Source organism: Oncorhynchus kisutch, linkage group LG18 (genome assembly GCF_002021735.2).
Source record: "Oncorhynchus kisutch isolate 150728-3 linkage group LG18, Okis_V2, whole genome shotgun sequence".
NCBI classification, from domain to species: domain Eukaryota; kingdom Metazoa; phylum Chordata; class Actinopteri; order Salmoniformes; family Salmonidae; genus Oncorhynchus; species Oncorhynchus kisutch.
The window spans coordinates 76,850,016-76,922,104 of record NC_034191.2 but is presented as its reverse complement, the minus strand read 5'-3'; the positions used below and the strand labels follow the sequence as shown (position 1 = coordinate 76,922,104).

At 45.3% G+C, this 72,089-nt stretch overlaps 2 protein-coding genes across 5 annotated transcripts; one reads left to right on the top strand and one right to left on the bottom strand.

Annotated features, from left to right (window-relative positions):
* The first annotated feature begins 17,166 nt into the window (after positions 1-17,166).
* LOC109909612 (uncharacterized) lies at positions 17,167-28,408 on the top strand. 3 transcript variants are annotated; one of them, XM_020508632.2, is made up of 18 exons: positions 17,167-17,247; positions 17,336-17,395; positions 19,663-19,796; positions 19,916-20,051; positions 20,171-20,258; positions 20,334-20,405; positions 20,571-20,705; positions 22,135-22,201; positions 22,307-22,385; positions 22,556-22,661; positions 22,761-22,953; positions 23,231-23,264; positions 23,343-23,434; positions 26,337-26,361; positions 26,476-26,583; positions 27,310-27,438; positions 27,593-27,716; positions 27,989-28,408. In XM_020508632.2, the coding sequence occupies exons 3-18, from the start codon at positions 19,685-19,687 to the stop codon at positions 28,160-28,162; spliced, it is 1,674 nt and encodes a 557-aa protein (XP_020364221.2). In that variant the 5' UTR covers positions 17,167-17,247; positions 17,336-17,395; positions 19,663-19,684; the 3' UTR covers positions 28,163-28,408. The 3 variants fall into 3 exon arrangements, with proteins under 3 accessions (XP_020364221.2, XP_031651100.1, XP_031651101.1); XM_031795240.1 differs by having other exon boundaries at positions 19,660-19,796; XM_031795241.1 differs by lacking the exons at positions 17,167-17,247; positions 17,336-17,395 and having other exon boundaries at positions 19,371-19,796.
* Positions 28,409-32,948: 4,540 nt separating this feature from the next.
* LOC109909769 (glucose-fructose oxidoreductase domain-containing protein 1-like) lies at positions 32,949-71,604 on the bottom strand. Of its 2 annotated transcripts, none has more exons than XM_020508786.2 (2): positions 71,550-71,604; positions 32,949-38,915 (listed from the first exon to the last, which is right to left on the bottom strand). In XM_020508786.2, the coding sequence occupies exon 2, from the start codon at positions 38,857-38,859 to the stop codon at positions 37,993-37,995; it is 867 nt and encodes a 288-aa protein (XP_020364375.1). In that variant the 5' UTR covers positions 38,860-38,915; positions 71,550-71,604; the 3' UTR covers positions 32,949-37,992. The 2 variants fall into 2 exon arrangements, with proteins under 2 accessions (XP_020364375.1, XP_020364374.1); XM_020508785.2 differs by lacking the exon at positions 71,550-71,604 and adding an exon at positions 64,499-65,302.
* Between the last annotated feature and the right edge of the window lie 485 nt (positions 71,605-72,089).

The window sequence follows — 72,089 nt, the reverse complement described above, 5'->3', positions numbered from 1 at the left end:
AAACCCCTACACAGTAGGATGAGATGAGGACCAGGCCTGGCGCAGAAGGCTTGGTGTTGGCGACCTGGCAGGGTACAGTCGTGTGCGGGGGCTCCTGGTTCGGATGTTCTCTGGTTACAAGGAGGAGGGGGTCTGCTGAGTCTAACTAGACACGGTTAGTCCATCTCACCCCAGTGATGACACCAGAGTGCTTGCTTTACGTTATGTGGACAAGATGGCTACTGGAGAGCAAGAATTATATGACAAGCTTTGGGGGGGGGGGAGGAAATACACCATTGTGTGATAAGATCAAAGTTTTGTGCTGGTAGCCATTCGATAGCGTCAGAAGGCTCTATTACAAACAGATGAGTGGCCAACGCCTTCAGTGTGTACAGTCTAGAATGTTTACACCTTGTTGTGTGTACTGACTGTCTTTCTTTAACAAATCTTCCACAGACTCCAACGCAGGGTTTTATACTGACAACGGGTAATGTATTACAAATTTATGTCCTGATGTTGGTCATTCTTGCAGACTAAAACAAAACAAAAAAGCACATTTGAAAAACCACATTCAAATGAATGCTGGAATCTTGATCAAGAAAGGAGCGTGAATTTAAATTGAAGGATCAACTCTACTTCTACAGAAGCTAGTTCCTTCTCCTGTAATCTCCACTGACTCCTTCTTTCCTTCCTGGGGCCTGCAGGCGGACACTGACGGAGACAAACGTCCCATTTAATGATCTGTTCGGAGCCAGCCCTGCAGTAGCAGCATGATACTCCCGTCTCCATGGCAAAACGACACAAATAAACCCTGCTCATCGCCTGCCTCCACAGTAACAGGACATCCTTCCACAGGAGGTCCTTCCCTAACTCACCTGCTTCTCATTTCTCATGAAGTACTGTGTGTTGACCTTGCTGTCCGTTTTAACCAGAGCCTTGCATATGAGGAGTGATGGGCCTTCACATAGAGTAACTGAGTCCTAACATACCTGACAGTTGGTATCAAAAGGGGATGAATCCAAAGTATGAACACATAAAAATGCTACAGGTGGCCTGTATCCTCTCTCCTCGACAAGCTGCACTGAGTGTAATGGCCTGTATCCTCCTCCTCTCTCCTCGACAAGCTGCACTGAGTGTAATGGCCTGTATCCTCCTCCTCTCCAAGCTGCACTGAGTGTAATGGCCTGTATCCTCCTCCTCTCTCCTCAACAAGCTGCACTGAGTGTAATGGCCTGTATCCTCCTCCTCCTCTCTCCTCAACAAGCTGCACTGAGTGTAATGGCCTGTATCCTCCTCCTCTCCAAGCTGCACTGAGTGTAATGGCCTGTATCCTCCTCCAATCCAAGGTGCACTGAGTGTAATGGCCTGTATCCTCCTCCTCTCTCCTCAACAAGCTGCACGGAGTGTAATGGCCCGTATCCTCCTCCTCTCTCCTCAACAAGCTGCACTGAGTGTAATGGCCTGTATCTTCCTCCTCAACAAGCTGCACTGAGTGTAATGGCCTGTATCCTCCTCTCTCCTCAACAAGCTGCACTGAGTGTAATGGCCTGTATCCTCCTCCTCTCCTCAACAAGCTGCACTGAGTGTAATGGCCTGTATCCTCCTCCTCTCTCCTCGACAAGCTGCACTGAGTGTAATGGCCCGTATCCTCCTCCTCTCCTCAACAAGCTGCACTGAGTGTAATGGCCTGTATCCTCCTCCTCTCCTCAACAAGCTGCACTGAGTGTAATGGCCTGTATCCTCCTCCTCTCTCCTCAACAAGCTGCACTGAGTGTAATGGCCTGTATCCTCCTCCTCTCTCCTCGACAAGCTGCACTGAGTGTAATGGCCCGTATCCTCCTCCTCAACAAGCTGCACTGAGTGTAATGGCCTGTATCATCCTCCTCTCTCCTCGACAAGCTGCACTGAGTGTAACGGCCTAAAGGCGCACTTCTCAGCCCTGTGTCTGACAAATGTCCAATCGTGGCAGAATCTGTGCTATTAGCCATGTCTATGCTACTCTCTTGCAGGGCTTTGAGACAGATTATTTGCAGCCAAGAGAGACGAGTAAAATCCTCAGCTGTGAACATTCCAATCTGGGGTTGATTAGGTCTCCTGGCGCAGGACAAATTGAGACTGACACTGTCAGACTGTGTAAAACAAGCCCTCTCCCTTCCCCACGGACACCTTACCCACAACAATAGTTATAACCAAAGCTTCTGGTAAATATAAAGCAGATTGACTGCGGGAGGAAATGTTAGTATTTTTCCATTATGTTGCCCAGTGAGGCTCAACATCAAACCAAAAATGGCTCTGGTTGTAATTCAGTTGCAGCTTTTACAATGTTATATGAAGGAAATAAACATCTCACCTTCTGATCAAACGTGAACAATGGGTCCAGAGTACTGGGCCTTTTAAACAGACATCTTAGAGCGTGTCATGCCTAATAAAGGGTCTGTGGAGAATTATAAAATAGTCCGAAATTATATTTACCTCCACCTTACCGGTCACCCGAGGCCCACTGCAATTTGCATACTACCCCAATAGGTCCACAGACGATGCAATCGCCATCACACTGCCCTATCCCATCTGGACAAGAGGAATACCTATGTAAGAATGCTGTCCATTTGACTACAGTTCAGAATTCAACACCATAGTACCCTCCAAGCTCATCATTAAGCTGGAGGCCCTGGGTCTCAACCTCGCCCTGTGCAACTAGGTCCTGGACTTTCTGACGGGCCGCCCCCAGGTGGTGAAGTTAGGAAACAACACCTCCACTTCGCTTATCCTCAACACTGGGGCCCCACAAGGGTGTGTTCTCAGCCCCCTCCTGTACTCCCTGTTCACCCACGACTGCATGGCCAGGCACGCCTCCAACTCAATCATCAAGTTTGCAGACAACACAACAGTAGTAGGCTTGATCTCCAACAACGAGATGGCCTACATGGAGGAGGTGAGGGCACTCGGAGTGTGGTGTGAGGGAAAACAACCTCTTCCTCAACGTCAAAAAAACAAAAGAGATGATCGTGGACTTCAGGAAACAGCAGAGGGAACACCCCACTATCCACATCGACAGGGCACCAGTGGAGAAGGTGTAAAGTTTCAAGTTCCTTGGTGTACACATCACGGACAAACTGAAATGGTCCACCCACACAGACAGCGTGGTGAAGAAGGCGCAGCAGCGCCTCTTCAACCTCAGGAGGATGAAGAAATTTGTCTTGTCACTCAAATTTCTCAGATGCATAATCGAGAGCATCCTGTCGTGCTGTATCAACGCCTGGTATGGCAACTGCTCCGCCCACAACCATAGGGCTCCCCAGAGGGTGGTGAGGTCTGCCTAACGCATCGCCAGGGGCAAACTACCTGCCCTCCAGGACACCTACACCACCCGATGTCACAGGAAGGCCAAAAAGATCTTCAAGGACAACAACAACCCGAGCTACTGCCTGTTCACCCTGCTATCATCCAGAAGGCGAGGTCAGTACAGGTGCATCAACACAGGGACCGAGAGAGAAAAACAGCTTCTAATCTGAAGGCCATCAGACTGTTAAAAAGCCATCACTAACACAGAGAGCTGCGGTTTACATACAGACTTGAAATCATTGGCGACTTTAATAAATGGATCACTAGTAACTTTAATAATGATGTTTCTGTATCTTGCACTACTCATCCCAGATGTATATACTGTATTTTACCATCTATTGCATCTCGTCTATGCCGGTCGATCATGGCCCATCCATTTACTTATATGTACATACTCTTATTCCATCCCTTAGATTTGTGTATATTAGGTTTTGTTGTGGAATTTTTAGATTACTTGTTAGATATTGCTGCACTGTCGGACCTAGAAGCACATGCATTTGCATTAATATCTGCTAACCATGTGTATGTGACCAATAACATTTGATTTAACATTCAGTGGTGGGATTGAGTGGGTGAGGGCCTACTGGGTGAGGGCCTACTGGGTGAGGGCCTACTGGGCGAGGGCCTACTGGGCGAGGGCCTACTGGGCGAGGGCCTACTGGGCGAGGGCCTACTGGGTGAGGGCCTACAAGAGTAAGTCTTATTTTACAGTTTTTCAAACCATACATTTTCAGTCCTTCCTCTTAACCACTAAGGTCGATGTCCGCGCCCCAAAATAAATGTAATTAGCATAAATCCTTCAGTTTAAACTAGATGTTTATTGCATTGGATGCGTATCAATCCGCCTATGACACAAATCTGCGGTAAAAGGTGACAGAGCTGCTGTAGAGTATGTCAGTGCTGTAGAGCAGCATGTCAGATCATGACATAATCTGACATGATCCCCCCCCCATTTTTTTTTTCTTCTCACAAAATCGTCTCAACGGTTTGGCCTAAACTACTATGACCCCTCTATGGAATCACCGTTTATTCTGTTTTGCTCCAAGACCCCCACGAGTGTCTTGGGACTTGTCTTAAGTTGGTACCAGCCAACCTGCCAACTTCTGTTTGTAGCGTCCCAACAGTTTGGGCTACACACTAATAAGCTGAGACAAGAACATGTCAATTGTTTTGCTCTAGGACCCCCACAGGCCTCACAGGACTTGTCTGAAGGTTCCCCTGTACCAGGTGAACTTATTTTATGGAAGTACTGCATATATATATATATATATACACATGTAAAGAAAAAACAATACAAATGTATCCTGGTCTTTCTTAAATATCTCAGATATGGGGTTGGGCGGGGAGACTGTCATTCAATGCGTTTGTATGTGCTAATAGCACTAAGGCCAAAAAATGTTTCATCAAATAAATATATATTTTTTTATTACTTCAAGGGGACTTAAAATTCAAAATCCAATTGCAAAATGGTCCTGGTATGGTCTTCTTAAAACAATTCCATATAGCTGAGTAGAACTCAGTAAAATCTTTGAAATCGTTGTGTTTGTGTTCACGATACAACGTTTGGTTATGGTCATTTCTGTTATTGCATTACATTTTCATTATTCTACCACTCTCATTGTCGGAGGGGACACATTGTTTGCAGAGCACACAACCTGCGCTACACTTGTGAGAAACAAGTGTTGGTTTGTTTGTTTAATTGACGAGTTTTGTCAACTTAGTCATTGTCTTTTGTTTGGAGCGTTCCTGTCAATGTTGAGTAAGGACGTGCACCTGATTACACTTAGAAGTAGGCCTATAGGCTACCTGGCCAATGTTGAGTAAGGACGTGCACCTGATTACACTTAGAAGTAGGCCTATAGGCTACCTGGCCAATGTTGAGTAAAGACGTGCACCTGATTATGCTTAGAAGTAGGCCTATAGGCTACCTGGCCAATGTTGAGTAAGGACGTGCACCTGATTATGCTTAGAAGTAGGCCTATAGGCTACCTGGCCAATGTTGAGGAAGGACGTGCACCTGATTACGCTTAGAAGTAGGCCTATAGGCTACCTGGCCAATGTTGAGTAAGGACGTGCACCTGATTACGCTTAGAAGTAGGCCTATAGGCTACCTGGCCAATGTTGAGTAAGGACGTGCACCTGATTATGCTTAGAAGTAGGCCTATAGACTACCTGGCCAATGTTGAGGAAGGACGTGCACCTGATTACGCTTAGAAGTAGGCCTATAGGCTACCTGGCCAATGTTGAGTAAGGACGTGCACCTGATTACGCTTAGAAGTAGGCCTATAGGCTACCTGGCCAATGTTGAGTAAGGACGTGCACCTGATTACGCTTAGAAGTAGGCCTATAGGCTACCTGGCCAATGTTGAGGAAGGACGTGCACCTGATTACGCTTAGAAGTAGGCCTATAGGCTACCTGGCCAATGTTGAGGAAGGACGTGCACCTGATTACGCTTAGAAGTAGGCCTATAGGCTACCTGGCCAATGTTGAGTAAGGACGTGCACCTGATTACGCTTAGAAGTAGGCCTATAGGCTACCTGGCCAATGTTGAGGAAGGACGTGCACCTGATTACGCTTAGAAGTAGGCCTATAGGCTACCTGGCCAATGTTGAGGAAGGACGTGCACCTGATTACGCTTAGAAGTAGGCCTATAGGCTACCTGGCCAATGTTGAGGAAGGACGTGCACCTGATTACGCTTAGAAGTAGGCCTATAGGCTACCTGGCCAATGTTGAGTAAGGACGTGCACCTGATTACGCTTAGAAGTAGGCCTATAGGCTACCTGGCCAATGTTGAGTAAGGACGTGCACCTGATTATGCTTAGAAGTAGGCCTATAGACTACCTGGCCAATGTTGAGGAAGGACGTGCACCTGATTACGCTTAGAAGTAGGCCTATAGGCTACCTGGCCAATGTTGAGTAAGGACGTGCACCTGATTACGCTTAGAAGTAGGCCTATAGGCTACCTGGCCAATGTTGAGTAAGGACGTGCACCTGATTACGCTTAGAAGTAGGCCTATAGGCTACCTGGCCAATGTTGAGGAAGGACGTGCACCTGATTACGCTTAGAAGTAGGCCTATAGGCTACCTGGCCAATGTTGAGGAAGGACGTGCACCTGATTACGCTTAGAAGTAGGCCTATAGGCTACCTGGCCAATGTTGAGTAAGGACGTGCACCTGATTACGCTTAGAAGTAGGCCTATAGGCTACCTGGCCAATGTTGAGGAAGGACGTGCACCTGATTACGCTTAGAAGTAGGCCTATAGGCTACCTGGCCAATGTTGAGTAAGGACGTGCACCTGATTACGCTTAGAAGTAGGCCTATAGGCTACCTGGCCAATGTTGAGGAAGGACGTGCACCTGATTACGCTTAGAAGTAGGCCTATAGGCTACCTGGCCAATGTTGAGGAAGGACGTGCACCTGATTACGCTTAGAAGTAGGCCTATAGGCTACCTGGCCAATGTTGAGGAAGGACGTGCACCTGATTACGCTTAGAAGTAGGCCTATAGGCTACCTGGCCAATGTTGAGGAAGGACGTGCACCTGATTACGCTTAGAAGTAGGCCTATAGGCTACCTGGCCAATGTTGAGTAAGGACGTGCACCTGATTACGCTTAGAAGTAGGCCTATAGGCTACCTGGCCAATGTTGAGTAAGGACGTGCACCTGATTATGCTTAGAAGTAGGCCTATTTATATGCAAATGAAGGCATATAAAATGTGCCCTTTTGGGGATCCGATAGTATTTTGGCTCTTAACACACCACCACTAATGAGCTTTGAAGTAATGTTTTCTTCACCTCAAACAGCAAGCAAACAGTCTGTTTTTTACATCCATTGACAATGACAATAGTTCCTCTTTTCAGCTCTCTCCCTTTCGATAACCACTCAGCGTGAAAGAGAAATGTCATGCTCTGATCCAGTGGAAACATCATAAAATAGGCCTACCTGATTACTTCTTATCAGTGATTGACTTGGACTGAAGTTCTGGTAGCCATTTTAGGTGCTGATACTGTTTATGTAGGTTCAGGAGCTCCACAACACTTGAGGTAATATCCCTAGAAGAGAAACAGCAGCTCAATCAGTAGAACATTTGAGTTGCCAGTAATCAGTTCTGGTGAGCTCCTGCCCAAGTCAAGCTCTACTTCTTATCCCTTGTGCAAATAGCCTACAGTTGTGTCTGTCCTGAACTCATTGGTGCGGGAAACTCGGCGGGACCAGAATATTTATAAGATGTTGCAAGTTTTCTAGAGTGAGCTTCAGGCTTGACCCAAGTTAACAGCAGGAGGAGAATGGCTGGGTCACTATGTTTTTCTTCTTCTGGTTATCTTGATCTCTGGCTCCCCCGAGTCATTTGTGTCTTATTTCCTCAAACAGTAAGCATAACGCGTCAGACATGCTTAATGCATATAGTTGATTTTATTAAAACACACAGGCTGTGTCTGTTTTGACCAATCGATTTGTGGAAAGAACAGACGACTTTCGGTCGAGTAATGTTTTTTTGTAAGGGACATCCCTAGTAAGATGTTGTGGTTTGTATGTGTGTGTTGTAATGTTTATAAATGGTCAAATCTAAAATCCTTTGAGTCCATTCCTGTGGAAACTGGACTCTTAACGTGATGAAACTTTGTTGCTCTTTGCTGAAAGAAGCAACGTGTTGGAGCAAATATGTCTTCAGTGGCCAAGGCAATGCCCCCTCCCCTCCCTGTAGCAACACACAGAAATAGAATGAATAGACCGGTCTTGGAACCTCTAACCCTGGCAATATGACTGGTAAACTCATGGGTACACTCACAATGGCTGCCTGGTATTGTGATGCAATCATTTCCATGGTAATGTAGAATGTTCATCCAAAGGAGTTAACTGATGTGGCTCATGGAATGTATTTGTTGTAATGTCAGTGGAGTGGAATCAACAAATCACAGCACATGGGTACACTTTCTGCTTTTACTTCCTGCAACAGCTGCCAGTCCATCCATTATGCCATAATTGACTTGAATGGGGACACCTGTTGTATTCATTCTATTTCCAATGAATGTATACAGCAGGTGCAGTCAGGAGAGGAGGAAAGGAGAAAATGTGCGTCTGATAAACAGTTATTACGGTGAACGCCGTCATTTGGCTGGCCAATTAGTCAACCTGAAATTCCACGCCTGTCACAGCAGCCCTAGGCGTTATATCAATCCCCATCAGGCTAAAGGACACTGGGAGGTTTCCACGGTGTGGGTTAGCATGCTTGTGTGTTTCTGAGGGGCCTCTCTCCCAGCTCAGGATTCTGTAGTCCCTGTGATCGGTCACTCTGGCCTAGATGACTGACTGCTCCTGGCATACAGACGTTGTAAAGATGCATGCTTGTGAGCCTGTGTTTGGGTGTTTTATATGTGTCTGGCTGAGGGAGCTTCAGTTGATTTTCCATAGCTAAGGTCAGCAGGAAGCCCCCATACAGGGGTTAACACCCGATAGGACTTGGAGCCAGTCCCTGCATAGCTCATCACTATCTCTAAACTCAACCTAGTGACCCTGGCGGCCCGAACGCTCTTGATCACATATCCCAATGTAAATCTCCCTCGGAACAAACAGCCTAAGCCAAAACACATGTAGCCCAGGACCAGATGAGTCTGAGGTTCTCATGTATAGCCTGTCTATAGACTGATCCAGTAGTCACGGGTTATCAGGACTCTCACCCCATTCATGCACATGAAAATAAAGGAGTGTGGATTTATATTTTCAAGGCTGACTAAAACATACATATTAAGATATCAATCAATAGAGTTGGTGGTTATGTATGTATGTGTGTGTGTGTGTGTGTGTGTGTGTGTGTGTGTGTGTGTGTGTGTGTGTGTGTGTGTGTGTGTGTGTGTGTGTGTGTGTATATATGTATATCAAATCAAATTTATTTATATAACCCTTCGTACATCAGCTGATATCTCAGTGCTGTACAGAAACCCAGCCTAAAACCCCCAACAGAAAGCAATGCAGGTGTAGAAGCACGGTGGCTAGGAAAAGCTCCCTAGAAAGGCCAAAACCTAGGAAGAAACCAGGCTATGTGGGGTGGCCAGTCCTCTTCTGGCTGTGCTGGGTGGAGAAAACAGAACATGGTCAAGATGTTCAAATGTTCATAAATGACCAGCATGGTCTATAATAAGGCAGAACAGTTGAAACTGGAGCAGCAGCACGGTCAGATGGACTGGGGACAGCAAGGAGTCATCATGTCAGGTAGTCCTGGGGCATGGTCCTAGGGCTCAGGTCCTCCGAGAGAGAGAAAGAAAGAGAGAATTAGAGAGAGCATATGTGGGGTGGCCAGTCCTCTTCTGGCTGTGCCGGGTGGAGATTTTAACAGAACATGGCCAAGATGTTCAAATGTTCATAAATGACCAGCATGGTTGAATAATAATAAGGCAGAACAGTTGATACTGGAGCAGCAGCACGGCCAGGTGGACTGGGGACAGCAAGGAGTCATCATGTCAGGTAGTCCTGGGGCATGGTCCTAGGGCTCAGGTCCTCCTCCGAGAGAGAGAGAATTAGAGAATTCACACAGGACACCGAATAGGACAGGAGAAGTACTCCAGATATAACAAACTGACCCTAGCCCCCCGATACAAACTACTGCAGCATAAATACTGGAGGTTGAGACAGGAGGGGTCAGGAGACACTGTGGCCCCATCCGAGGACACCCCCGGACAGCGCCAAACAGGAAGGATATAACCCCACCCACTTTGCCAAAGCACAGCCCCCACACCACAAGAGGGATATCTTCAACCACCAACTTACCATCCTGAGACAAGGCTGAGTATAGCCCACAAAGATCTCTGCCATGGCACAACCCAAGGGGGGGCACCAACCCAGACAGGATGACCACATCAGTGAATCAACCCACTCAGGTGACGCACCCCTTCCAGGGACTGCATGAGAGAGCCCCAGTAAGCCAGTGACCCAGCCCCTGTAATAGGGTTAGAGGCAGAGAATCCCAGTGGAAAGAGGGGAACCGGCCAGGCAGAGACAACAAGGGCGGTTCGTTGCTCCAGAGCCTTTCTGTTCACCTTCCTACTCCTGGGCCAGACTACACTCAATCATATGACCCATTGAGACCGAGTTTGCGTCTCTGACATGGGTAGGCAGACCATTCCATAAAAATGGAGCTCTATAGGAGAAAGCCCTGCCTCCAGCTGTTTGCTTAGAAATTCTAGGGACAATTAGGAGGCCTGCGTCTTGTGACCGTAGCGTACGTGTAGGTATGTACGGCAGGACCAAATCAGAGAGATAGGTAGGAGCAAGCCCATGTAATGCTTTGTAGGTTAGTAGTAAAACCTTGAAATCAGCCCTTGCTTTGACAGGAAGCCAGTGTAGAGAGGCTAGCACTGGAGTAATATGATCAAATTTTTTGGTTCTAGTCAGGATTCTAGCAGCCGTATTTAGCACCAACTGAAGTTTATTTAGTGCTTTATCCGGGTAGCCGGAAAGTAGAGCATTGCAGTAGTCTAATCTAGAAGTGAGTCAGGTCCTCCTCCGAGAGAGAGAGAATTAGAGAATTCACACAGGACACCGAATAGGACAGGAGAAGTACTCCAGATATAACAAACTGACCCTAGCCCCCCGATACAAACTACTGCAGCATAAATACTGGAGGTTGAGACAGGAGGGGTCAGGAGACACTGTGGCCCCATCCGAGGACACCCCCGGACAGCGCCAAACAGGAAGGATATAACCCCACCCACTTTGCCAAAGCACAGCCCCCACACCACAAGAGGGATATCTTCAACCACCAACTTACCATCCTGAGACAAGGCTGAGTATAGCCCACAAAGATCTCTGCCATGGCACAACCCAAGGGGGGGCACCAACCCAGACAGGATGACCACATCAGTGAATCAACCCACTCAGGTGACGCACCCCTTCCAGGGACTGCATGAGAGAGCCCCAGTAAGCCAGTGACCCAGCCCCTGTAATAGGGTTAGAGGCAGAGAATCCCAGTGGAAAGAGGGGAACCGGCCAGGCAGAGACAACAAGGGCGGTTCGTTGCTCCAGAGCCTTTCTGTTCACCTTCCTACTCCTGGGCCAGACTACACTCAATCATATGACCCATTGAGACCGAGTTTGCGTCTCTGACATGGGTAGGCAGACCATTCCATAAAAATGGAGCTCTATAGGAGAAAGCCCTGCCTCCAGCTGTTTGCTTAGAAATTCTAGGGACAATTAGGAGGCCTGCGTCTTGTGACCGTAGCGTACGTGTAGGTATGTACGGCAGGACCAAATCAGAGAGATAGGTAGGAGCAAGCCCATGTAATGCTTTGTAGGTTAGTAGTAAAACCTTGAAATCAGCCCTTGCTTTGACAGGAAGCCAGTGTAGAGAGGCTAGCACTGGAGTAATATGATCAAATTTTTTGGTTCTAGTCAGGATTCTAGCAGCCGTATTTAGCACCAACTGAAGTTTATTTAGTGCTTTATCCGGGTAGCCGGAAAGTAGAGCATTGCAGTAGTCTAATCTAGAAGTGACAAAAGCATGGATAATTTTTCTGCATCATTTTTGGACAGAAAGTTTCTGATTTTTGCAATGTTACGTAGATGGAAAAAAGCTGTCCTTGAAATGGTCTTGATATGTTCTTCAAAAGAGAGATCAGGGTCCAGAGTAACGCAGAGGTCCTTCACAGTTTTATTTGAGACGACTGTACAACCATTAAGATTAATTGTCAGATTCGACAGAAGATCTCTTTGTTTCTTGGGACCTAGAACAAGCATCTCTGTTTTGTCGGAGTTTAAAAGTAGAAAGTTTGCAGCCATCCACTTCCTTATGTCTGAAACACATGCTTCTAGCAAGGGCAATTTTGGGGCTTCACCATGTTTCATTGAAATGTACAGCTGTGTGTCATCCGCATAGCAGTGAAAGTTTACATTATGTTTTCGAATAACATCCCCAAGAGGTAAAATATATAGTGAAAACAATAGTGGTCCTAAAACGGAACCTTGAGGAACACCGAAATTTACAGTTGATTTGTCAAGAGGACAAACCATTCACAGAGACAAACTGATATCTTTCCGACAGATAAGATCTAAACCAGGCCAGAACTTGTCTGTGTAGACCAATTTGGGTTTCCAATCTCTTCAAAAGAATGTGGTGATCGATGGTATCAAAAGCAGCACTAAGGTCTAGGAGCACGAGGACAGATGCAGAGCCTCGGTCCGATGCCATTAAAATGTAATTTACCACCTTCACAAGTGCCGTCTCAGTGCTATGATGGGGTCTAAAACCAGACTGAAGCATTTCGTATACATTGTTTGTCTTCAGGAAGGCAGTAAGTTGCTGCGCAACAGCCTTTTCAAAAGAATTTGAGAGGAATGGAAGATATATATACAGTGCCTTGCGAAAGTATTCGGCCCCCTTGAACTTTGCAACCTTTTGCCACATTTCAGGCTTCAAACATAAAGATATAAAACTGTATTTTTTTGTGAAGAATCAACAACAAGTGGGACACAATCATGAAGTGGAACGACATTTATTGGATATATCAAACTTTTTTAACAAATCAAAAACTGAAAAATTGGGCGTGCAAAATTATTCAGCCGTGTGCCTAAAGTACTCGGTGCACCCCCCCCCTCCCACAAAGTCATATCAGACAACCGCAACTACATCAGATACTGTATTGGTAGCACAGATTTTAAAAAAGACACCCCCCCCCAAGAAAAATGTAACAGCACTCAAGCCAGTTGACCTTCACACTCAAAGTGATAAAAGTTAAGTGTGGAGGTCAAGTGTGAGCTGGTTTAGGTTCAGAGTAAAGCACCGACATTTTCATATTGTTTACACTGTAGTAATTAAGGATAACATGAGGAGGGTGCATCCATGGGGGGGGGGGGGGATGTCCAACCAAACATCAAATGTAATTTAACCTGGTTGCACTGACAAGGTCACACAACTAGCCTGTCTCTTCAAACCGTCAGCCTCCTCGTCCAAGGAAAGTATTTTCTGCTCACAATGGTCTCCCTTTATTAAGAGAGGAAAGGCTCACACATACGTATTCAGGAGACAACATGGAAATTGAGACGGGACAAATGAGTCGGCAACCTCCTCCCTTCCCGCAGCAGAGAATGAACTAGGTCCAGTTCTATTGATGCTAAATCCAGATGACTCCACTTATTAGTCGGACATTGTAACGCATTGTCCCACATGTTTTAGTAGCTATGCAAAGACATCCACTTCCACACACTGTAATGACCGAGAACAAGGGGCCAAGCAGTAAAAAAAACTAGCTCAGACAACTCAGCCCGGTCATCATATCACAGGAACAAGGAGAGAGAGGAGTGAGGGAGAGGGGAGAGGTGGGAGGAGAACAAGAGGGGGAGGGAGAGGAGGGGGAGGGAAAGGTGGGAGGAGAACAAGAGGGGGAGGGAAAGGTGGGAGGAGAACAAGAGGGGGAGGGAAAGGTGGGAGGAGAACAAGAGGGGGAGGGAGAGGAGGGGGAGGGAGAGGTGGGAGGAGAACAAGAGGGGGAGGGAGAGGTGGGAGGAGAACAAGAGGGGGAGGGAGAGGTGGGAGGAGAACAAGAGGGAGAGGTGGGAGGAGAACAAGAGGGGGAGAAAAAGGTGGGAGGAGAACAAGAGGGGGAGGGAGAGGAGGGGGAGGGAGAGGTGGGAGGAGAACAAGAGGGGGAGGGAGAGGTGGGAGGAGAACAAGAGGGGGAGGGAAAGGTGGGAGGAGAACAAGAGGGGGAGGGAAAGGTGGGAGGAGAACAAGAGGGGGAGGGGAAGGTGGGAGGAGAACAAGAGGGGGAGGGGAAGGTGGGAGGAGAACAAGAGGGGGAGGGAAAGGAGGGAGGAGAACAAGAGGGGGAGGGAAAGGTGGGAAGGAGAACAAGAGAGGGAGGGAAAGGTGGGAAGGAGAAGGAGGGAGAGATGGATGTACCTTCGCTCTCTCACAGAGCAGACAATGCTGTCGATGGCGGTCTTGTATTGCCTGGCTGAAATAGTTGTGGAAAGTGTGAGTGGCGCGACGGGCATTTCCAAACCACATGATCAGAGCATCCCTGCCAATGGAAACTAAGAGCAGGGAATGAAACCTCATGTGAGACGTTAAGGGCCGTCGGAGCGGTGTGGTGCTGCTCAGTCACAGTAGAAGAGGCCTACTGATAGAGGACGCGGTGACACTGCAGGGTTCTGCCAACACTCAACACATGCCTAAAGTATACAGCACTCACTGCCAGCAGACAACAAAGTATGGACGCAGTGGGATTGTATTGTGCAATCGGAGGGGTCCAGTAAATGATTTAGCAAATATTTAAAGTCATTAGAACGTGTATACAGTTGATTCCTGTTGAAGTGAACACTGGAGAACTTCCAACTCAGTACACTTAAGTTCAAAATGCATTTAGGCCTGCTACAGACCGTCCCAAGCTATTGAGTAAGGAGTCTACAGTGTTTTCCAGCAATCGTTAGAATGATAATTACTCAATGTAATAGAGATTAACTTTGGCCTTCATGTGAAGAGATGCATCTGCCTGGAAATTAGACGGCAGTATCAAACATTCATATGTACTACACAAGACACAACATTTCCATCTCCATATGTATATACTGTATTTTATACCATCTATTGCATAGGTCCAGTTCTCTGCCGCTCTGTCATCGCTCATCCATATATTTATATGTATATATTCTTATTCCATCCCCTTTACATTTGTGTGTGTTAGGTAGTTGTTGTGGAATTGTTAGATTACTTGTTAGATATCACTGCACTTACTGTCGGAAACTAGAAGCACAAGCATTTTGCCACACTCGCAATAACATCTGCTAACCATGTGTACGTGACCAATAAAATTTGATGATTTGATTCCCAATGCGTTGGTAGGAGAAGAAGAAAAATATGCAGACTGGATTGTGCCATGTCAGAGGCCGGAAGGGAGGGAGGAGAGGAGGGAGTATGGTACACACAAAGAAATGATCCTGTTGCAGGGCAGGCTGGGATTAAAATGTTGTTACCTGGAGGTCTAGAGATCATCAGAGCTGCCTGGAGTGGGTCGCCTCAGGACAATCCTTCCCACCCTCCACGGGGTCTCTAGTCCAGAGGTCGGTCCCGGAGCTCCTAAACGAAAGAACAGAACCAGGCTGTCTCAATGGATTGTTGCAGGGGTCATTTCCTCTAATAAAACCATTTGGTACCGTATAATAGAATACACAGATCACATTGGGTGTATTCAGTTGCAAAACCTTTTGTGCCGCAACGGAAACCGTTTACTCTTGAAACGGGGCAGGATCTACCTGAATTTGTCCAATATAAACTCTGGTTTGTGTTACTAAATGTTTTACGTTTGAAGTAAACGGTTTCTGTTGCAAAACATTTTTATAAAAAAGTAGAAAAAACATTTAGAGACTGAATCCGACTAATGAGATCATGCCAGGGCTTTATAATGTGACTAATGAGATCACGCCAGGGCTTTATAATGTGACTAATGAGATCACGCCAGGGCTTTATAATGTGACTAATGAGATCACGCCAGGGCTTTATAATGTGACTAATGAGATCACGCCAGGGCTTTATAATGTGACTAATGACATCACGCCAGGGCTTTATAATGTGACTAATGAGATCACGCCAGGGCTTTATAATGTGACTAATGAGATCACGCCAGGGCTTTATAATGTGACTAATGAGATCACGCCAGGGCTTTATAATGTGACTAATGAGATCACGCCAGGGCTTTATAATGTGACTAATGAGATCACGCCAGGGCTTTATAATGTGACTAATGAGATCACGCCAGGGCTTTATAATGTGACTAATGAGATCACGCCAGGGCTTTATAATGTGACTAATGAGATCACGCCAGGGCTTTATAATGTGACTAATGAGATCACGCCAGGGCTTTATAATGTGACTAATGAGATCACGCCAGGGCTTTATAATGTGACTAATGACATCACGCCAGGGCTTTATAATGTGACTAATGACATCACGCCAGGGCTTTATAATGTGACTAATGAGATCACGCCAGGGCTTTATAATGTGACTAATGAGATCACGCCAGGGCTTTATAATGTGACTAATGAGATCACGCCAGGGCTTTATAATGTGACTAATGAGATCACGCCAGGGCTTTATAATGTGACTAATGAGATCACGCCAGGGCTTTATAATGTGACTAATGAGATCACGCCAGGGCTTTATAATGTGACTAATGAGATCACGCCAGGGCTTTATAATGTGACTAATGAGATCACGCCAGGGCTTTATAATGTGACTAATGAGATCACGCCAGGGCTTTATGTGACTAATGAGATCACGCCAGGGCTTTATAATGTGACTAATGACATCACGCCAGGGCTTTATAATGTGACTAATGACATCACGCCAGGGCTTTATAATGTGACTAATGACAGCGGGGGAGTTCCAGGACAGGACTTGTCTTTATGGTTTTATTAATCTACTGCAAAGATCATCCCTTTGGTTAGGCCAGCCATGTTCTCATAAAATACTAAAGAGCCAGACTAATTCAGTCCTGACGTAGCCTACCTTCGACCCAGAACACGTCCTTAGTGATGACATATCACAAAACAGTGGAACATTTTATGATATGATCTATTCTAACATCTCTTAAGTCAAACACTTTGGTCGGGGCATAAGCCCCATCTTCTGGACATTGTTGGAACACTTATTTCCACTGAAAATAAAAAATTCCATTCATAATTTTATCATGTCAATTTATAGTCGTGGTATGGTCATTTCGCTAATTCGTGTTTGCGGTCAGTTAAGATGTTTAACTGATAAATTCATTTGGAAATTGAACTACAATTAAATACGTTTTTCAATTGCAAACGAATCGGGGAACGGAGTGGCGCGCGCTCAGTTATTCCCAAACCCTTTGTGACGCGGTGAATAAAGAACGTTGTAAACGTTCCTTCCGTACTGCTGACACAGGTCTACAAACACGCTCCCCAAAAGGTAGGCTTTTCCTAAACTTTCTTATTTTAGTTAGTTTTGTATTTCATTTTCACCTCATGTAGTTTCTGTTCTGCGTGTTCTTGCGGAGTTCCAACAGGTGTCATCGGGGATGGTGATGAGGACAGACGTGTGAAGGGCGTGCTCAAAGGTAACGTTTTGGACGAGTGTTTAACTGCAACAGTAGTGTGCGACTGTAGCCCCCAATTCGGTTGTTCATACGTGTGGGTATTCCCCATCCCTCGAGCATCACATTGGTTCCAGCATGACACCCCATATTGAACTAATATTGATAGCCATATAGATGTCATCTTGATAGATACCCATTGATTAGATTGTATGAAGGGCAACAACACAATGCCCTCCGCGTGTGAAGTAGCTAGTATCAGGTTGACAACCACAAGTCGTACCATTTATATATATTAAACAAAATCACAACTTTCTGATCCACCACATCTGTTAAGGGACAATTTCATAAATGCCGACAAAGAATTTTATCGTTCGTATGTTGGTGAAGTTAATTATGCGAGAAATGTGTGCAAATATTGAGAACCATCATATAGAAGTAATCTTGGAGTCACTCGATGATACGGTGTGGTCGTCCCACTACGACTCTGGGAAACCATGCAGTTTATTAGGCTACAGGTTAAATACATTCTGATGAACTTCACAGGGTTATTTAACTCAAGTCAGTTAAGAACAAATTCTTATTTTCAATGAGGGAGCGTGATGCACCTTTCCAATAAATATTGAGGGTCTTATTCTGGTGACGTGATGATCGATGTGCGATTGCCGTTTGACAAATAAAAATATTCTCGCTCTTATCCATGAAAATGTCATCACTAGGCTGTATTTGAGAGTTGTTGGCTAGAGCTCACTGTCAAGACCAGATTAGGCACATTTGCTATTTAACTATTTTTTTGGTGACAAAACTATCGGTATGGTTTGAAAAATGTAATGTAAAAACACACTGAACTTAAGATTTAAATTCGGTACATAAAATGTAAGTGAAAGAGTACATTTTGTGCGCACTTCCTCATCACGGACTGATTGTTACCCTTTGGGAAAATTAGCATATTTTCAACATGCGGATTTTAGAATATTTGCATCAAAATCTGGTCGTCAATTGGATGAAAAACTAGGTAGTCACAAAACTCGCGCATACATTCAAGATTTTATAGAAACCCTGGATTGCTAATGCTATGTTTTGAAGCCACCTATTGGCACTCCCCAGAAAAGCAACACTCTACAGGAATTGTACAGTATTTCATCAATGTTTCAAGGACAAAATTACATGTATTTAAGTACTTTTGTTGTTGTAGTGGTGACAGTAACATTAGTACTTACGAAAAATTATACTAAGGAAAATAAAAAAGGTTATTTGTATGTTTAGCTCACATCATATAAATGTAAAAGTATGCATTAAGGTGTCTGTAATAGAATAAACATGGCAACAACAAAAAATATTAGTAAATGCATTTCTATAATTTTTTACATCGGTGGGGTAGTGCCAAGATGGAGGGGCAGCGGCTTCAAAATAGCACCCCAGCAGTCATCTAGTGTATTTATAAATCATTACATAACAAACAGTACATCCATGAGTAGGCCTATTTTTTTACATATTTAAAAAAAAAAAAAAATCGCCAGTTTTATAACTTTTTAAAAATGATTTGTGTAAAACGACAGACATCCTCTCACTTTAAAACCAACTCTTGTGGTATGGTAGCTCAAATGTCTGGTATGGCTAGAAACGGCAGATAACACAGCTCAATCAAAACCGTCTAACCCATAGCAGAGCGCTTTTGACACGCCCACTCCTTCCCACGTGCCCACTGCTTTCCTTTCGACACGCCCACTGCTTTCCTTTCGACACGCCCACTGCTTTCCTTTCGACACGCCCACTGCTTTCCTTTCGACACGCCCACTGCTTTCCTTTCGACACGCCCACCGCTTTCCTTTCGACACGCCCACTGCTTTCCTTTCGACACGCCCACTACTTTCCTTTCGACACGCCCACTACTTTCCTTTCGACACGCCCACTCACCGGTCGCCATATTGAGATGCAGCTACCCTCTGCTCATCTTTATCCAGGTGCATCAAATTATGCTGATTATGCGGATGTAAGAAAAATACCATATAAGGGTACCTTTTATAACTGTATATGCCTATTGGATCGATAGGCTACACAATTATTTGACCACAAATAATTATTCACCAATGCAATCATGTTGCAAGACTCATATTTGAAATATATTTGAAATGTTACAAGACTCCCTTCTACTTGAGTCCTGATGTAGCTAACATCATTAACACAAATGTAACCTGCCCTGGGCATTAGAGAGAAATATAGTAATTCCAACGTGCATGTTTATGACGCGTACACCACACACACCTTCCTTTGTCTAACGGTTGAAGCAGCCTACTGTCCTCCACCGTCCTCATGGCTGAAGAGATCAGGAGAATAGCTGCTCTGCTAGATCAGCCTCTGAGTGAGAGAGACCACGAACTCATCACTTACGTCAAGCACAAGTTTGCCACAGACTTCAAAAAAGGTGAGCGAGTGGACTACTGTACAACGTCACCTTTACTTCATCAAAAGCCACTAAAGAGTGAAATGGAATGTAATGAATCACTACTGACTGCTACCACACTTTGCTTGGTGTTTTCCAAGACCACAGTTACTTCCCTGAGAAGGTTGTTACCCGCAGTGACACACAGTATGGCCTCATACAAAATGGCCAGGCCAGGAAGAACTACTACAGGAGACAGGAGCTGCTCAGTAAAGGCTTTTTCTCCCCTGTCAACAAGTATGAAACCTAATACACTGAGTATACAAAACATTACAAACACCTTGGTATCCATGATGTGTGTGTTTGTGTGTATATATATACACTAAACTTAAAGCATTGCCTTGTCCCTTGGATAGACCATACAAAACAGTGGGAAGACTTTACTCTGACAACGTTGATCTCTTCTCAACCTGGCTCACATCAGAGGACCAAAAGTCACTGAAGGTGACACACATCTCAATGTGTTTTGGTATAGTTGTTTAACATGGCTTGTCCTCATTCTGAGTCATTTTATGACAGACACAGTGGGACAAGAAGTTTGGAAAAAATACAGTGATCTCCAGCAAATTCACTCAGGAGAAGACTAAAAAGGTGAGGGGGGAGAGAGAGAGGGAGGGTGGGAACTTACCGTATAATTACGACCAAACATAATTCATTATCATGCAGTAAATCATTATTCATTATCACATTGATTGATTTTGAATTGTATATATTTCAACTGCCCCCCCCTAAAAAATATATATATATTTCCCCCAGGAGGAGAACATCAGAGCCCCTCCAGTGGAGAACCTGAATGGTTTCCTCCAGCTGAAGCAGTACATGAGAGAGATGGTCTCCATCAGACGTGCTCTCCACACTGGGCGCCCCCTCATATATTGCCTCAGAGACCAGGTAAAGCACTGTGGGGAAAACAGAACTCAGGAGAAACACAGTAAAAAAAAAATATGTTTTAACTTCAAAATGCATTTTTGTTTAGTAGAGAGCCTGATTGTACTTCGGATGTGTGTACTTAACGGCACTGGAACATGTGGGCTTCCCGGCGATGCGGTTTTGATATAATTTCATCCTTCGGGTTTTATTCATTCCTCTTGAAATGTACAGGGTGTTGGCGCCGTCTCGCCGCGACAGGGTGTTGGCGCCGTCTCGCCGCGACAGGGTGTTGGCGCCGTCTCGCCGCGGCAGGGTGTTGGCGCGACAGGGTGTTGCCGCGACAGGGTGTTGGAGCCGTCTCGCCGCGACAGGGTGTTGGAGCCGTCTCGCCGCGACAGGGTGTTGGAGCCGTCTCGCCGCGACAGGGTGTTGGAGCCGTCTCGCCGCGACAGGGTGTTGGAGCCGTCTCGCCGCGACAGGGTGTTGGAGCCGTCTCGCCGCGACAGGGTGTTGGAGCCGTCTCGCCGCGACAGGGTGTTGGAGCCGTCTCGCCGCGACAGGGTGTTGGAGCCGTCTCGCCGCGACAGGGTGTTGGAGCCGTCTCGCCGCGACAGGGTGTTGGAGCCGTCTCGCCGCGACAGGGTGTTGGAGCCGTCTCGCCGCGACAGGGTGTTGGAGCCGTCTCGCCGCGACAGGGTGTTGGAGCCGTCTCGCCGCGACAGGGTGTTGGAGCCGTCTCGCCGCGACAGGGTGTTGGCGCCGTCTCGCCGCGACTGGGTGTTGGCGCCGTCTCGCCGCGACAGGGTGTTGGCGCCGTCTCGCCGCGACAGGGTGTTGGAGCCGTCTCGCCGCGACAGGGTGTTGGAGCCGTCTCGCCGCGACAGGGTGTTGGAGCCGTCTCGCCGCGACAGGGTGTTGGAGCCGTCTCGCCGCGACAGGGTGTTGGAGCCGTCTCGCCGCGACAGGGTGTTGCCGCGACAGGGTGTTGGAGCAGTCTCGCCGCGACAGGGTGTTGCCGCGACAGGGTGTTGGAGCAGTCTCGCCGCGACAGGGTGTTGCCGCGACAGGGTGTTGGCGCCGTCTCGCCGCGACAGGGTGTTGGAGCCGTCTCGCCGCGACAGGGTGTTGGCGCCGTCTCGCCGCGACAGGGTGTTGGCGCCGTCTCGCCGCGACAGGGTGTTGGCGCCGTCTCGCCGCGACAGGGTGTTGGCGCCGTCTCGCCGCGACAGGGTGTTGGAGCCGCCTCGCCGCGACAGGGTGTTGGAGCCGCGACAGGGTGTTGGAGCCGTCTCGCCGCGACAGGGTGTTGGAGCAGTCTTGCCGTGACAGGGTGTTGGAGCCGTCTCGCCGTGACAGGGTGTTGGAGCCGTCTCGCCGCGACAGGGTGTTGGAGCCGTCTCACTGTAACATTAAGAATTCTTGTTGTCACCTCTATTTTCTCATTGTAAAGGATAAACCGTTATTGCTAATGAAGAAACCTGTGCCTCCCAAAACACCATGTGACCGAGCCATATCAGGTTGGTCACCTAAAGCACAATGCAGAATGAATTACAGTGCTCTACTACGGAGACATTCTACTATGCTGACCACATGCTCACCCTCCGATCCTTCTGTCTCCTCAGCTGATAAAGAGACTGTACCACCACTGTCCATGTCCATGAACCAACAGGCACTGGACCCAGAGGAAGAGGAGAACCTACAGTACGTTGTGTGACTTGGAAATCAAGTTATAAATCACACCCAATACTACTACAAAACATAGATTGCTGTAGTTTTATCAATCATACTCCCATATGATGTTGGATCACTTACTGATAAGAAAGTTGTCTGCCACTTGCTATAGGCCTTTGTATTTCCTGCTCTCTTCCTAGGAGGATACAGTACAGGAAGCAGAAGCTGTTCTCAGAGAAACTGCAGTGGATTTACATGGTCCTGTGTGGCATCTCTCACATGCGAAACAGAGATCTGAAGACACTGGTGAGCCTGAGCTAGTGCAGTCATGCGTCATATTGCAGAGTCTGCCGGACTACCTCTGGGATGTGTTGGAAGGGATTTAATAGTAACAGAAGCTTCCAGGTTCCTCTCAACAGCAGCTATGTGAACATCATCATGAAGGACACAGAGAAGACCAACATCCTGCTGAAGCAGTCGCACAGCTACAACCCTCCGTTGAATTACACCAGGCAGCTGGTGTCCCTGGCCCCAGAGGACTGTCACAGCATCAGCCGTGACGTGTGGGACACCTTCATCAGTCACCAGGACACCACAGGTGACAATATGACCTGGTCGATTGGAACAATCTATTGAGTGTCACCTGAATTGCAATATTCAATTATCAAAACAAACAATGATGCCACTGTCTCACCCCACGATGCCACTGTCTCACCCCACGATACCACTGTCTCACCCCACGATACCACTGTCTCACCCCACGATACCACTGTCTCACCCCACGATACCACTGTCTCACCCCACGATACCACTGTCTCACCCCACGATACCACTGTCTCACCCCACGATACGACTGTCTCTCCTGTGAATCTCAGAGCCCTCGAAGTTAACCACCACCCGAACCACAGGGTAAGAAAATGAACAATAAAAACACATTACAGTCCTGTTCTCCCATACCGTAACGCGTTGGTTTGTCTATCATCATAGATATAAAGCTCTGCAGTCGGGGCCCAGGCGCAAGGTGCCAGACGGAGATGGATACATGCCCCCATGGCTGCTACTGCTGCTGGATGAGAACAGTCAGTCCACACAATATCACACACACAGGACTGAGAGTAGAGATCACACACTCAAACAGACCCAAGTATATACACACACACACACAGGACAGAGAGTAGAGATCACACACTCCAACAGACCCGAGTATATACACACACAGGACAGAGAGTAGAGATCACACACTCCAACAGACCCATGTGTATACACACACACACACACAGGACAGAGAGTAGAGATCACACACTCAAACAGACCCAAGTATATACACACACACACAGGACAGAGAGTAGAGATCACACACTCCAACAGACCCAAGTATATACACACACACACAGGACAGAGAGTAGAGATCACACACTCCAACAGACCCGAGTATATACACACACAGGACAGAGAGTAGAGATCACACACTCCAACAGACCCATGTGTATACACACACACACACACACACACACACACACAGGACTGAGAGTAGAGATCACACACTCCTACAGACCCGAGTATATATACAGACACAGGACAGAGAGTAGAGATCACACACTCAAACAGACCCAAGTATACACACACACACACACAGGACAGAGAGTAGAGATCACACACTGAAACAGACCCAAGTATACACACACACACACACAGGACAGAGAGTAGAGATCACACACTGAAACAGACCCAAGTATACACACACACACACAGGACTGAGAGTAGAGATCACACACTCCAACAGTCCCAAGTATATACACACACACACAGGACAGAGATTAGAGATCACACACTCCAACAGACCCGAGTATATACACACACAGGACAGAGAGTAGAGATCACACACTCCAACAGACCCATGTGTATACACACACACACACACACACACACACACACACACAGGACAGAGAGTAGAGATCACACACTCCAACAGACCCAAGTATATACACACACACACAGGACTGAGAGTAGAGATCACACACTCCTACAGACCCGAGTATATATACACACACAGGACAGAGAGTAGAGATCACACACTCAAACAGACCCAAGTATACACACACACACACAGGACAGAGAGTAGAGATCACACACTGAAACAGACCCAAGTATACACACACACACACACAGGACTAGGAGTAGAGATCACACACTCAAACAGACACAAGTATATACACACACACACACAGGACTGAGAGTAGAGATCACACACTCCAACAGACCCAAGTATACACACACACACACAGGACTAGGAGTAGAGATCACACACTCGAACAGACCCGAGTATATACACACACAGGACAGAGAGTAGAGATCACACACTCCTACAGACCCGAGTATATGTACACACACAGGACAGAGAGTAGAGATCACACACTCAAACAGACCCAAGTATACACACACACAGGACTAGGAGTAGAGATCACACACTCAAACAGACCCGAGTATATGTACACACACACACACACACATCATGTCCTATGTTGTTCCCAGTTGGACACATTGTGACTTTAACACTTCATTGTGTGATTATCTGCCTATACTAAAGGCTAAGGAAATACACTGAAACAACACTGAAAGCACAGCACCACTGGTGTCATTGTTGGTTGTGGGCTTTTGGGCTCTGCCACAGCATGAATCCCTGAAGGATTGTGGGCTTTTGGACTCTGCCACAGCATGAATCCCTGAAGGATTGTGGGCTTTTGGACTCTGCCACAGCATGAATGCCTGAAGGATTGTGGGCTTTTGGACTCTGCCACAGCATGAATCCCTGAAGGATTGTGGGCTTTTGGACTCTGCCACAGCATGAATGCCTGAAGGATTGTGGGCTTTTGGACTCTGCCACAGCATGAATCCCTGAAGGATTGTGGGCTTTTGGACTCTGCCACAGCATGAATCCCTGAAGGATTGTGTGCTTTTGGACTCTGCCACAGCATGAATGCCTGAAGGATTGTGGGCTTTTGGACTCTGCCACAGCGTGAATCCCTGAAGGATTGTGGGCTTTTGGACTCTGCCACAGCATGAATCCCTGAAGGATTTTGGGCTTTTGGGCTCTGCCACAGCATGAATCCCTGAAGGATTGTGGGCTTTTGGGCTCTGCCACAGCATGAATCCCTGAAGGATTGTGGGCTTTTGGGCTCTGCCACAGCATGAATCCCTGAAGGATTGTGGGCTTTTGGGCTCTGCCACAGCATGAATCCCTGAAGGATTGTGGGATTTTTATACCTCACCAACTACATTCCACCCTTGGCCAGGCTGTGTTCATGTGTTGCCATTAAACACATCACTTCAGTACAAATCCTTTGCAATACCAAAATTATATGTTGTTCTAGGAATGGCAATGAATTCTACACTAGATAAATAAATTCACTGTTGTGTATATAGTATGTTGTGTGTACAGTATGTACAGTATGTTGTGTATATAGTATGTTGTGTGTACAGTATGTTGTATACAGTATGTACAGTATGTTGTGTATATAGTATGTTGTGTGTACAGTATGTTGTGTGTACAGTATGTACAGTATGTTGTGTATATAGTATGTTGTGTGTACAGTATGTTGTGTATATAGTATGTACAGTATGTTGTGTATATAGTATGTTGTGTGTACAGTATGTTGTGTGTACAGTATGTACAGTATGTTGTGTATATAGTATGTTGTGTGTACAGTATGTTGTGTGTACAGTATGTACAGTATGTTGTGTATATAGTATGTTGTGTGTACAGTATGTTGTGTGTACAGTATGTACAGTATGTTGTGTATATAGTATGTTGTGTGTACAGTATGTTGTGTACAGTATGTACAGTATGTTGTGTATATAGTATGTTGTGTGTACAGTATGTTGTGTGTACAGTATGTACAGTATGTTGTGTATATAGTATGTTGTGTGTACAGTATCTCATTTTTGCTTCTATACTCACCTCGTTTTGCCTTTTTCCGACAGCGTCCCTAGAGAAGAAAACAGTAAAGTGAGTTTAAAACAAAAACTAAATGTATTGATTTCCTATAGGTATATTGTATATTTTATTTCCATAATTGTGATGTATAGAGATAAAACGAGTCTTTTCCATTCCCTCACCTAGGCCTGGTGTAGACCAGTCAGGCATGCTGGAGAGAGCCAAGGAGCATTACCGGGATGTGAAGAAGGTTCTGAACATTCCAATGGAGTCAGTAGTGTTTGAAAAGAGAAAGTGAGTAGGACACTGTCAATCTCCAGCACCTGTCGCAGTCAGACAGTGTTTTTGTAGAGGATCGTTTGTTCTGGATGATCAACCTGTTATTAAAGCAATAAGGCACGGGAGGGGGGAGGGGGGGTGGGGGTATATGGCCAATATACCACGGCTAAGGGCTGTTCTTATGAACAACGCAACGCGGCTCCATGGACACAGCCCCTAGCCGTGGTATATTGGCCATATCACAACCCCCCCGAGGTGCCTTATTGCCATTATAAACTGATTATCAATGTAATTAGAGCAGTACAAAAATACATGTTTTATCATACCCGTGGTATACGGTCTGATATCACGGCTGTCAGCCAATCAGCATTCAGTGCTCGAACCACCCAGTTTATAATATACTAATATATGCCATTTAGCAGACGCTTTTACCTTTAAGCAATTTACAGTCATGCATACATTTTACGTATGGGTGTCCCCAGCGGGAATCGAACCCGAGCTCGATCGACTGAGCCACACAGGAACACGCCTGTTGAAGTAAATCATTAGAGGCGCAATCTGTAGGTTCTCGGTCCCATATGGCAATAACAGGAAGTACAAACACCATCAATCTGAAATTACAAAAAAAAGTTGGATATTGGCCAAAATGCACTTGCAAAGCCCCCCCCCCCCCCCCCATGATCAAAAATTGTTACTTTGTCATCAAGATGTCCTCATTGTAGTCCCATTCTCTGTCCTCAGGAACCGAGAGGAGAGGATGAGAACTCTTTTCAATGCTCTAATGGCCTCAAAGTCCGACGCTGGTCTGTCCTCACTCCTTACCTCTCTGAAGAGTGGGCTGAAGGAGCCCAAATCCACCACTGGTCTCTGGTAAGGCCCCTTCTCGCCTCTCTCATATAAACATCATGTGGTGTAACTCAATATGTTCAAGTGGCTTGAAACGCTTTCCTTCATCCTCAGTTCATGTTAGAAAGTTGAACCGAATCAGAAATGTAAAATAATAAAATGTTAATCACATGAACAGGTTTGCGACACTGCAGAGTGATGCCACAGAATTGTCTGGAGACAGAGACTCCCAATACAACGTCATACTGCAGAAGATCTCAGAGTTTCAAAGCTTCTCCAACAAAAAGCTCCCCTACTCCAAGGTATAGAACAGTGTAGAACAGACCTTTGTCACAGAGAATAGGCAACCGTTTCGGATCTATGCGTGGTAGTTCTATCTGCAGCATTCTGAAAGTTTCACCTGTCCTAGAAGACACAGAAACACACTCATTATGTACTCATTAGGGCACACTAGCAAAACGATCTGAAACTAAAAAAACAAGTGGCTCTTACTGGACAAGATGAACCCTGTTTCGGTACTGTTTTCTTCTGTTCGATGCCTAATGAACATGACCCTGTCTCTCTCTCTCTGAAGGAGAAGTTCTGTCTCCTGGTCCTCTCCATGTCACCCAATCAGCTGCTTCGACCGGCCATGCAGGAAGCACTGCTCTTCCTCACGGAGAACGTGCTGCTGTTGTTGCCGCGGCAACTCAAACAGTGGTACCAGTACCTGAAGCTCCCCTTCCCCACCACGGCAACCGCCTCCTGAAAAAGAAAAGGGAGCCGCCTACTTGCACTGGTGCTCTCTTTGTTCTTCACTCCCTGTCTACAATGTGGGCCTGGGACTTACAGGCCTGGGTTGAGTCTGAAATGGCTCCTTCTCCTCAACATAGACCCGTAATATTGGGGAATATAGTCATTTCAGCCCTGGGTTCTTGGTGGGATAGCCAGTGTTGGGGGCTCAGGTCAAGACGATCTGTTAACTGGTTGATACATTAAAACGTGTTCAAAAAGATTAGAGAAAAACTAAACGGATTTACTTTTTTTTTAGTAATGTTTTTGAATGTTAATAAGTAGGGTTGTGAAGACCCATCTTTTATTTATTTATATAATAATATATGAGAGAACTAGCCCAGTTCCTTTGGCTACAGACCATGAAAGTGGAACATAAATATTTAAGTACCTAGCAGAACATGGGCATAACCACAGAACCACTGGTATGTCTTCATCTACAATGCCTCAGGTTTTGCTGCTCTTACACACACACACACACACACACACGAAACACACGAAGGGGAGCTTTCAGCTAGTGCCTCACTACCTGACCATCTGAGTGTCACTCACAGTGACCAGAGAGAAGGTGGAGAGAGACAGAGAGAGAGAAAGAAGGTGGAGAGGAGAGAGGGTTGAGAAACAGCGTGAGGGTGGAGAGGGAGAGAGATGGTTGAGAGAGGAGAGAGGGTTGAGAAACAGCGTGAGGGTGGAGAGGGAGAGAGATGGTTGAGAGAGGAGAGAGGGTTGAGAAACAGCGTGAGGTGGAGAGGGAGAGAGATGGTTGAGAGAGGGTTGAGAAACAGCGTGAGGGTGGAGAGGGATGGTTGAGAGAGGGTTGAGAAACAGCGTGAGGGTGGAGAGGGAGAGAGATGGTTGAGAGAGGAGAGAGGGTTGAGAAACAGCGTGAGGGTGGAGAGGGAGAGAGATGGTTGAGAGAGGAGAGAGGTTGTGATTCCCCTACAGAGAACCATGGCAGTGTTCTATATCTTCTCCTGTGTTGTCAAACGGTTTTATTATCTGCATCAATCTGGGTCAATCTCATCCTGTCATGGTGTTAGTAGATTCAGCTTTAATATGGAGATAATGATCTCCCATGGGGAGGAAGAGAGCGATTGGTAGAGAAAAAGGGACAGAGGGGCAAAAAAGTCCATCACAACTTTGTTTTTGATTGGTCTGGCCCCCCCTTGAACTCGTTATAAAGTACTACAGCCACACATTTCATTGAGTTTACAGCTGGTTTTCTTATGCATTGCACACACACTTGCCTCTGAGCTCTACTGTCTGCTTGTTGTTTGGTGGAACAGTGGTTGTAGGCCTTAATTCATTCCTTTTGCTTCTTTCCTGTTGCATATTCTTCTGAGTTAAATGTGAGGATTATCTGAGGTGAAAAACAAGACAACTTTCATAAGAGATAGAATTAAGCAGGCCAAAACTGTTGAGTTTACACGGAGTCCATTGCTTACAGATGTCTGGTTTACCTCCTGATTAGATGTAAAGAAGGAAAATCAGAGACATCTTAGCCCTAAATACCAATAGTTGTGCATTATGTTAGTAGTGGGTGTTGAGAGGACAGGCCGTTTCTGTTCTGGTCACTAGGTGGCAGCAGAGGATCTCGGTCAGTGTCTCCATAAAGATGGTCTAACTGCTGTCAGGAGGTTAAAAAACACCAAATGGAAAACCAAGTCAGCTGTGAACTGTGTACAGTACCAGTCAAAGGTTTGGACACACCTCCTCATTCAAGGGTTTTTCTGTATTTTGACTGTTTTCTACATTGTTGAATAATAGTGAAGACATCACAACAATGAAATAACACATATGGAATCATGTAGTAACCAAAGAAGTGTTAAACCAATCAATATATTTTATATTCTTCAAAGTAGCCACCCTTCGCATTCTCTCAACCTGCTTCATGAGGTAGTCACCTGGAATGCATTTCAATTAACAGGTGTGCCTTGTTAAGTTACTTTGTGGAATTTCTTTCCTTAATGCGTTTGAGCAAATCCGTGGAGTTGTGACATGGTAGGGGTGGTATACAGAAGATAGCCCTATTTGGTAAAAGACCAAGTCCATATTATGGCAAGAACAGCTCAACTACGCAAAGAGAAAAGTGCATCATCACTTTAAGACATGAAGGTCAGTCAATACGGAACATGATGGAGGGAGAGGATGAAAGTGTGAGTGGTAGAAGGACCCGAGCCGTCTTTCAGAATCACTACAGGTGATCGCCAGAGCAAACCACTTCCTACACACTCAGATGGCCCATATATGCTACACACACACACACACAAGACTGCTCTCCCGGGTCCTGGTCAGTTCCTGCATTGCATGATGGGAAAATATGTCTATGTATGTCTAACTACTGATGTCTGAAAACTAATAATATGCATCATGGTAATGCCTAGATTTCAAGGCTGTGATGCAGTGATAAGGCTGTGATGTAGCAGTGATAAGGCTGTGATGTAGCAGTGATAAGGCTGTGGTGCAGCAGTGATAAGGCTGTGGTGCAGCAGTGATAAGGCTGTGGTGCAGCAGTGATAAGGCTGTGGTGCAGCAGTGATAAGGCTGTGATGCAGCAGTGATAAGGCTGTGGTGCAGCAGTGATAAGGCTGTGGTGCAGCAGTGATAAGGCTGTGGTGCAGCAGTGATAAGGCTGTGGTGCAGCAGTGATAAGGCTGTGGTGCAGCAGTGATAAAGCAGTGATAAGGCTGTGGTGCAGCAGTGATAAAGCAGTGATAAGGCTGTGGTGCAGCAGTGATAAGGCTGTGATGCAGCAGTGATAAAGCAGTGATAAGGCTGTGGTGCAGCAGTGATAAAGCAGTGATAAGGCTGTGATGCAGCAGTGATAAAGCAGTGATAAGGCTGTGGTGCAGCAGTGATAAAGCAGTGATAAGGCTGTGGTGCAGCAGTGATAAAGCAGTGATAAGGCTGTGGTGCAGCAGTGATAAAGCAGTGATAAGGCTGTGGTGCAGCAGTGATAAAGCAGTGATAAGGCTGTGGTGCAGCAGTGATAAAGCAGTGATAAGGCTGTGATGCAGCAGTGATAAGGCTGTGGTGCAGCAGTGATAAGGCTGTGGTGCAGCAGTGATAAGGCTGTGGTGCAGCAGTGATAAAGCAGTGATAAGGCTGTGGTGCAGCAGTGATAAAGCAGTGATAAGGCTGTGGTGCAGCAGTGATAAAGCAGTGATAAGGCTGTGATGCAGCAGTGATAAAGCAGTGATAAGGCTGTGATGCAGCAGTGATAAAGCAGTGATAAGGCTGTGGTGCAGCAGTGATAAAGCAGTGATAAGGCTGTGATGCAGCAGTGATAAAGCAGTGATAAGGCTGTGGTGCAGCAGTGATAAAGCTGTGGTGCAGCAGTGATAAAGCAGTGATAAGGCTGTGATGCAGCAGTGATAAAGCAGTGATAAGGCTGTGCAGCAGTGATAAGGCTGTGGTGCAGCAGTGATAAGGCTGTGGTGCAGCAGTGATAAGGCTGTGGTGCAGCAGTGATAAGGCTGTGGTGCAGCAGTGATAAGGCTGTGATGCAGCAGTGATAAAGCAGTGATAAGGCTGTGATGCAGCAGTGATAAGGCTGTGATGCAGCAGTGATAAGGCTGTGGTGCAGCAGTGATAAGGCTGTGATGTAGCAGTGATAAGGCTGTGATGCAGCAGTGATGCAGCAGTGATAAGGCTGTGATGTAGCAGTGATAAGGCTGTGCAGCAGTGATAAAGCTGTGATGCAGCAATACAGCTGTGATTCAGTTAAGCCTGTGCTGCAGTGATAAGGCTGTGATGCAGTGATAAGGCTGTGCTGCAGTGATAAGGCTGTGATGCAGCGATAAGGCTGTGATGCAGCGATAAGGCTGTGATGATGCAGCGATAAGGCTGTGATGATGCAGCGATAAGGCTGTGATGATGCAGCGATAAGGCTGTGATGATGCAGCGATAAGGCTGTGATGATGCAGCGATAAGGCTGTGATGATGCAGCGATAAGGCTGTGATGATGCAGCGATAAGGCTGTGATGATGCAGCGATAAGGCTGTGATGATGCAGCGATAAGGCTGTGATGATGCAGCGATAAGGCTGTGATGCAGCAGCGATAAGGCTGTGGTGATGCAGCGATAAGGCTGTGTTGCAGCGATAAGGCTGTGATGATGCAACGATAAAGCTGTGATGCAGCAGCGATAAGGCTGTGATGCAGCAGCGATAAGGCTGTGATGATGCAGAGAGAAGGCTGTGATGATGCAGCGAGAAGGCTGTGATGATGCAGCGATAAGGCTGTGATGCAGCAGTGATAAGGCTGTGATGCAGCAATAAGGCTGTGATTCAGTTAAGGCTGTGCTGCAGTGATAAGGCTGTGATGCAGCAGCGATAAGGCTTTGATGCAGAAGCGATAAGGCTGTGATGCAGAAGTGATAAGGCTGTGATGCAGCAATAAGGCTGTGAAGATGCAGCGATAAGGCTGTGAAGATGCAGCGATAAGGCTGTGATAAAGCGATAAGTCTGTGATAAGTCTGATGATGCGGCGATAAGGCTGTGATGATGCGGCGATAAGGCTGTGATGATGCGGCGATAAGGAGGTGATAAGTCTGTGATGCAGTGATAAGTCTGATGATGCAGCGGCGATAAGTCTGATGCAGCGATAAGTCTGTGATAAGTCTGATGATGCAGTGATAAGGCTGTGATGATGCGGCGATAAGACTGTGATGCAGCGATAAGGCTGTGATGATGCGGTGATAAGGCTGTGATGCAGCAGCGATAAGGCTGTGATGCAGTGAAGAAAGGAAACCCATGACAAGGGGTAGGTATGTATTTTTTTAATCTTTAGAAACTGCAGCATCGGACAAGTTCTGAAGCGGTAAACCATGTTGTTTAACACCAGGACGATGGGGTCAGAACAAGACAATTCCCCCCAAGCAACACGCACACACTTTCTCTTACTAGTAACACACACACACTTTCTCTTACGAGTAACACACACACACACTTTCTCTTACTAGTAACACACACACACTTTCTCTTACTAGTAACACACACACACTTTCTCTTACTAGTAACACACAGTAGCGGTGCAAAGTACTGGAGCGGGGAGATCAAACAGTAGAACACTGACACAGAGCCAGGCTAAGGAATTAAGGGGGACTCCATTCACAGCCTTTCCATATACAACAAACTAAGAGGACATATTACTGACACCCACCCTACCCCCCCCTCCCCGTCAACCCAACTCCCAAACCACAACGGTCATTTTCTGATATATAGAAAATAGATCATTCCTACAATACATTCTCTAGTTTAAGATCAATATGAGACGGTTGGTTCAATATATACCAAAAGATCCATGCGTTCACAATACACATACAGTACAATAAAGAGTCAGCAAACGTCAATACAGTATCAAGATGGACATTACCTTCAGCAATTATATTTACTGTACCAGCATTTACAAACCTGTTGAGGGAGGGTTCCTGTGTGTGTGTGTGTGTGTGTGTGTGTTGCCCTTTTCAGCAGTCATCACCTCTGACCTCCTCCCAGGAAACGAAGGGGCCGGGAGTCTGGGACTATTGGGCCAAATAACTGCCACTCCAGCCTGTAGTCAAGGAAACGGACACTAGGGCAAGGTTTAGGGTTCAGCGTTTCCCCAGTGTGAAGGGTAAATGGTCACCCAACAAACAGCTATTCTGACTCTAGTCTACTGCCATCATTGACATTGGACTTAAAATCTAAAATGACCATCATGATAAATCAACCACAATCATTATATTTTCACCAAAGTAAGGAGGCTCAATGTAAGCTTCCTTGACCAGTGGTTGCTTCGTCTGTGCCATAATGAAAAGGGGCCACTGTATGGTGAGAGGAATGTGGGGGAAATCTATCAATTCCATATTTCATCTTACAGTTTAAAAGTCAAAAAAACAAAAACAATTGTGAGTGAATGGTGAGTTTAATGAATAAGCTATTAGGGGTCTGCAGAGACACCAAGTCAATTTGTCCTTCAGGCTGAGAGAGAGAACGAGGAGGGAGAGAGAGGGGGTAAGAGAGAATGAGAGACAAACAGAAAACGAGAGAAAGTGGAGAGAAATCCAAGATGGCCGAGTGTTGGCACAGTGGATGCCACAGTTACTAGGTGACGAACTGAGGGTGCACAAGAACCACCTTCTGAGGTTGCTTCTCATTATGAACAGAGTGACCCCCCTTAGAGTACCAAAGGCAGGGGGGGGGGGGGTCATGTATCCAAACCACATTCTAAAGTCTTTGTTTCCCAAAATCTATCTAATCTAAATCCCACTGAGATAGACTACCATCTATATTAAATCAGGACCCCCCCATCTCCCTAAGTTGTTTGTAAAATGTTGGCACAGCACGGAGAATATCTCAAATATTCACATTTCAGCAAACAAAGCCGAACAAACAAACAAACGTAACATATTAAACTAACATCTTCCCCCCTGTTTACAGTGTCTTTTTTTTTGCCAAGAGGATGCACCCTAAGCCACAGGCAATGACAATAAGGAATTGGCAATATGACTCGTCTTTTCTTTTGTCATACCACAGTCCCGCAGAGAAGGGGGCGTACAGTCAAAGGAGAATCTACAGTGCGCTAAGGGTAGGACACACACACACACACACACACACACACTACAATATTAAAATCTCAGTTGTTGCAGTTTGATGGTGGTACAGCAGTTGTCCATTTTATCATAGAACTTAACCAACATTGGCTGTGACCTGAAACGTTCGCTTTATAAAAAGAAAAATGATAAAATTGCATGAAGACATTAAATTAAAATGTACAAATTAGTCAGCAGACCTGTTGAGGGACACCAAATGCAAACCTGTTGAGGGACACCAAATGCAAACCTGTTGAGGGACACCAAATGCAAACCTGTTGAGGGACACCAAATGCAAACCTGTTGAGGGACACCAAATGCAAACCTGTTGAGGGACACCAAATGCAAACCTGTTGAGGGACACCAAATGCAAACCTGTTGAGGGACACCAAATGCAAACCTGTTGAGGGACACCAAATGCAAACCTGTTGAGGGACACCAAATGCAAACCTGTTGAGGGACACCAAATGCAAACCTGTTGAGGGACACCAAATGCAAACCTGTTGAGGGACACCAAATGCAAACCTGTTGAGGGACACCAAATGCAAACCTGTTGAGGGACACCAAATGCAAACCTGTTGAGGGACACCAAATGCAAACCTGTTGAGGGACACCAAATGCAAACCTGTTGAGGGACACCAAATGCAAACCTGTTGAGGGACACCAAATGCAAACCTGTTGAGGGACACCAAATGCAAACCTGTTGAGGGACACCAAATGCAAACCTGTTGAGGGACACCAAATGCAAACCTGTTGAGGGACACCAAATGCAAACCTGTTGAGGGACACCAAATGCAAACCTGTTGAGGGACACCAAATGCAAACCTGTTGAGGGACACCAAATGCAAACCTGTTGAGGGACACCAAATGCAAACCTGTTGAGGGACACCAAATGCATGAAATCTTCCACAACATTAATTTCTAATTTCACACATTATATATTCAACCACTTAAATACCCAAACTCAATTTTCATCAACTGGCTTAAAAAATGTTGAAGGAAATGGCATCTAGAGCACCTCGTCAAGATGTTTAGCTTACGGCTAAATACGCCGGATCAAACCGCTGAACGGACTCATAGATGCTGATAAGATGTCTGATTTAGCGCTGTCACGTTCAATGGTTTGATTTGATCTAACAAAGCGAATCGGGCTCCATCCTGGACTGGAAGACTGGGGACTAAAACATAGTTCCTAATACCTCGTCCCTAAAAGGCCTCAAAATGGAATCCTCACAGACTTCCTCTCTGGTTGCAGCTTTAGAGGTGCATGGTTTGGAACAAGGTCATAGACCCGGCTTAGGAACAGAGGGGACTAACTGAGAATTGGATAAAGAATTAGGATGGTCAAGTACATAATACCAAGACTGGATCTTGAATCTCTCCTTCTCGCGTACTGACGATCGGAAAGGCCAACATGCAACAGGGATTCTTACACTGCAACTCTTTATGAGACCAAGGCCCGTATTCACAATACATCTAGGATCAGTTTTACCTTTCAGATCATAACGAATAAGACGGGGAGGACCTGATCCTAGATCAGCACTCTTACTCTGAGACACCCTGTGAATATAGGCCCTGGAATGTCCAGAACTGAGAACTTCGACCAAAATTCTAAATCAATATCACAGTCCCGGGTTTCATTGAATAGGCGAAGGCATCCCACTTGGCACGGATGTCAAGTCAATGTTGGTTCAAAGTAATTTCATTGAAATGATGTGGTAAACAACATTGATTCAACCAGTGTGTGCCCAATGGGTGACTGGCTGGACAGATGAATAGCTACAAAGCGTGCTTGTTGAGCCCAAACAAAGTGTGCTTGTTGAGCCCTAAGGGAAGTTGATAGATTTTCTGCACCTATCAAAAATGGAATACAAATGAGGACCACACGTTTCAAAAAGGTTTCTATAACTCCAACCAAAATAGTCATTTTCCTCAGAGATCCCACAGACAGGACCAACGCACGTAGGAGCTGAATGCTCAAAAGGCCTCTCACCTCACCAGTCTCCCACTAACTAGACCCCCCCCCCCCCCGTACGGATCAGTCCAAAACACAAAATGAATACTTTTATACTGGACAGTGCGTTCATCCAAACATGCTCCAGTCTTTTTGCACCGCAGTTTTAACAACAAATAAAATACAAAAAAAACGGTACATTTATATCATGACTAATTTTAAACAATTCACTTTTTGTTTTATACAAGACTATAGACATAAGCCTACATCGCATAATCAACATTGGGAAAACAACAAGATAGCGCTTGACTGAAATACAAAAATACAGCGTTTTGGCTTGTAGGTCAATTTGTGCTACTACCATTCTCCCCTGTAACCTGTGTGGATAGTGACATGACCATCAGTGCTCTTCTCTCAAAAAAAAACGAATGAACTCATGTACTTCAGGTAGCAGCACGAAGTTACATATTCACACAAACCGGTAATCAAGCAAAGCATTCCTAGTGAGAGTCTTAAAGGCTGTTTATCCGGAGGCTTGATGCTTGCTAGTGTCCCATCCGTGCACTAACCCAGAGGTTAGTACTGATTGTTTTAACCTACATTGTCGCTATTGTGTAAGAAGCTTTAGCGCATGCAAAATGCTAACCTAGCTGGCTAGCTAAGCAACGGGAATGACCTTGAGATAGAAAAACACTTGGCTTTACTCACAGCATAGCACGGGATTGAGTCGCCATCCACAGACTGTGCGTCTGTCTATTGCATAAGGACGTTACTACAAAAACGAGAAGCAGGCAAAGAGGGTATTCCCTTTGATTCAGGCAGGATGACATAATTCCACGAGCCTGCAGCTCTGGCAGGATTTATTGCACACTTTACCAGAGGGGGGGCCCCTCACTAAAAGCCCTACCAGCCAAACTATAGATTTTTCAGGCGTTTTTTGCACTCCGGTTTCACACTCATACACAGCACACATACACTGAGACAGGGACTGAACCATTCAAGCCCCCTGTGGTTTAAACATTCACCTCTCTAGGAGGTACAATAAAACCCCTCTGTTGACCCCGAGTCTAGCATCCATACAAACGGCGTCCCTTTCTCAGACCCACAGTGTGTGGCTTATTCATCCAGAAAAGAGGACAGAGAGGAGTGTTCATCACTGTTCACATCATTTTGGAGACAAGCGAAACAGGACCCTTATCCCCTATTGGTCAGACAGCCAGCCAATGAGGGCACTCTCTCACCCCCAGTCTCTAGCACCAGTCGGCCATTTTGGTGCCAGTGCTAGCAGTAGAGAGACATCCTGCTGCGCCGCATGGCCTCGCTGATCAGGTAGGCCGGGCTCACCTCGGGCTCCTCTTTCATCACCTCAATGTTCTGCCATTCGCCGCACTGGTTGGACTTCTTTATGGTGTCCACCACGCACAGTGCATACAGGCAGTCCTCGAAGGTGGCCGCCATAGTCAGCGGCCTTCCATCCCATGTGCGCCGGTCATCCTGGTCCTCGAAGGCCTGCCGCACCGCCTGTACCATGCAAATAGTTCCTGTCAGGTAGGGTGAGGGGATGTCGCTGAAAGCCTTCTCCGGTAGGGAGGCCTTCTCCAGAGGGGTGCTGTCCTTCAGAAGTAGCTCCGGCCCTCCATCCATGGTGTTCTTCTGGCCGTACAGGTCCGTGCCGCTGACCGTCAGCCGGCCCACCGTGCCCACCACGATCACCTCCTGGCGGAAGTCGCCGGGCACGTTGAAGTTGAGCGTGACAGTGCAGCAGGCACCGCCCTCCAGCACCATCTGGAAGGTGCAGAAGTCGTCGCTGGTGATCTGGCGGATGCCACAGATGTGCGCCGTCTGCTTGACGAATGTCTTGAGGAAGCCGTGCACTTTGGCCGCCCGCTGGCCCGTCAGGAAGGTGAGCAGGTCGATGATGTAGGTACCCACCGAGTGCAGCCCCCCACCGCCCATCAGGTCGTCACAGCTCCAGTTGTACTTCTTACCCAACAGGCTGCTGCTGTGGACCTGGGCCTCGCAGACCAGCAGCTCCCCCACGTAGCCCTCCTCCACGAGCTCCTTCATCCGTACGAAGGCGGGCAGGAAGCGCAGCACGTTAGCCATGACGCTCAGCAGTTTGGGGTAGTACTGGGCGGCCGACATCATGCGGAAGGCATCCAGGGGGGTGGCGGTGCGGTCGCAGATCACGTTCTTACCAATACCTGCAGTAGGGGAAAGAGGGAGGGGAGTAGAGAGAGAGGTCAGTGTTACTCACACGCAGACATAATATCCTCCTCTCCATGAAAACATCCCGTGAAGAGACAATGAATCAATGCAAAAAAAATTGCTGACACACATTTCAACATAGCTTCCCCAAAACGATTTTAAACCCTTAGGTCAACAAGGGAATCTCATAATGAAAAATGAAACCACATTCCAGAAGCTTTTGTCAATACTGTTGTTGTCGTTGAGAGGAACGACTCACTCTGTTTGACATGAGTGTGCAGACAGAGTTGACTTTAGACTGCGGGGACCAAAGGGATGAGGAGACGGGAGGAAAAAGGTGAGTGTGAGAGTCAAAGAACTTTGATTCACTCATTAAAGCCCTTTCCTTTAATTCCACTACTTACTAAACCCGCAGTGGTGCTGTGCTCATAGCCTCATTACAGAGATCCCTGAGGAATGGTGCTCTGATCACACAGCCTCATTACAGAGATCTCTGAGGAATGGTGCTCTGATCACACAGCCTCATTACAGAGATCTCTGAGGAATGGTGCTCTGATCACACAGCCTCATTACAGAGATCTCTGAGGAATGGTGCTCTGCTCACACAGCCTCATTACAGAGATCTCTGAGGAATGGTGCTCTGCTCACACAGCCTCATTACAGAGATCTCTGAGGAATGGTGCTCTGCTCACACAGCCTCATTACAGAGATCTCTGAGGAATGGTGCTCTGCTCACAGCCTCATTACAGAGATCTCTGAGGAATGGTGCTCTGCTCACAGCCTCATTACAGAGATCTCTGAGGAATGGTGCTCTGCTCACAGCCTCATTACAGAGATCTCTGAGGAATGGTGCTCTGCTCACAGCCTCATTACAGAGATCTCTGAGGAATGGTGCTCTGATCACATAGCCACATTCCAGAGATCTCAGAGGAATGAAACTGCTGCAGATAATAGCCTCTGACACATCTAACAGCAGAGCAGAGAGAGGCTATTCACCTACTGCCCTGTCCGTGCCACTAGAAAGGCTAAAACAATTAACACAGAGCCGCTAATAGCTCACTTCACCATTAAGCTCATTACCCCCTGAGACGAGCAGTTAGCCTCTTCATAACGCTGAGTGACTTTTAGAAACATAATGGATACTTAACATCCACTAAAATAAAGGCAGTGTGAGGCGGCCAATCAAAAGACGCTAATCTAAGTACCTCCCAGTGGTAACAAAGTATTGATACCCCTCCCCCCTACACCACGGGATTCCTGGCCAGCCAGCCCTCTGTGAATCCTCAATGCCCGCTGTAATTACCCCAGTCACATAGATGAACAGCGGGGGTGGGAAAACACCCACCCCCCCCATTCCTCTTCTACATCAACCTCCCCCCACACCAGAGACATTTTGGAATTCAAAATTTCCCAGCTAATCTCCCATTAACTCCGAAAGGCAAGATCCAGCCAGGCCAGGAAATGGATCACCATGATCCAGTTCTGTGGTGCCACAGGGAAAAACCTTCCCCTTCTGACGAAGGCACAGAGGCTGGCTACAGTGTCCCCTCCATCAATGAGGCCTGGCCCTGGGTCTTCCCCGCTGTGAAAAGTTGAATTATTATGCCACATTTTTGCCAGTTTTACTTTAGTGAAACTGCAAACAGGATGCATGTTTTAGAATATTTGTATTCTGTACAGGCTACCTTCTTTTCACTCTGTCATTTAGGTTAGTCAATTAGGTTAGTATGGTGGAGTAACTACAATGTTGTTGATCCATCCTCAGCTTTCTCCTATCACAGCCATTAAACTCTAAACTGTTTTAAAGTCACCATTCACAATCACCACAGAGTGTGGGTGACACCAGATTGGCATTTCAGAGAGTAGACCTGACACAGTTCTTATAGCCTTTAGCCGTACCCTTATCCTACTCCTCTCCTCTGTTCCTCTGGTGATGTAGAGGTTAACCCAGGGCCTGTGTGTCCCCAGGCGCTCTAATCTGTTGACTTCTGTAACCGTAATAGCCTTGGTTTCATGCATGTTAACATTAGAAGCCTCCTCCCTAAGTTTGCTTTATCCACTGCTTTAGCACACTCCACCAACCCGGATGTTCTAGCCGTGTCTGAATCCTGGCTTAGGAAGGCCACTAAAATTTCTGAAATATCCATCCCCAATTACAACATTTTCCGTCAAGATAGAACTGCTAAAGGGGGCGGAGTTGCAATCTACTGTAAAGATAGCCTGCAGAGTTCTGTCCTCCAATCCAGATCCATTCCCAAACAGTTCGAGCTTCTACTTTTAAAAATCCATCTCTCTAGAAATAAGTCTCTCACTGTTGTCGCTTGTTTTCGACCTCCCTCAGCTCCCAGCTGTGCCCTGGGCACCATATGTGAATTGATTGCCCCCCATCTATCATCAGAGTTCGTACTGTTAGATGACCTAAACTGGGATATACTTAACACCCCGGCCTTCCTACAATCTAAACTAGATGCCCTCAATCTTACACAAATGATCAAGTAACCTACCAGGTACAACCCCAAATCCGTAAACATGGTGTCATGACGTTGGCCTGTTGGTGAGGTTTATGACCCCCATAAATACCTTTCCCCCTTTCCTCTCTCTCTCTAGTCTAGAGTGACTATTGGAAAGCCCTTTGTTTACATAGAGAGAGTCTGGTGAACAGAACCATATTTCGGTAATCCAACCAGTTGAAAATATGCGTTTATCCTTAAAGAATATGTCAGATCAGTTGTCATCTGAGACATTATTACTGATAATTACTGATGATAGGATGACAAACTGTACCTACACATTCTAGTTATCAGATTCACATATGAAACTATTTCTGAAAAGATTAAATGTAAATTTTAGCTTCTAAATGAATTGTTTCCATAAGGTAAACTCTGTTCACTCAGTGGCCACGCCCAAGTGAACAGACATTGGTTGTGAACTATGAAACACACCCTTCTCTCCACCACTATATAAGCACTTTACGAATATGTAACATTTGTGTTCCCGAGGACGTGAGGACTGCTGACCAGATGTTAAAAGGGCTAATATCAACTACAGAACCTCTTTCATATCGTCTGAGATCCCCAAGGATTGGAAAGCTGCTGCAGTCATCCCCCTCTTTAAACTGTTACAGACCTATATCCATCCTGCCCTGCCTATCTAAGGTCTTCGAAAGCCAAGTCAACAAACAGATCACTGACCATCTCGAATCCCACCGTACCTTCTCCGCTGTGCAATCTGGTTTCCGAGCCGGTCACGGGTGCACCTCAGCCACGCTCAAGGTACTAAATGATATCATAACCGCCATCGATAAAAGACAGTACTGTGCAGCAATCTTCATCGACCTGGCCAAGGTTTTCAACTCTGTCAATCACCGTATTCTTATTGGCAGACTAAACAGCCTTGGTTTCTCAAATGACTGACTCGCCTGGTTCACCAACTACTTCTCAGACAGAGTTCAGTGTGTCAAATCGGAGGGCATGTTGTCCGGTCCTCTGGCAGTCTCTATGGGGGTGCCACAGGGTTTAATTCTCAGGCCGACTCTTTTCTCTGTATGTATCAATGAAGTTGCTCTTGCTGCGGGTGATTCCCTGATCCACCTCACCGAGACGACACCATTCTGTATCCTTCTGGCCCTTCCTTGGACACTGTGCTATCTAACCTCCAAACGAGCTTCAATGCCATACAACACTCCTTCCGTGGCCTCCAACTGCTCTTAAATTCATAAAAAAAACTACAATGTGATTTTCTGGATTTTTTTTCCTCACTTTGTCATAGTTGTATAGTTATAGTCATAGGTTGTAGAACCTATGATGAAAATTACAGGCCTCATCTTTTTAAGCGGGAGAACTTGCACAATTGGTGGCTGACTAAATACTTTTTTGCCCCACTGTATATGCATATTATTAGTACATTTGGATAGAAAACACTCTGAAGTTTCTAAAACTGTTTGAATGATGTCAGAGTATAACAGAACTCATATGGCAGGCAAAAAACCTGAGAATAAATCCAACCAGGAAGTGGGAAATCTGAGGTTTGTAGTTTTTCAAGTCTTTGCCTATCGACTATACAGTGTCTATGGGGTCATATTGCACTTCCTAAGGCTTCCACTAGATGTCAACAGTCTTTAGAACCTGTTTGAGTCTTCTACTGTGAAGGAAGGGGGAATAAGAGCTGATTGAGTCAGGGGTCTGCCAGAGTGACATGAGCTGATCACGCGCGCTCCCGTGAGAGCAACCTGCAATTCTTTGCAATTGCAATTCTAAAGACAAAGGAATTCTCCGGTTGGAACATTATTGAAGATTTATGTTAAAAACATCCTAAAGATTGATTCTATACATCATTTGACATGTTTCTACTGAAATACATTCTACGAACTATAACTCTCTACTTTTCGTCTGAACTTTCGCCTGGACTTGCCCGCACCTCGTGAGTTTGGATTTGTTTACCAAACGCATGAACAAAAAGGAGGTATTTGGACATAAATGGACTTTATCGAACAAAACAAACATTTATTGTGGAACTGGGATTCCTGGGAATGCATTCTGATGAAGATCATCAAAGGTAAGTTAATATTTATAATGCTATTTCTGACTTCTGTTGACTCCACAACATGGCGGGTATATCTGTGTGGCTTATTTTGTTGTCTGAGCGCTGTACTCAGATTATTGCATGGTGTGCTTTTTCCGTAAAGCTTTTTAAAAATCTGACACAGCGGTTGCATTAAGGAGAAGTGGATCTAAAATTCCATGCATAACAGTTGTATCTTTTATCAATGTTTATTATGGGTATTTCTGTAAAATCACTGGATGTTTTGGAACAAGTGAACGTAACGCGCCAATGTAAATATGAACTTTATCGAACAAAACATACATGTATTGTGTAACATGAAGTCCTATGAGTGTCATCTGATGAAGATCATCAAAGGTTAGTGATTTAATTTTCTCTATTTCTGCTTTTTGTGACTCCTCTCTTAGGCTGGAAAAATGGCTGTGTTTTTCTGTCACTAGGCGGTGACCTAACATAGTTTGGTGTGCTTTCGCTGTAAAGCCTTTTTGAAATCAGAGACTGTGGTGGGATTAACAACAAGTTTATCTTTAAAATGGTGTGAAATACTTGTATGTTTGAGGAATTATGAAAATTATGAGATTTCTGTTGTTTGAATTTGGCGCCCTGCACATTCACTGGCTGTTGCAGGATTTCAGTCTCCCATGGACATACGTTGTAACCGAAATGACGCTAGATCGAATTCCAAAGCCGATAAGGTGAAAACTCTGCCAATATGCCCTTATGCACTTAACCCTATTTGGTGCAGGGTAGCCATTGATTATGACAGAACCTGGCCATGACACTCTCCAAGGGTGTCTCAGGAGGATTTGTGATTTCCAATTCACACACATGCGTATTAATATACACTTGTACATGTGTGAAATAGGACAAATAAGCATCCACCAAATTATTATTGTTATTTTTATTATTATAATTAGCCCATTATCAGTCACTGGGAGGAGTTGAAAGTGGGTAGAACAAGGAGAACAAAAGAATAAAACAACGCCACAGATTACACATCCTCCATCTCTATGGAGACACCGAACACTGGGGAACACTGCTGCCCTATCAGAAAGAGAGAAAGGAAAGCCTGTAACCTGATGGCTATACCCTAACTTGCCATTTGCACAATAGATGCCACTTAGCCCAGTTTCTAGCTCAGATTGCACTGATTGACAGGGAGAATATGGGAGAACATGGATGTTGGTGTAAACTAACTCAAGAGTGGTGAAATGCCGCATCATTATGACAAAGGGTCAGTGGACTTCCCGTGGCGCCAGCTACTCCTCTGTGTTAGACTTTCTGTTTTTTATTTTGCTGGTCTTAACTTTGGCGAAAACTTTACTTTTTTTGTGTGTGTGTTTTCTATGACCGAAAAGATCTTCTGGGCATGATAACAGCGATCACTAACCTCCATTTGGATGACGATTTATACACTGAACAAAAACATAAACGCAACAATTTTCAAATATTTTACTGAGTTACAGTTCATTAAAGAAAATCAAGTCAATTGAAATAAATTCATTACACACCAACTACACTGAACAAAAATATAAACGCAACATGCAACCATTTCAATGATTTAACTGATTTTACAGTTCATACAAGAAAATCAGTCAACTGAAATACATTCATTCTAATTATTTCACATGACTGGGAATACAGATATGCATCTGTTGGTCACATATACCTTTAAAAAAGGTAGGGGCGTGGATCAGAAAACCAGTCAGTATCTGGTGTGACCCCCATAGGCATCACACAGCGCAACACATCTCCTTCACATAGAGTTGATCAGACTGATTGTGGAATGTTGTCCCAACTCTTCTTCAATGGCTGGGTGAGGTTGCTGGATATTGGCAGGTACTGGAACACGCTGTCGTACACATCGATCCAGAGCATCCTAAACATGCTCAACGGGTGAGATATCTGGTGAGTATGCAGGCCATGGAAGTACTGGGACATTTTCAGCTTATGGGAATTGTGTACAGATCTTTGCGTCATGGGGCCTTGTATTATCATGCTGAAACATGAGGTGATGGCAGTGGATGAATGGCACGACAATGGGCCTCAGGATCTCATCACAGTATCTCTCTGCATTCAAATTGCCATCTGTAATTGTGTTCGTTGTTCATAGCTTATGCCTGCCCATACCATAACGCCGCCATAGGGCACCCTGTTCACAACATTGACGTCACCCTCATATCGCCATACACACTATCTGCACGGTACAGTTGAAACCGGGATTCATCCGTGAAAAGCTTATCCAGTGTGCCAGAGGACATCAAAGCTGAGCATTTGCCCACTGATGTCAGTTACAAACTGTAGTCAAGTCAAGCTTTCCTGAGACAGTTTCTGACGGTTTGTGCAGAAATTCTTTGGTTCTGCAAACCTACAGTTTCATCAGCTGTCCAGGTGGCTGGTCTTAGACGATCTCTCAGGTGAAGAAGCCGGATGTAGAGGTCCTGGGCTGGCGTGGATACACTTGGTCTGTAGTTGTGAGGCCGGTTGGATGTAATGCCAAATTTTCTAAAACAACATTGGAGGCAGCTAATGGTAGAGAAATTAACATTAAATTATCTGGTAACAACTCTAGTGGACATTCCTGCAGTCAACATGCCAATTGCACGCTCCCTCAAAACTTGAGACATCTGTTGCATTGTGTTGTGTGACAAAACTGCACATTTTAAGAGTGGCCTTATATTGTCCCCAGCACAAGGTGCACCTGTGTAATGATCATACTGTTTCATCAGCATCTTGATATGCCACACCTGTCAAGTGGATGGATTATTTTGGCAGAGGAGAAAATGCTCACTAACAGGGATAAACAAATTTGTGGACAAAATTTGGAACAAATAAGTTTTGTGTGTGTATGGAAACGATCTGGGATCTTTAATTTCAGATCATGAAAACATGGGACCAAGACTTAACATGTTGTGTTCATATGTTTGTTCAGTATTACTTCAACAAGTTAGAGGCACAGGACATATTGCTCAACCCGGACCAGGCCCTAATCACTGAGACTAAGACCTCCTGACCCCTCCTGTCTCAGCCTCCAGTATTTATGCTGCAGTAGTTTATGTGTCAGGGGGCTAGGGTCAGTTTGTTATATCTGGAGTACTTCTCCTGTCCTATCCGGTGTCCTGTGTGAATTTACAGTGCCTTGCTTAAGTATTCGGCCCCCTTGAACTTTGCGACCTTTTGCCACATTTCAGGCTTCAAACATAAAGATATAAAACTGTATTTTTTTGTGAAGAATCAACAACAAGTGGGACACAATCATGAAGTGGAACGACATTTATTGGATATTTCAAACTTTTTTAACAAATCAAAAACTGAAAAATTGGGCATGCAAAATTATTCAGCCCCCTTAAGTTAATACTTTGTAGCGCCACCTTTTGCTGCGATTACAGCTGTAAGTCGCTTGGGGTATGTCTCTATCAGTTTTGAACATCGAGAGACTGAAATTTTTTCCCATTCCTCCTTGCAAAACAGCTCGAGCTCAGTGAGGTTGGATGGAGAGCATTTGTGAACAGCAGTTTTCAGTTCTTTCCACAGATTCTCGATTGGATTCAGGTCTGGACTTTGACTTGGCCATTCTAGCACCTGGATATGTTTATTGTTGAACCATTCCATTGTAGATGTTGCTTTATGTTTTGGATCATTGTCTTGTTGGAAGACAAATCTCCGTCACAGTCTCAGGTCTTTTGCAGACTCCATCAGGTTTTCTTCCAGAATGGTCCTGTATTTGGCTCCATCCATCTTCCCATCAATTTTAACCATCTTCCCTGTCCCTGCTGAAGAAAAGCAGGCCCAAACCATGATGCTGCCACCACCATGTTTGACAGTGGGGATGGTGTGTTCAGGGTGATGAGCTGTGTTGCTTTTACGCCAAACATAACATTTTGCATTGTTGCCAAAAAGTTCCATTTTGGTTTCATCACCCTGAACACACCATCCCCATCCTCACACAGAACCAGATACACAGAGGGGCCAGGGTAGACATACCATCCCCATCCTCACACAGAGGGGCCAGGGTAGATGTGTTGGGAGCAACATAAGCCCTGGGAATAGAACTAATGATGGGGAGCAGGTGACACACACTGCATATATTGCCAAAATATGTAGTCAGATGAATATGTATTGGGGCTAAACGCCCCAATAACACAAAAGCATGTGTCTCCTGCATACAATGTCCATACACCAATACAATACCGAAATATATTGAAGTCCAACTACACACACATTATACCCCCAACAGGACACATAGGCTATCACAGCCTAATATGAGTCTGGAAGGAGAGTTTACAGTCTAGCCAGACAACTAGGTATTTGTAGTTCCCACATATTCTAAGTCAGAGCCGTCCAGAGTAGTGATGCTAGTCGGGCGGGTGGGTGCGGGCAGCGAACGGTTGAAAAGCAGGCATTTAGTTTTACTAGCGTTTAAGAGCAGTTGGAGGCCACGGAAGGAGTGTTGTATGGCATTGAAGCTCGTCTGGAGGGTTGTTAACACAGTGTCCAAAGAAGGGTCAGATGTATACAGAATGGTATCATCTGCGTAGAGGTGGATCAGGGAATCGCCCGCAGCAAGAGCGACATCATTGCTATATACAGAGAAAAGAGTCGGCCCGAGAATTGAACCCACCCCCATAGAGACTGCCAAAGGTCCAGACAGCAGGCCCTCCGATTTGACACACTGAACTCTGTCTGAGAAGTAGTTGGTGAACTAGGCGAGTCAGTCATTTGAGAAACCAAGGCTGTTGAGTCTGCTGATAAGAATACGGTGATTGACAGAGTCGAAAGCCTTGGCCAGGTCGATGAAGACGGCTGCACAGTACTGTCTTTTTCCAATGACGGTTATGATATCGTTTAGTACCTTGAGCGTGGCTGAGGTGCACCCGTAACCAGCTCGGAAACCGGATTGCATAGCGGAGAAGGTACGGTGGGATTCGAAATGGTCAGTGATCTGTTTATTAACTTGGCTTTCAAAGACCTTACAAAGGCAGCTAAACACAATGGCACTTTAGGATGACAATAACATAGAAGCGTCTGGAAAAAAAATGGGAACCAGTCGTTGTGATCTGCCACCTGGGACGCTATCAGCATGCTACTCTGAGGCTACACAGTGTCAACAGATTTACAGCCAGGCCAGCCAGGCCAAGTTTCATAGAGTGGAACAGGTAATGGAATTCTACTGCCGTTGTACAGGAACTAAATAACCAGCTGTCACCATGCACTCGCAGCTATTATGACTCAGTGTGCGAGTCTGTGTGCGCATGTAGTAAACAGGAAAATAAGAAGTGTTTGGGCTTCCAAAGTCATCTGCTAGCGACTCGGCGGAAAAGTAATTAGCCCAGCAGCCAATGAACTCAAGGAGGCTACAACATTCTGTCCAATCAGTGTTTATAGGCTTTTTCAGAAGCTCAAAACACTAATTGATTTACACTGATGGATGGGAGATAAAAATGGGCTGTTGTTTGGAGTGGACCGGTTGATAACGATAAAAATATGCATCCAGTTTTGATTGCATGAATGAGTAATAGATTGAGGCTTTCCAACTCAGAGAGAAGATACTTCTGAAGTAGTTCCAACCTGGGATTGAGTCAAAGTTGTGCTAACGCTCTAGATTGTAGCTCAGTAGAACAGAAAACTATTTTACTGAGCAAATGCTGACGTACAGTTGAGCTGAGAACCTCTCTAACCATCATGTTCATCACAAAAGGTTGAATGATAAGAGGCACACAGACCCGTCACTGTATCACACTGGAAGTGTGTAACACACTGGGCATCATACCACTACCGTTCTTCGGCTTTTAAAAAGGACACATCCGAAACGCAGCAGCTGACGAAGGAGAGAAGGATAGTGACAGACGAAAACCAGACACCTAGTAACAATCTCATCTTTAAGGCTGCTTGCCCAAACTGAATTTGTCCTAAAGTAACTAACAAGAGGGAGGAATCACTGAGCTAAGGAACACAAGTTAGTCTCGCTACAGCCTCTGCTTTCTAAATCGAACGAGAATCAAACTAAAAAGAGCTTTCTGCTTACTAATTTGCTCATTGTTCCACAGGGCTCGACTCCTCCAGTGTCCAGTCAGCAGCTAAATGGTCCCTCCAAGCAGTGACGGATAGCCCCATCTCCAGGGACGGATAGCCCCATCTCCAGGGACGGATAGCCCCATCTCCAGGGACGGATAGCCCCATCTCCAGGGACGGATAGCCCCATCTCCAGGGACGGATAGCCCCATCTCCAGGGACGGATAGCCCCATCTCCAGGGACGGATAGCCCTGATAGCCGAACAATGTTTGCTTTACTCTCACTTAAGAACAAATTCTTATTTTCAATGACGGCCTAGGAACAGTACTAATGTCAGTGGGGAAACATTACCTTCGCCAACTAACCACTTTCTCCCAGGCTCGCCTCCACTTCATGAACAGCCTGCTGATCCTCAATTTCCATAACAGAACCCTTTTAAAATGTCAGATGATATTACATGTCACACGGTTACTGAGAGATGTCAGAGATGTCAGAGCTGCAGAGATATCAGAGACAGCCGTCCAGCCAAATACATAAACTCGTGGTCATAAGTGCTGGCACACTGACTTTTTCCCACCTCAATTAACCAAACAAGAGACCTGTCCACATTTTGGTGGGTAAAATACATTCAGTAGAGAACAGTGTGGTTTAAAATGTCAAATCTGCATCAACCTGTTGAAAAAAACATGCCGAAGGCTAATTACCACAAGACTAATTACCACAAGACTAATTACCACAAGACTAATTACCACAAGACTAATTACCACAAGACTAATTTCACACGTCACAGACAAGTCTTTGAAATGGGTCACATGAAACAGCCTCGCATTTGTATGGGTTCGGGTCACTTTCTTTCAGAACAGAATATTCAAGTCGGAGGGATTTGAAAAGTACAGACCATTTGCATCTGGGTCTGAATGACACTCGGGGCTCCATTAGCGAGCGGTGAGCCTCATGCACAACCCCTTGTCGAAAATAATTAATTAAAAGGGACAAACAAGTGACCTTTTTAGGACCCCCATCGTTGTCCTGAGACAACAGGCTGGTTTGGAGTGTGACTGTCATTAAAGAATATGACATAGCAGTGGATAAGTAGGGAGGAGTAGAGGGAAATACATTTTGGCTCCTGACCAACTGTATCATCCTATAAGACCGATCCACATGATGGTTGACTAACAACACTACCCCTTACATTCATTCTCTTTCTCAGAGTGATACACTACATTATCAAAAGTATGTGGACACCTGCTCCTCAAACATCTCATTCCAAAATCATGGGCATTAATATGGAGTTGGTCCCCCCCCCTTTGTTATAGCAGCATTCTCCACTCTTCTGGGAAGGCTTTCCACCCTATTTTGGAACATTGCTGTGGGGACTTGCTTCAATTCAGTCACAAGAGCATTAGTGGTCGGGCACTGACGTTGGGCGATTAGGCCTGGCTCGCAGTCGGCGTTCCAGTTCATCCAAAAGGTGTTGGACGGGGTTCAGCCAGGTCTAACTAATGGAGACAGACATCTGACTCACTGACTCCAAGGCAAAGGCATATAGAACAGCTATGGGCAAACACAGCTTCCCTTGCATCGTTCGCCTCACTGCCAGTCCTTTCTGTAAAGACGGGCTACAATTGAACTTCCTCTTGTTCAGTGGACGAGAGAAACACAATGAGCTGGCCCGGGTAACTGGGAAAGAGGAGTCAGTTGGCGGCGAGAGAGAAGGGGGTGCACATTGTTGGCATGGTGATGACCTCTGTCATCCTCCCACTCAGGGTCGAGAGAGAGAGCGAGAGAGGAGGGTGAAAGCACGAGAGAGAGAGAGAGAGAGAGAGAGAACACTGATATCTCTCTAAAGGAAAGAGGGTCAACCATTTTCAAAAACAAAAACATACAAGATCAGAGGTCAATAACCCCAGATAACCTCTTCAACACACGCAATATATATTGAGATACCATAGCGATGGGTTTAAATTGCTCTTTTTGCTTTTGGCCATCTGGTAAACCTACAGCAACAACTGGATAATCCAGCCTTAAATTGCCTTGGCAGAGCATATTGGGTCCACTCAGCAGATACCTTGGCTGAGCATATTGGGTCCATTCAGCAGATACCTTGGCAGAGCATATTGGGTCCACTCAGCAGATACCTTGGCAGAGCATATTGGGTCCACTCAGCAGATACCTTGGCTGAGCATATTGGGTCCATTCAGCAGATACCTTGGCAGAGCATATTGGGTCCACTCAGCAGATACCTTGGCTGAGCATATTGGGTCCACTCAGCAGACACCATGGCTGAGCATATCATCCAAGATGGCATAGCAGTTCAGACGTCTTTTGTCCTCGTCTTGTCGTGTCCCGTATATATATATATATATATATATATACATATATACATATATTTACAACTTGTTTCACATACATTTTTTAAATTTTCCATAAACTCATCTTCAAAAACACTCTCCTGCAACCCGTCTCACCAATTTTTATTTATAAAAAGTATTATTTACCTCAAATCTGTAATCCTCCAAGAAGCTAGCCAGAAACTCCAAGAAGCTAGCCAGAAACTAGCCAGATGCTAGCCAGGAGCTAATCCAGAAGCCAATCAGAAGCTAGTTAGCTTCTTTACTGTCAAATCGTTAGTATTCAGCTAACCACAGTTTGTGGTCATCAGCTATCCTTTAGCTCGAAAATCTATCGCCAGTTTTGTACGGCGCAGCGCGGCTCGGAACGGAACATACCGGACCAGTTTTTCTCTCCATGTCCCTGGATTTCAACCGCTAACTCTGGACATTCATACCTGGATCTCACAGCTAGCTAGCTGCTATCCGTGTGACTATCGGCTTTCGTCGATTCCGGAGCAAACATCAATTATTCCGGAGCTAGCCAGCTGAAGAGTTCCATCAATCACTCTTGGGCTGCAGTCACCTATCCGGACCCGTTTTACTGCCTACGCGGAGCCCCACCGGGCCTTCACAACTGGACTGCCGACGTTATCTACCCGAAGGAGTTATCCGGCTGGCTCCTCCGTCGCGACGTTACCTGAACGCCCATCTGCGGCCTGCTAACCGCTAGCTGTCTTATCGGCTGCTCTCAGAATAGACAATCAGACAATTTTTTATTTTTTTATTATTATTATTTTTTTCTTCTTGGGCCTCTATAACTATATCTATTGTTTTTATTTTTGTTGTTGTTGTGTGATTTGGATTAATCCCCTCTACCACACGGAACCCCACTAATCTACTGACGGAACGCAAGAGGTGGCTAATAACAAACCTCCATCCTATGCTAGCTTGCTACCGATGGCCTGGCTAGCTGTCTAAATCACTGTGACCCCCAACCAACCTCTCCACTCACCGGACCCTTTTGATCACTCGACTAAGCATGCCTCTCCTTAATGTCAATATGTCTTGTCCATTGCTGTTCTGGTTAGTGTTTATTGGCTTATTTCACTGTAGAGCCTCTAGTCCTGCTCACTATACCTTATCCAACCTATTAGTTCAAATCAAATCAAATTTATTTATATAGCCCTTCGTACATCAGCTGATATCTCAAAGTGCTGTACAGAAACCCAACCTAAAACCCCAAACAGCAAGCAATGCAGGTGTAGAAGCACGGTGTAGTTCCACCACCCACGCAATGACATCTCCTGGTTTCAATGATGTTTCTAGAGACAATATCTCTCTCTTCATCACTCAATACCTAGATTTACCTCCACTGTATTCACATCCTACCATACCTTTGTCTGTACATTATACCTTGATGCTATTTTATCGCCCCCAGAAACCTCCTTTTACTCTATGTTCCAGACGTTCTAGACGACCAATTCTTATTGCTTTTAGCCGCACCCTTATTCTACTCCTCCTCTGTTCCTCTGGCGATGTAGAGGTGAATCCAGGCCCTGCAGTGCCTAGCTCCACTCCTATTCCCCAGGCACTCTCTTTTGACGACTTCTGTAACCGTAATAGCCTTGGTTTCATGCATGTTAACATTAGAAGCCTCCTCCCTAAGTTTGTTCTATTCACTGCTTTAGCACACTCTGCCAACCCGGATGTTCTAGCTGTGTCTGAATCCTGGCTTAGGAAGACCACCAAAAATTCTGAAATTTTAATTCCAAACTACAACATTTTCAGACAAGATAGAACTGCCAAAGGGGGCGGTGTTGCAATCTACTGCAAAGATAGCTTGCAGAGTTCTGTCCTACTATCCAGGTCTGTACCCAAACAATTTGAACTTCTACTTTTAAAAATCCACCTCTCTAAAAACAAGTCTCTCACCATTGCCGCCTGCTATAGACCACCCTCTGCCCCCAGCTGTGCTCTGGACACCATATGTTAACTGATTGCCCCCCATCTATCTTCAGAGTTCGTGCTGCTAGGCGACCTAAACTGGAACATGCTTAACACCCCAGCCATCCTACAATCTAAACTTGATGCCCTCAATCTCACACAAATTATCAATGAACCTACCAGGTACCTCCCCAAAGCCTTAAACACGGGCACCCTCATAGATACCATCCTAACCAACTTGCCCTCTAAATACACCTCTGCTGTCTTCAACCAAGATCTCAGCGATCACTGTCTCATTGCCTGCATCCGTAATTGGTCAGCGGTCAAACGACCTCCACTCATCACTGTAAAACGCTCCCTGAAACACTTCAGCGAGCAGGCCTTTCTAATCGACCTGGCCGGGGTATCCTGGAAGGATATTGATCTCATCCCGTCAGTAGAGGATGCCTGGATATTTTTTTTAAATGCCTTCCTAACCATCTCAAATAAACATGCCCCATTCAAGAAATTTAGAACCAGGAACAGATATAGCCCTTGATTCTCCCCAGACCTGACTGCCCTTAACCAACACAAAAACATCCTATGGCGTTCTGCATTAGCATCGAACAGCCCCCGTGATATGCAGCTGTTCAGGGAAGCTAGAAACCATGATACACAGGCAGTTAGAAAAGCCAAGGCTAGCTTTTTCAAGCAGAAATTTGCTTCCTGCGACACTAACTCAAAAAAGTTCTGGGACACTGTAAAGTCCATGGAGAATAAGAACACCTCCTCCCAGCTGCCCACTGCACTGAAGATAGGAAACACTGTCACCACTGATAAATCCACCATAATTGAGAATTTCAACAAGCATTTTTCTACGGCTGGCCATGCTTTCCACCTGGCTACTCCTACCCCGGTCAATAGCACTGCACCCCCCACAGCAACTCGCCCAAGCCTTCCCCATTTCTCCTTCTCCCAAATCCGTTCAGCTGATGTTCTGAAAGAGCTGCAAAATCTGGATCCCTACAAATCAGCCGGGCTAGACAATCTGGACCCTTTCTTTCTAAAATTAGCTGCCGAAATTGTTGCCACCCCTATTACTAGCCTGTTCAACCTCTTTCGTGTCGTCTGAGATTCCCAAAGATTGGAAAGCAGCTGCGGTCATCCCCCCCTCAAATGATTGCCTCGCCTGGTTCACCAACTAGTTCTCTGATAGAGTTCAGTGTGTCAAATCGGAGGGTCTGCTGTCCGAAACTCTGGCAGTCTCTATGGGGGTGCCACAGGGTTCAATTCTTGGACCGACTCTCTTCTCTGTATACATCAATGAGGTCGCTCTTGCTGCTGGTGAGTCTCTGATCCACCTCTACGCAGACAACACCATTCTGTATACTTCTGGCCCTTCTTTGGACACTGTTAACAACCCTCCAGGCAAGCTTCAATGCCATTACAACTCTCCTTCCGTGGCCTCCAATTGCACTTAAATACAAGTAAAACTAAATGCATGCTCTTCAACCGATCGCTACCTGCACCTACCCGCCTGTCCAACATCACTACTCTGGACGGCTCTGACTTAGAATACGTGGACAACTACAAATACTTAGGTGTCTGGTTAGACTGTAAACTCTCCTTCCAGACCCATATCAAACATCTCCAATCCAAAGTTAAATCTAGAATTGGCTTCCTATTTCGCAACAAAGCATCCTTCACTCATGCTGCCAAACATACCCTTGTAAAACTGACCATCCTACCAATCCTCGACTTTGGCGATGTCATTTACAAAATAGCCTCCAATACCCTACTCAACAAATTGGATGCAGTCTATCACAGTGCAATCCGTTTTGTCACCAAAGCCCCATATACTACCCACCATTGCGACCTGTACGCTCTCGTTGCCTGACCCTCGCTTCATACTCGTCGCCAAACCCACTGGCTCCATGTCATCTACAAGACCCTGCTAGTTAAAGTCCCCCCTTATCTCAGCTCGCTGGTCACCATAGCATCTCCCACCTGTAGCACACGCTCCAGCAGGTATATCTCTCTAGTCACCCCCAAAACCAATTCTTTCTTTGGCCGCCTCTCCTTCCAGTTCTCTGCTGCCAATGACTGGAACGAACTATAAAAATCTCTGAAACTGGAAACACCTAGCTTTAAGCACCAACTGTCAGAGCAGCTCACAGATTACTGCACCTGTACATAGCCCACCTATAATTTAGCCCAAACAACTACCTCTTTCCCTACTGTATTTAATTTATTTATTTATTTTGCTCCTTTGCACCCCATTATTTATATTTCTACTTTGCACATTCTTCCACTGCAAAACTACCATTCCAGTGTTTTACTTGCTATATTGTATTTACTTTGCCATCATGGCCTTTTTTTGCCTTTACCTCCCTTTTCTCACCTCATTTGCTCACATCATATATAGACTTGTTTATACTGTATTATTGACTGTATGTTTGTTTTACTCCATGTGTAACTCTGTGTCGTTATATGTGTCGAACTGCTTGCTTTATCTTGGCCAGGTCGCAATTGTAAATGAGAACTTGTTCTCAACTTGCCTACCTGGTTTAATAAAGGTGAAATAAATAAATAAAAATATTGGGTCCACTCAGCAGATACCTTGGCTGAGCATATTGGGTCCACTCAGCAGATACCTTGGCTGAGCATATTGGGTCCACTCAGCAGATACCTTGGCAGAGCATATTGGGTCCACTCAGCAGATAGTGGAGTGTTTGTGTGAAAGAAAAGCGTGGCTGACAGGAATGCCACAATTAATAATTTGTGCGATTCCTGCCTCAAGACGTCAGATAAACACGATGAAATATGCACAGCATGTTCAGAAGACGATTATTGACATGAGCAAACAGATGATATGAGTTATAACCATTTCTCAGCACACAGGGTTCAACAGAGAGACCTTTACCATGCCGGTGTGCCAAAGGTCAGAGCAGAGAGGCCTTTACCGTGCTGGTATTCCAAAGGTCACAGAGGCCTTTACTGTGCCGGTGTGCCAAAGGTCACAGATCAGAGGGGCTATAACAACCACCACACACTCCAACAAAACCTAACCATCTCTCTGCTCGGGTTCTCTATTCGAGGAAATGGCCTACCTCTTAAGCATCACTCATTTACTTCCTGTCCAAATTCTGCCATCCAACTTCAATGCAGACCAACCCAGAATACTGTAAGAAAAAAACATTTTAATTGACATTCTGCCACAGCCATCATTTATCCTAGAATGTCTAGAATGCCTATGGCGTACAATTCATTCTGACCTAGAGCTATGCAGACAAAAACACTGCAGACCATTCAGCCTCTGAATGTCACAGTGACTTGCTGTGTACAGTATATTAGAGGACCAAGCGGAGCGTAGGACTGCTTCATTACTGAGCCCTTCATGGAGTAGGGCCCTCGTGCCTGCCATGTGTTGGTAGTACGGAGGATTGGAGATTAAAAAATAGACATTGTGAAGTGAAGCAGCATCAATGGCTATGATGAATGTGGGAAATGTCAAGAGTCAGTGCATATTGTCCCCGAATACCATGAATAGAAAATCCCAATTCCACGATAATCATTAAAAAGGTTCATTTTTATTCAAGGTTTAGTTTATCGTCATGGTGTACAACATTGGCAGCTAAGAGCTACATTTCAGTGCAGTCCATGCCTAAATAAAGAAAGCTAATATTTAATTAAAATTAAGTGATAGATGTCCACAATGTCAGGAAATGAAAATCAGTATGCAAAAATTATCTTGGAGTCTTTGTTCCTGTGAAGTCATTTTTCTTTGAGATTGAAAACACGTCTGACTTCACCAGGAGGGAGAAGCGTGTTTAAATTGTTGCCGGGAAGAAAACGTGTTGGAGAGATTAGAAGCTAGATAAAAGGGTATGCAACTACACATCACTCAGGAGGGACGTTTTGGGGTTTGGCACTGAGGCATTGTTCTTAACTAAGCCTTCGGATGCTGCACCCTCAATAGGCTCTCATCGACAGCCGCCCATAGTGTCTGTGGCCATCATTAGCATCTCCATAGCAGGGAACTTCTTTTTTCCCCTGTTGCTCATTGCTGCTAGCAAGACACCCTGCAAAGGTGCACTTGAATACTCTCAAATACTGGAGCGTGAACACACACACACACACACACACACACACACAGGAAGTGAGAAATGTCCTGCGGCTACATGGGATACAAATGTCCTTTACCGTTTTTACAGTACAAGTCTCTTCTTTCCAACCCCCGTTAGCATTAAAACACAATAGCTGCATTATTAATAGCATGTTTTGAACTGATCATCTGGGTTACTGTTACTGTCAGCCCAAACCTTATGTTAAGAGACCCTTTCCTAATGCAGATGAATGATGGGGACCTTTGGGTAGTAGTGAAATCTGCTGTCCCTTCACGGGACTGCCTCAATGTGGGCCTGCCTCCCGTCTCTCGTCCCCATCGTCCAATTATGAAACACGAGTGTGGCTGCTCCCTTACAAACTCACATAAAGGATATTTGAGTCCCCCCCCCCCCTTGGCAATGACGATAGGTAGGAAACCTAACACTGCACTAGCTTGGGTTAGTAGCTACCAGCAATAAATCATTTTTCAATAGGTTCTGTGTCAATAGCTTGTCACAATAGGTTCGGTGTCAATAGCTTGTCACAATAGGTTCTGTGTCAATAGCTTGTCACAATAGGTTCTGTGTCAATAGCTTGTCACAATAGGTTCTGTGTCAATAGCTTGTCACAATAGGTTCTGTGTCAATAGCTTGTCACAATAGGTTCTGTGTCAATAGCTTGTCACAATAGGTTCTGTGTCAATAGCTTGTCACAATAGGTTCTGTGTCAATAGCTTGTCACAATAGGTTCTGTGTCTATGAGTGTATGCAGAGAAATACTGTAATCCCTGGTTTCTTACTGACTGGTACAGTAGCTGCAAGTCTGTACTTTGTGTAGACAAGACTAGCCCCGTTTAAAAACTCACCTAAGAAGGAGTGGTTTAGGGAAAACGCCTACACTTCCCTTCTGCTTAAAAGGAACATCACGTCCCCACGAACAGTCAGCATATTCATTATTGGGCAACAACAAGGCAATCCTGTAGAAAATCCCTGGATGGATATTTGGATCAGTGGCACAAGTACAGACGGTTAGCGCAGCGTATCTCAACATGAATAGCAGCAGCAAAATAAGGCTTCATGCATGGCCAAATGTAGCCAATCTGTCAAAACACACTTTAACAAGTGGGGCCACAGAACAGCAAAAGAACAGACCCTCATTTCATAGACGTGTTTCCATAAGTAAACTCTTCCCCCTAACTTGAGCAATGCTCACTTTTCAGTACTGGGAGAAGGTAGGCTGGTAGAGCTCCTGTTCTGAGATTCAGTTTTTCCAACAGACAACTTCACAGGACCGCAAGAGTAGGTCCTTTTTTCTCCCACTCCAGCTTCTATTAGCACACAACAAATTCTCCAGTGTTACATGTTTCCCAGAATGCCTTGCCTTTCTGGTGAATTGTGGAGTTACCACCCATGACTGTATTTGTTAGTGATAAGAGACATGGTTTTTGCATTCTTTTTTGTCCTATGGCCTTCACACCAAGTGAGATCCTAAGTGCATATATTATTCAACATGTTACAAGCATAATTTTTTTGTAAAGGCTTTAATTTGAGGGCTTAGGTTTGCCTTAATACAGTGGCCTGAAACACATGGTTTTTAGGAATGCAGGTCACATTATGCTGCATTGCAAAGTGAAATTCCTAATGGAATCCAGCTAGTTGGGATATCCAACATATGGCATTTTTTTTAATTTTTTTAATTTTAAATTTATTTAACCAGGCAAGTCAGTTAAGAACAAATTCTTATTTTCAATGACGGCCTAGGAACAGTGGGTTAACTGCCTGTTCAGGGGCAGAACGACAGATTTGTACCTTGTCAGCTCGGGGATTTGAACTTGCAACCTTTCAGTTACTAGTCCAATGCTCTAACCACTAGGCTACCCTGCCATTCACCAATAACCTGAATTCAGAATGACTGCCGGGTTGGGAAGTCTAAGATAGGAGACTACCTAAACTGGAACAACAATTTCAGTAATGGGTGGAATAAAACAGATTGGATTCGTTTAGAAAAACGTATGTTATATTTGAGTAGCATAAGATTAATTAATCCATGTATAAAAACATAGATATTGAAAAAAATCTGCCTGCAATAGAGCATTTTGGGAAATATGATAATGATGGGTGTGGTTTTGGTTAAACACTGGTTATTAACACCAACACTTGGGTTATTTTTACACCAACAAGTGTTAATGTAACACCTGAATCAACACTAGAAATGTTAGGTAACACTGGCCAATCTGCTGTGCATGTAAATGGCTGTCCTGGGAGGAGTGAACATGAAGGGCCGCCTGTAAACTCCCAACAAAAAAAACAAGCTTTGCCATTCAAGGAAGTAAGGGAATAACACTGTCATTCTGTCTCCTATACGCCTGGCTAACCAGAAAACTGTGAACACAACAACAGCCTGAGTCTCAACAGGGACCTTAGAACAGAGGGATGGAAGACTAGTAGATCATCTAGACCAACATGTTCTGGCTGCCCTGAAGCTTAATCACACCAGATTTACATTCTGGTCATCATCATTCTCTCAGAGTAAGAGATCACATGGACGGCTGCTCTAGTGGACGGCTGCTCCCTATACAGACCACCTTCAGACTAGTCTATAACCAAGCTCCCTAGACAGACCACCTTCAGACTAGTCTATAACCAAGCTCCCTAGACAGATCACATTCAGACTAGTCTATAACCAAGCTCCCTAGACAGACCACCTTCAGACTAGTCCATAACCAAGCTCCCTAGACAGACCACCTTCAGATGTCTCTACAGCCTGATAGGTATGAGATCCACCAGAGGAAAGCTTTCGGCATGGAAAGGACAGCGGCACACACAAAGTGTCACAGAGGTTAGCCAGTTGCAGCTAGTGTAACTTACACGCACGTGAAGCAACTGCAGGGGGCATGATGATATCCACTCCAGGCAGAGTTGGGTAGGTACCAGGTGTATCAGAAGTCTAGCGTGTGGGTGTCAGTGTTCAAGCGAAGGGAGGCCTACTTGCCCCTGTTCAACGGCACATGATTAGTACCACTGCACCCCTGTAGCTCCTCCTGGGCTTCTTCTATATTTAGCGGCCTCCTACAGTCAGCGGGGATCAGGAAGTGTCTGTCGGTTCAGCTTCAGAGGACGCTGACCTGTTACCTGATAGCCTGGCCACTGATGCCAGGGCCAGGCTGAGGACCGCAGGAAGGCTTACGCGGTGCTGTAAAGCTTAGTTGCATCATAGACCCAGCACTTAGCCAGAGAGCAGAGGCTGTAGGGTGAGTCTCATTAAACGAAAGAGGCTGTAGGGGGCATCTCAATAGACAAAATAGGCTGTAGGGTGCATCTCATTAGTCTAAAGTGGCTTCTTCTCCTAGTCTCCTCTCCTTTGCATGCACTGATATGAAAAGTGTGAATAGGTTTAAAGGAAAATGAAATGTGGAGAAGACTAGGTTTTTAACCTCCCTCTCAGGTCCAACTAATTCACCTCACCGATCACATCTCCACAAGGTTTCTGTTCCCCTGAATTAACTTCATAGTGGGTGTGAGCAGTCTATAAAAACAGACCCACTGATTGACATGCCATAGTTAGAAGAGACTGACAGACCGATAGCACTGACAAATGTTGTCTGTAGTCTAATTACTCTACAACATTCACACACTGGTTTCACTACTTGGCTTTGTGTTCTGGCTGTTCATTTTTCTCCCAGAATGACATGTGTGAACCTCTTTCAGAGTCTCTGATTGTATGAATGTAGTAGGCCAGACGCTAGAAGGAATCTGCTCTTTTTCCTCCAGTGCCTCGCTCGAACATCACAGAAGCAAAATGGGATGTTATTTGGGCCGGAGTGGATCAGAAACGCTAAATGTATTCAGGTAAAAAAAAATGGAATGAGCAAAAGGAGCTTCTAATCCTCAACAGCCTGAAAACGCACTTTCATATGGTCGCCGGCCAATAAATGCTAGTCGCTCGCACGAGTCCTTCTTTTAAAAACGCAGACTGGGAGACAAGATACTAATTGCAACAGGCACACTTGCTTGCCAAAGAGCCAATTCCCTGAGAAATGTATCAGACTCTCTGCGTCAACAGAATGCTATAGTAGGAAGGAGGAGGGTGAAAACCCTAACAATAAAAATCACTATTGAAGAAGCGATGTGGCCTGGCTGGATATACCAGTTGGCTGTAATGTGACTAAGATTGTCACACTGAAAGGTAAAACCGCATAACAATAGCAGTTGCTAGGGGAAAAAAAAAAACTGGGCTCATGCTAATGTTTTAGCCTGGTTTACTTGGTTTGGTTCAATGCCCAAAGTCAGGCCCTCTGGTTTGGGTTGGACTGTGTTGGCAAATGCCTTCCAAGTGCACATTCCCAAAGGGGAAATAGTTTTGTATTCCACTGCCAACTATTCCAAGCCAGCACTTTCCTGAGCCATAATGGGCCGCTGTCACAGTACCAGTATCTTGACCCTCGCCCTCCTCACGTCAGAGAGTGAGAGAGCGAGCTAAAAAAGAATGCTTCTGACACACAACGGAGAGGCGGGGCTACAGCATTCCAGGTTGACATCCTAAACTATGTAGCCAGCTCCAACATTTCCATACAGGCCTGCATCACAACAATGTAAAATAATGCAAAGTGTCTGTACCTGTTCAGATGGGGAGGTAACGCGTGAGGAGTCACCACAGATATAAATGGAACAAATTCCTAGAAGTTGTGCGGGCACACATTCCGATTCATTCACATTAGTCCAGTCATGAAATAAACTGAGGCTTTCCTTTCTCGTCTGAAAACACCATCACTACATTAACCAAATCAAAGCAGGAGCGGGGAAATGAACAGGGGACTCTTCTAAAGACAACTGTGTAAGATTAGAAGCTAGAGGACATGTTGACTCTGAGGGAACGGTCACTATTGGGGACATTACACTGCACGCCAGAGTAAAATTCAAGTTATGACAGAGATCATCGCCATGCATACCGACACTCCTGTAACAAAATCAGCACTATGAATTTACTCAAAGTTACAGTGATGACGCATTAACCTCTCAGCTCCGTAGCGTCCGTGCTGTGGTTATTCTTGTCAAACAGGGTCTGGTATGACTTTAGGTCAACGAACTTCCACGACCCCATCCAGCTCTACCACTGCGGTGTCCTTGAGGCTGATGTTATCAGCTGCTGCCGCTGATTGGGCAACAGTGCAAAGAAAGAGAAATTAAAAAGTCAAATGTAAATCGGCACTCGTCAATGACAACCAAATATATTGGTCTGGGCACATGCCTATGCCTTCCCGGTTAGGAAGAGTTGACATCCCATTACCATTTGAGTAATTTAGCAGACACTCTTATCCAGAGAGATTTACAGTGGAAAGAATGATAAATTAAAAGTGTCAGGAACACACACACTGGCCCACCTGTGCAGTAAACCTGTCAGAAGTACAATAACAACATAGTAGTACCAGTGAGAGTACCCTGTTGAACTCATCCTTTAAGACCGTGACTTCCCATCTGCTGAGTCTGACCCATATGCTAAGTATACTCAGTCTCTGCTGATGTCACAAGGCCACAGCTCCCAGCAACCCAGAGAGTAAGTCTACTTATTATGAGGGTGTCATCTTCTGTAATGTTGCCATAGTGACGCATCTTTCCCCTCTCTGCTGGGTCAGCCAGCTCGGGGTCCTCCTTGAGACTCCCTGTGCCAGGTCCCCGTGTCAGGATATGAACCATGACTACTCCTCAGGGTTATTTCCTATATGATCATCGCCACTGGACATCTGCGTGTGTGTCAGTCCGTCCGTCTGACGTATCCATTATCACATGGTCTAGAGAGGTCGATAGTCAGACAGGGATCCGTGTCAGAATGATGTAACAATTCAATTGTCAAATGTTTCTGCTCTAGTAGATGTTAACTGGTTCATGTTGTGGGGGATGGTCTCGATGAGCTACTAATCTTCCCATCCCTCTGTTCTACTTCCCTGTTGAGACTCGGGCTGTGTTGTGGGTTCCCAAGGCAGCAGCCAATGACAATCCTTCATAAAAATACATTTGGATCCAGGGGTGTAATGGATATTGGACAGTGTGGTGTAGCCCACCCAACCCTTCAATGTAGGCCAACATGAGACAAGACCCTGACTATCTGGGTTAGTGATGGAGAAAGCCTTCTGTATGAAAGGGGTGGATTACACAGAAGGTAGCAGCTGTGCATTTTGATTTTCATTCAGATTGCAGCTGATTTTTTACAGCATTAGAGAATCAATAGAGAATACTTAAATCACAGTTAGTTTATAACAACATTGAAATGTATTATTCTCAATGAACAGGGGTGTAAGTAAGGTAGGCTATTTGCAAAGAAGAGTTGGCCTGTTTGATGTGAACATAGACAGGTGTGGCATTCTTTCCCAATCAACTGCAATATATATATATTTATTTTACACCACACTGCCCCCCCCCCCCTCCCCCCAAAATACAATATATTGCAGTTGATTGGGAAAGAATGCCACACCTGTCTATGTTCACATCAAACAGACCAGCTCTTCTACGCAAATGGTCTACCCCCCTGTTCATTGAGAATAATACATTTCAATTTTGTAATAAACTGTGATTTAAGTATTCTCTATTGATTTCCCAAAGGCAATATTGCGCATGTCACATCATCCCATTTCTTCACCACGACTCACCTAATGTTTTGACAGCAATCTGCCGCGTTAAAGGTGGAGGTAGGTTGATACACACCAAATCCACATCCTGATGCAGCAAAACGTCGTCGATTCTATTGGTATAAAACGGTACGTTCATTTCTTTGGCCAGCTCCTCGGCTTCCTCCTGAGTCCGTCCCCATAAAGCCTTGACGGCGAATCCTTCGTTCTTCAAAAGCGGGATAATCACCCGCGTGGTCAAGCTGGTGCCAAACACGCCGACCCCGGGAAGCATGACTCGAGTCCCGGTATTCACAACCAGCTTCACAGCATACCCACCCGGCAGACGCGGGGAGAAACGCGATTGTTAACATCAGGTTGGTGATCCACCTGCGCAAATAGACCGGGCACCTCGCATTTTAGCATCTGTTCTACTCCATTTGTCATAGATATTTTCCTATACACCGTTATTCCAACTATAACACGATAAGCCGTGTGTTATATCTACATGTGCAAAATGCACCCTTCTTTATCATCTGCGATCGCGCACGGCACTCACCGATGGACAAGGCATCTTTCCTGTAACGCCCTCGTTACAGATAACGAAACCACGAATATGAGTCAGAATTTCCTGTTTGCAGTGTTCTACTAGGGTTGTGAAAATGCATACCAATCGCATTCAATAAGCCTGCGGGATTCCTGTATTTAAACGCATGCAACGCCGATGATCCAGCTTTATTATAACGATTGTTATTGATGTTGCAACCCAGTTATCCACTGACTGTGCTCGATACGTCAGCCTCCCAGCATGATCCCCTCCCCGTTTTAACCCTCTCGTTCCTGGCATGAATGTAACGCTCACCATAGTGCAGCCCTTACAAAACTAGGGGTCGCGACCCCATGTGGGTACGCCTGATATGAAAATGGGGTCGAGGGAGAATTTTCAAAATCCTGGTAATTTATTTTGAAATCAAAATAAATTATCGTATTTCTCTCAATCATTGTAATATGCTTAACCTTAAATCTAAATAAAAATTATTCAAATCTAAAAGTTAAATTTCAACCAGAGAGCGTCCTTAGATCAAGGGAAAAGCCGCACTTGAATCCTTCCCACCGTGATTTATTGCAGAGATTTTGATATTACTGGCCTCAATTGATATCATGCAACTAATGTGTGGGGTGGCAGAGACACAAAAACTCGCATCAATACCGTTGTCAGATAACTCTGTGAAACAAAAAATGTATGCTATAGCTAGCAATCAAGAGGAAACTGACTGAACGACTCAAACTCCCCACCGAATGCTCACCAAATAGACGTTAGCTGTGAGGGCCGAGATGCATAGACTTTGGTTCGCTACATGTTGTGGTATGCTATTCAAGAGGACATATTGTTCTGTCTCACGATTCCGGAGCATGAAACGGCACAGTGGATGTTCAGTGTGCTGCGTGGCTATATTGACGAAAAACAGATTCCATGGTATCAAAAGGTACAGATTTGGCATAGATAGGGCTCCATCCATCTATTGCAGGACGGCGCGCAGGCCTCTACACTCTAGTTATGAATGTGTCTCCCTCTGCCATACAGACCTATTGTTTGATACACCCACTGAGCTAGAATGGATACACCGAGAGCAACCGGCCAGCGCAGAACTCGGGTATAGATATATATACTATGCCTATGTCCGGACCTCTGGCAGTCTCTATGGGGGTGCCACAGGGTTCAATTCTTGGACCGACTCTCTTCTCTGTATACATCAATGAGGTCGCTCTTGCTGCTGGTGAGTCCCTGATCCACCTCTACGCAGACGACACCATTCTGTATACTTCCGGCCCTTCTTTGGACACTGTGTTAACAACCCTCCAGGCAAGCTTCAATGCCATACAACTCTCCTTCCGTGGCCTCCAATTGCTCTTAAATACAAGTAAAACTAAATGCATGCTCTTCAACCGATCGCTACCTGCACCTAGCCGCCTGTCCAACATCACTACTCTGGACGGCTCTGACTTAGAATACGTGGACAACTACAAATACTTAGGTGTCTGGTTAGACTGTAAACTCTCCTTCCAGACCCATATCAAACATCTCCAATCCAAAGTTAAATCTAGAATTGGCTTCCTATTTCGCAACAAAGCATCCTTCACTCATGCTGCCAAACATACCCTTGTAAAACTGACCATCCTACCAATCCTCGACTTTGGCGATGTCATTTACAAAATAGCCTCCAATACCCTACTCAACAAATTGGATGCAGTCTATCACAGTGCAATCCGTTTTATCACCAAAGCCCCATATACTACCCACCATTGCGACCTGTACGCTCTCGTTGGCTGGCCCTCGCTTCATACTCGTCGCCAAACCCACTGGCTCCATGTCATCTACAAGACCCTGCTAGGTAAAGTCCCCCCTTATCTCAGCTCGCTGGTCACCATAGCATCTCCCACCTGTAGCACACGCTCCAGCAGGTATATCTCTCTAGTCACCCCCAAGACCAATTCTTTCTTTGGCCGCCTCTCCTTCCAGTTCTCTGCTGCCAATGACTGGAACGAACTACAAAAATCTCTGAAACTGGAAACACTTATCTCCCTCACTAGCTTTAAGCACCAACTGTCAGAGCAGCTCACAGATTACTGCACCTGTACATAGCCCACCTAAAATTTAGCCCAAACAACTACCTCTTTCCCAACTGTATTTAATTTTTATTTATTTATTTATTTTGCTCCTTTGCACCCCATTATTTTTTTATTTCTACTTTGCACATTCTTCCATTGCAAAACTACCATTCCAGTATTTTACTTGCTATATTGTATTTACTTTGCCATCATGGCCTTTTTTTGCCTTTACCTCCCTTCTCACCTCATTTGCTCACATTGTATATAGACTTGTTTATACTGCATTATTGACTGTATGTTTGTTTTTACTCCATGTGTAACTCTGTGTCGTTTTATCTGTCGAACTGCTTTGCTTTATCTTGGCCAGGTCGCAATTGTAAATGAGAACTTGTTCTCAACTTGCCTACCTGGTTAAATAAAGGTAAAATAAAATAAATAAAATAAAAATAAAATGTAGCAGACATATTTGGGAATGATCTTCGCCCCCAGATAGATGAACACGTCATAAGCCATTAAATAAATGTTTAGAATGGCATGAAATTAGCTTTAAAACGGCAAAAAAGAAATCAGCCTCATGGCAAAATGTGTAGCGTATCGGGAATTTAGGTCAGATATTTTATTTGCACATTTCGGGGAATTTTACGAGGGAAAATATTTGTTGTGTAAATTGTTTAAATACTTGAAATATTATTTATTTACATGTCTGCTCTTGTGCAGATGAAAGGAACCCAATTTCAAACTATTCAAAAAAAGTGTATAACCAATAATGGATATTAACTGAACAATTATATTGTGTAGCCCTCTGTGACATTAAAGAGCATTTCTCTCAAAACTGTGATTCCTAAAAGATGTGTAAGGAGATGTGGTCAACACTGTGATTTTTGTCTAAAATCCTAAATTAATCAGGAATGAGCAAAGTCAGCTGTACCATACTAATACGGTTGATTGTTTAAATCTATGTTGGAATCACCATGACTACAACCATAAACTGTAAACTCCATCGGCCTCATATAATATTCATTTGGGTTCACATGTTACATTTAATTAGGTTTTCGAGTCATAAATGGAGGAAAAACGAAATTGTTACTGTGTATACCACTAATGAAGAATAATTCAATTTTTGTCAACTCCGTAAACAAAAATCTGATGGTGCTGATGTTTAACGTCAACTCCTTCAGAGTGCTGAAATATCCGATAGCATGTTTTTATTGGGGATTTTCAAATGAATAATGTTCCATATTGTATATATGGGGGGCACCAACAACACTCAATTGTTTTAAACATAATTTCTGACTTGTGGAATTTCTCAGATTAGGGTAGAGAACTAGTTCCCTCTTGCATCTTTAATCGCTGCAGTGAAATTGATCATCAGATTCCTCATTATTTCATAGAATACTGGAAGTTTGCAGGCCTTCTATTTACGTTCAGCCTTTCTAAGTTCACTTTTTAAGGCACGAGTGTGGTCATTTAACCTGGGTGAGACTCATGGCAGACAGTTTAATCTTGGTTTTAACTGGTGTCACTGAGTCTAAAGTAGCATCACATACAGTGCCTTCGGGAAGTATTCAGACCCCTTGATGTTACAGCCTTATTCTAAAATGGATTTAAAAAAGAATCCTCAGCAATCTACACACAATACTCCAAAATGACAAAATGAAAAGATTTTTGCAAATGTATAAAATGAAATGCATTTACATAAGTATTCAGACCCTTTGTTATGAGACTCGAAATTGAGCTCAGGTGCATCCTGTTTCCATTGATCATCCTTGATGTTTATACAACTTGATTGGAGTTCACCTGTGGTAAATTAAATTGATTGGACATGATTTGGAAAGGCACTCACCTGTCTATATAAAGGTCCCATAGTTGACAGTGCATGTCAGAGTAAAAACCAAGCCATGAGGTCAAAGGAATTGTCCATAGAGCTCAGAGACAGGATTTTGTCGAGGCACAGATCTGGGGAAAGGTACCAAAACATTTCTGCAGCATTGAAGGTCCCCAAGAACACAGTGGCCTCCATCATTCTTAAACGGAATAAGTTTGGAACCACCAAGACTCTTCCTAGAGCTGACCGCCCGGCCAAACTGAGCAATCCGGGGAGAAGGGCCTTGGTCGGGGAGGTGACCAAGAACCTGATAGTCACTCTGACAGAGCTCCAGAGTTACTCTGTGGAGATGGTTATCCTTCTAGAAGCTTCTCCTATCTCTGCAGCACTCTACCAATCAGGCCTTTATGGTAGTGATCAGCCGGAAGCCACTCCTCAGTAAACAGCACATGACAGCCCACCTAGAGTTTGTCAAAAGGCACCTAAAGACTCTCAGACCATGAGAAACAAGATTAACTCTTTGGCCTGAATGCCAAGTGTCTCGTCTGGAGGAAACCTGGCACCATCCTTACGGTGAAGCATGATGGGGGCAGCATCATGCTGTGGGGATGTTTTTCAGGGGCAGGAACTGGGAGACTAGTCAGGATTGAGGCATAGCAGAACGGATCAAAGTACAGAGAGATCCTTGATGAAAACCTGCTCCAGAGCACTCAGGACTTCAGACTGGGGCGAAGATTCACCTTCCAACAGGACAATGACCCTAAGTACACAGCCAAGACAACGCACAAGTGGCTTCGGGACAAGTCTCTGAATGTCCTTGAGTGGCCCAGCCAGAGCCCGGACTTGAACCCGATCTAACATATCTGGAGAGACCTGAAAATAGCTGTGCAGCAACGCTCCCCATCAAACCTGACAGAGCTTAAGGATCTGCAGAGAAGAATGGGATAAACTCCCCAAATACAGGTGTGCCAAGCTTGCAGCATCATACCCAAGAAGACTCAAGACTGTAATCACTGCCAAAGATGCTCCAACAAAGTACTGAGTAAAGGGTTTGAAGACTTACATTGGCAAGAAAAAATATGTGAACCCTTTGGAATTACCTGTATTTCTGCATAAATTGGTCAGGGAATTTGATCTGATCTTCATCTAAGTCACAACAGACAAATACTCTGCTTAAACTAAAAACAAACAATTCTACACTTTCATGTCTTTATTGAACACACTGCGTAAACATTCACAGTGCAGGGTGGGGAAAGTATGTGAACCTTTGGTTTTAATAACAGGTTGACCCTACTTTGGCAGAAATAACCTCAACCACACGTTTTCTGTAGTTGCGGATCAGACCTGCACAACGGTCAGGAGGAATTTGGGACCATTCCTCTTTACAAAACTGCTTCAGTTCAGCAATATTCTTGGGATGTCTGGTGTGAACCGCTCTCCTGAGGTCATGCCATAGCATCTCAAATCGGGTTGAGGTCAGGACTCTGACACTCCAAAAGGCGTATTTTCTTCTGATGAAGCCATTCTGTTGTTGATTTACTTCTGTGTTTTGGGTTGTTGTCCTGTTGCATCACCCAACTTCTGTTGAGTTTCAAATTGGCGGACTGATAGCCTTACATTCTCCTGAAAAATGTCTCGATACTTTTTTTTTTTGTCGATGATAGCAAGCTGTCCAGGCCCTGATCCAGAAAAGCAGCTCCAAACCATGATGCTCCCTCCACCATACTTTACAGTTGGGATGAGGGATTGATGTTGGTGTGCTGTGCATTTTTTTCTCCACACTTAGTGTTGTGTGTTCTTTCCAAACAACTCAACTTAAGTTTCATCTGTCCACAGAATATTTTGCCAATAGCGCTGTGGAACATCCAGATGCTCTTTTGCAAACTTCAGACGTGCAGCAATGTTTTTTTTGGGACAGCAGTGGCTTCTTCTGTGGTGTCCTCCCATGAACACCATTCTTGTTTAGTTTATAATTCCAAAGGTTTCAAATTTTTTCTTGCCACTGTATGTAAATGTGATATTTCTGACTCTGGACCAGCGGTTATTAAGGGCAATTCAACTTCGGAGTGAGGGGTTACAGGGCTTGGGGTCGCTATGCATTCATCTCCCTTCTCCACCTTGAAGCAGCCACAGTGCAGGCTTGCAGGATGGCAAAGAGAATCCATCTGGTGAGCGTCCATACGAGCCTGTAGGTATAGGATGGACATGGGACTAGTAAGGGACATGGTTTACAAGCACTGGCTTGTTTTAACCTACCTACAATAACGGAGACCAACACATTCCACATAGGCTATGTGGAGCTTCAGTCACCATGACTACCCATTCTCATGTCTGAGCAAGAAGTGTTCAAGCCAAAAGTGAGGCCAGCAGGCTCATGCCAAGGTGAGTCATCTGTGTGTGTGTGTGTGTGTGTGTGTATGACACAGTATCACAAACAAACGGAATAACATTGCAACACACTTTGCTTCTGGTATGTCTTCTCTCTCTCTCCGTTTGCTCTCTAATTTAATTCAATCCTCGTGCTGTTGATTTGCTGAAGATGGCAGTGATGTCCTGCTATGGGCCATGTAACCGTGCGGAATGTGACTGGGGAGTCTGTCTGTCTGGCTAGGAGGAGTGACAAGAGGCACCGAGGTTGGGACGAGGGCAACGACTTACCTTGGCTCTGGTTGGCTCTCCTTGGCTCTGGTTGGCTCTGGTTGGCTCTCCTTGGCTCTGGTTGGCTCTCCTTGGCTCTGGTTGGCTTTCCTTGGCTCTGGTTGGCTCTCCTTGGCTCCGATTGGCTCTCCTTGGCTCTCCTTGGCTCTGATTGGCTCTCCTTGGCTCTGGTTGGCTCTCCTTGGCTCTGGTTGGCTCTCCTTGGCTCTGGTTGGCTCTCCTTGGCTCTGGTTGGCTCTCCTTGGCTCTGGTTGGCTGTCCTTGGCTCTGGTTGGGACCTACTGGGGATAGAGTGTTAGTATGGAAGCCTGAATGTACTCAAAACATTTTCTCTGTCCACCAACATGACAAAATAGGAGTGTCACCACACACACACACACACACACACACACACACACAAACCCCAAATCCTTCCCCTGGTTTGACATAGAGATAAAGTGGTGGTAGCCATCCTTCCTGTAAAGTGATACAGGACCTATAGCGCTTTTACAGCACCAACAGCTTGTCGTGATTGTATTGTAACCAACAATTCCTCTGACT

What these genes read in the sequence shown, in the direction of transcription:
- LOC109909769 (XM_020508785.2), bottom strand. Translation starts at nt 64,751, where the DNA reads ATGCTTCCCGGGGTCGGCGTGTTTGGCACCAGCTTGACCACGCGGGTG. An exon ending in GATTGCTGTCAAAACATTAG is followed by an intron (nt 38,916 to 64,498) that starts GTGAGTCGTGGT and finishes CCCCTACTGCAG; the next exon opens with GTATTGGTAAGAACGTGATC.
- LOC109909612 (XM_020508632.2), top strand. Translation starts at nt 19,685, where the DNA reads ATGGCTGAAGAGATCAGGAGAATAGCTGCTCTGCTAGATCAGCCTCTG. An exon ending in ACAGAGATCTGAAGACACTG is followed by an intron (nt 22,662 to 22,760) that starts GTGAGCCTGAGC and finishes AGAAGCTTCCAG; the next exon opens with GTTCCTCTCAACAGCAGCTA. An exon ending in ACTGCTGCTGGATGAGAACA is followed by an intron (nt 23,435 to 26,336) that starts GTCAGTCCACAC and finishes TTTTTCCGACAG; the next exon opens with CGTCCCTAGAGAAGAAAACA.